Genomic DNA, 72,089 nt, shown 5'->3' with positions numbered 1-72,089 from the left:
CCCCTGGAATCCATTAGAACGGTGGAAATAGAACGATAACAGCCAACGTGAGTACATAGGCTATAGACCTTTCCTAAAACTGTCCAATTTATTATACCCATGTGCTACTGTTTGTCTGTGTACCACGTAGGAGCGTTGTCGCAACATGATGTAATTAATTATTTGGGAGCAGCCAGTGTGTACCAATAGTATACATATTTTAAATGGCTTTCATATACTATTCCGGATCTGACTAATATGACAAGCTTATTGTGAACACAATAGGCTACAAATTAATATAAAAATGTATTTGGATAAAAAAAAAAAAAAAGAAGGAAAACAAGCCCAATGTGGCTTATAATAATCAGACCAGGCAACAGTGCAGACAGGTAGATAGGCTAGAGCATATATTGGATCGGGATGACGGCTAGCGCAGTCTTCTCTTAAAGGCAATGGCTTCTGGCACGGTGATTGGTTTTATCATTGTAACGCCCAAACCACACCTATGCATAATGTAACGGGTAGCTCAGGTGTTTGGCGGGGTGAGGGGGGTGCCATAGAATACCGAATTTTGCGGGGAAACGCCTCTTGCCTAGTCCGAAATCCCTAATTAGTGGTTTGTTCAAATTCCCCCGTGAATAGGGCCCTATATGACTATGGCTGTATCCCATATAATACTGAAAGATGCAGAAGTCCACACATTTGTTACCACCTCCGCGATCCAGGCTGGATTATTGCAATTCCTTTTTAATCAGGTTTCTCCAACAAGTCCAGAACGCATGCTGCTTGTGTACTGACACGAATTAGGAACATACATCATACAGTGTTTCTCCCAAATTGGCCCGGAATACTGGCATAGCGGCCCAGGCACCTAGGCTACAAAGTAGCCTGACAGCGCATCGCGAGTTCGAGTCCTGTTCCCCGACTGCATGTCTTTGCTGCATGTCTCTCCCCATCTCTCTCTCCCCGTTTCCTGTCTGTCTCTACTGTAAAACTATAAATAAAAGGCCAAAAAGCCCCCAAAAATATCTTTAAAAAATTTGTATTTCTCCGGAATTATCAGTAAAAATCCAGAAAATTATTCAAAATCCTCCTCCTCACCTACAAAGCCTATATTGCTCATTGCAACCTTACACCCCCCCACTAGAACACTGCACTCCCAGAATGCAGACCTACTTGAGGTTCCTAGAATCTCCCAAAGTGAAAAAGGAGGCAGAGCCTTCAACTAACATGGGTCGTGACGACAGACCACTCTATTGGCATAATGCAGGCAGGGACCGAGGAAGCTGATTTTCTACGAGCATTTCTGTGAACTCTGTCACTCGGTTAACCACTTGAACCCTACCATCCCTTTTCTGAGGAGAACTTTAGCCCAAAATATCTGATCTACAAGCTCACAAACGCCTCGCAGCGCGAGGCGTTGTGAGCTTGTAGATCTGCTATTTTTGGCAAAGAGGTATAGGTGTAGACGGAAAAAAGAGCAGACCAAGTTTAAAAAAAAATGTGTTAATCTGAAACACAATTTTATACAATATAGATGGGGGTCCCTGCTTCATCTCTCTCTCAGCTAGGGGGTCCTTAGCCTGAAAACGTTGAAGACCCCTGCTGCAGATGGTTGTATATATCAACCAATTCTTATGAGTGACGTATCCGCATGACATATGGGGAAGGGTCCACCACCACTTCTTTTTCTCTCTCCAATGTTTATTTTACAGGGACAATACAAAAAAAACAATGTATCAAGTTCTAAAAACATACAAAATACATGTTTTATTGGATCCTAGCACTTGGTACATTGTTTTTTGTATTGTCCCTGTCAAATAAACATAAATAAACAATACATTTTAAAAATAAAGGGGAGAGAGAGAGAGAGAGAGAGAGAGAGAGAGAGAGAGAGAGAGAGAGAGAGAGAGAGAGAGAGAAGAGAGAGAGAGAGGAGAGAGAGAGATGAAGAGAGAGAGAGAGAGAGAGAGAGAGAGAGAGAGAGAGAGAGATATTATATATATATATATATATATATATGCTGGGTGGAGACCTGTAGCCATGGAGAGCATCCAAATTTAACTTATGCATTCTTTAGCTCTCCCATATCAGTAGGATGTGGAATTGAATAGGTTTGCAGATTTCAGTGTGCCAAGAGCTGACTAGATGACACTGTGGAGGCGGAGTGATTTTGATTAATATATTGATTGATATATTAAGGATAAAAATATATAACCAAGTGTGCCTTACATATAAAAATGTTTATTTAATCACGATTGGCTAAATATATAATCATATTTGTATTTATGAATATGTACTTCTCATCTAAGCATGTCATGTAACCAGTGTGGCTGTGAGGCCTTTATTTAGAATGTACTGGACCTTAAACCATGAGTCAGTTATTGATAGTGTATCCCTAGCATGGGTCTGGGAGTCTGCAGTTGCACGCCACTGCAGACTTTGAAATTGATCTATAATAAGGTAATAACCTTAGACCAGAGGGAAAACATTTGAGAGGTTTGACCCAGTCAAGTCTCTGTCACAATCAAAACATAAGATGAGACGATGTCAATAGAAGTAATGGTCAAGCAGTGAAACCCTGATGCATAGTGCCAGTTCTTTCTAAAAGTAGCCTATGGTTTTAAGTTGCTTCCTTGGCATTGATGTGTTATCTGCTGACTGGGGCATGACTGTTTTATTTAGACTTTGCAGAGCCACTGGTACACACGACATGTATCTAAGAGGCAGACAAATTAGTCTGTCTGACCTCTGCCCTTGCTACTATCAAGTGTATATAGTTGTATACTATCAGATAAATCATGCATATTATTCATAATTCATAACAAAGGTAACTTTAAAGTTAAAAGATAAAGTTCCACCTTTCTCAACACCTGTTGACATTTCTTGTGTTTCAGACTGCATGTGTTTAGGTTAGGAGGTTCAAAGGGAAGGGGGCTCTAACTGAAGGCCTATGGCGGCACAGTGGCTCAGGGGTAGAGTGGCCGGTAGAGCGGCCGGATGGGAAGTGCAAGGTTCCCAGTTCGATCCCGGGCTCCCCCAGAGTTAGTGTCGAAGTGTCCTTGAGCAAGACGCTGAACCCCTAAGCCCTAATTGAGCCCCTCCCGATGAGCAGGTTGTTGCCTTGCATGGTTTCCTCCACCATTGGTGTATGCATGTACAGTATATGTGTGTGAATGGGCGAATGTGATGCACAATCAATGTAAAGCGATTTGGATAAAAACGCTATGTATATGCACCATTTTGCCTATGTAAGCGTATACTCAACACTGTATCGAGTTGTGCGATCTGACTGTGTGTTTTAGTGTCCCAAACATAGCATTGTGTCTGTCGGTGGTCGCCTGTTAGTTATTTGGTGAGACAGCCAATTTTGGTTCCGTGAGGTGGGCCGTTGCCAACTAGTTTGATACGGCCGCTGAATTTATAATAAGGCTTGTGTCGGATCCCAAGGTCGAGCATAGCGAACATTTGTAACGGTTAATTTGAGTCGACTAGGTGGTGTTGATATTTATATTTATCTCCTTTTCCTTTCTCTCCCTTCCCTTCTCGTTTTGAATTTGTACACACACGCACACATTCCCACTCACACACACACACACACACACGCTTGCTCTCATACCGCACATACCAGACACACACACATACAGTATTAAAGATCTCTCTCTCACACACGTGGTCAAGGACTCCCCCCCCCCCCCCCCCCCTTCGCTTCCCTTCTCTTCTCCTATTTCTCTCCTCGCTCTGTCACTGTCATATGATACGCTGTGCTGAGTTGAGGACACATTAACGCTGTGCTCTTGTCTGTGTTGCTTTACTGCTACTGTGTTCTTTCTCATGCTGGATGTTTGCATGTTTGGAATTGTAACAGCCGAAATCAATAATATATCAGTATTCCGATATTAACCTGCGGGCCGCATTAAATGAAGGAGTGGGCCTCATGTGGCCCCCGGGCCGCCAGTTGCCCATGTATGTTCTAGCACCATGTCCCCTTTTGGCCAGTAGAGCTGATGCATGTGACCAGTTCATTTGGTTTTTCCTGGGGCCAGGATGAACCCTTTCTCAAAGTATTCTGTCCAGAAGTTCTGTGCATTTCGGTGACCGGCTATGCCCTCTGGTGACCGGCTATGCCCTCTGGTGACCGGCTATGCCCTCTGGCTTGGGGCTAATATTGGTAGTTTGAATCCAACTACCTTTTTTTTTGTTTGTAAATAAGTGAATGCAACTAGCAGATGGTGTAGGTCTGCACTTTCCCCCCTATAGAGTCTCTCATGGTGTACAATATATAATTTATGATAGAAGTAGAGTTGGTGTATTAGCTACTGTCTTACTCCATGAATTGAGTTGTTGACTATGTCTTAAATATAGACAATCCATGTCAAAACCTACCTAGGTCCGATAGATGGCGTTAAGCCAAATATTCCTGTGAAATTCAGGGGTGGGGCCTCGAGGGAGTTTGATGGAAGGTAACGGGAAGAGATGTACAATGTACAAAAGTAGTAAAGCAAGAGGCCCTGTTAGGAGGGCAATTTTTGCTGACCTCTGGGAAACTCTTCTAGAGGTTGGCTAGAAGGCCTCCGCACAAAACAAGTAACAAAAGAGATAAAATGCTAAAAATCGATAAAAGAAAAAATAGGAGAAAATCCTTAAAGCAAGCACCGACAATGTATTTGTCTGAGTTAAGTATACAGTTCGCGAGAAAAAGATTTAATCTTTTAATTTTAAGTGAATCATTGAAAAATCATGATTCAGGGGAATGCAGGAATAATGTCCCTGTTTAAGAGGTCCTTATAGCGCTCTTTCCACCTGTTTGCTATTATGCCAATGGTGTCCTTGCTGGTCTCAAGTAGTGTGGTCTTAAGAGACTTCCAGTGTTCTTCCACATCCTCAGGATATTCTTCCGGGAGGCTCACAAACAGGGCGTTTTGAAGAAGTTGCACCGTGTCTGTGTCTCCAAGGCTGTCGATGTTAAGTTTAGGGGGCCCTTGCTACTTATCCTTCAGTCAGATACCTGGGTTTATATATTTAAAGATGGTAAATCATCTAGCTTTAACAGATATCAAGAAAGGTTGGGTTTGAGCTGGTAGATCGGCTGTTTTTCGCCGAAATGAATCATTTGTGTTTTTAGGCTTGTAGATCGGCTGTTTTCGGCGATTGTGGGGGCTGTGGAGTTTAGGCTTGTGGATCTATTGTTTTCTACTGGGCTGAGTTCTATAGTCTTTATAATCGTAGAATTGTTACATTTAACCTTGTCGATCTGCAAAGTCTAGGTAAAATAAAAAATGGGTTGCTAGGTGTCTTAAAGGCCTAGGTTGCGTGGAACCGTTTGTGGTAATGCTTTGTGCTATTGTTCCATGAGGGGGTTGAAATATGTGACTTCTGCATGTTGGCAGATTTATACCATGTTTGCATGCAACCAAATGATATGCTTTTGCTGACTGTCTTCTTGTCTGTATGCACGAGCTGCCAACCACATGTAAGGTGATAGATGTACCGGAACATTTGTATGCGAGCCAAGAGGCCTCTATTTCCTGTCATGGCTGGAGTTAGCTCAGCTGTCTATGCACTGCATGGGGGTGATGTGCGTGCAATGCAACAATCTAAGGAGATGCGTTTGACCAGACATGACTGACTAAGAGACACGTGATGTATCGAGTGTTCGCATGGTCCTTAAGTCGGTCATGCCAAGTAATCGGTGAGTCTCCGAAGTAGGAAGAGGAAGTTGATTTATAATGACAATTTTTTGCTGTGTTCGCTAGAAAGCTTCACGCATGACCTTGTATGGGTAATAACAATTAGTTTAGGAACGATGAAGAGGAGGATCAAACGGGGCGCCTATGAGGTAGTGTCTGGCATATGTCTGGTTTTTAGGGTATAAAGGGACCAGCCCGAACAAGGGATCGGCCTCTTTGCTGGACCTTTGCGGGCTGGACGCATGCTGGACACACCAGGCTTGAATATTATTTTACGGATAAAAACTTAGAATCTGACCGATGAGGAGATGAAATACTACAGTGCTTAAAGGGGGGCAGCCTGCTGTTTAACATAGTCAGTCTTAGACTGTGCAGGTAGTATTAAATACTTGGGTTTTCCAAATTTAGTTGTAAGGGGGGATGAACAGAAAATTTAAAATTAATCTTTTTGTCAGAGATCCTCCGCTTTATCTTGTTTTAGAATAGCTTTGCATATTTCAAAATTTTTACAGGTTTTGAGTTTGTGTACTTCAATTTTGTGGAAATGATAGGAGGATAACAGATATTTTCTGATTATGTGCCTGCCTTAAATTTCTTTTGCTTTCTTTGATCAAACATGACATGAGGTAAATCTTGTTGTTAATTTTTGCAACTTTTAGTTAAACTTTTTGTTATTGGAATCTGATTAAGCCCTATATTGGTAAATAAATAAGAAGCGTGTAAAAGTCCATTCCAGTCCGCCTCTCCTTTCTTCTTAGTTAGTAGAACAAACGATCTCAGGTTAGGTTTTCTTCAAGAGAGGTCGTGAAGCCCCTGTTGGTAAGTTAACTTGAGCCTGCACCACGGCACACACACACACATTCAATACACACCCCATACAGGTAGAGATTTGTAACTGATGCAAAGTTTGATGCCAACGTTTTGATGCATAGCTTTTGGGAGTAATGTGTTAATGAATGTTTTTGGTAGTGCAATGTTTAGTATGCAATGAATTGTGAGAATTGAGGTGTTTTTGCAATAGTGGTGTGCTATGATGTTGTACTGAGGGTTGGCATGGTGGCGTAAAGAGTGATATGGTTTGCATGTGTCGGCTCATTAACCCTATGTGTGACTGGACTTAAGAGGGAGTGAAGTTCTGAGTGGCAGGCCATGGGGATGTAATGGGTTGGTATAACATATGAGCTTCAGTGCATTTCTCTAGTCAGAGGAGTAAGATAGGTTGTTTCAGTGGGGACGCTTGACTGAGTGAAGGTCAAGTTGATGTTTTCCATTGAAGCTGGCCAGTAAGTTTAGGAGGCCCCTCTGCCTTCTGCCTTTATTATAACCGTGTTATCCTCAGGTCCATAGTTTGTCCTAAGTCGGGGACTGGGTATTATGGTAGAGGATCGAGTTATTAAAGGACTTACAGATGGTGACCAGACTTAGACTAAAAATTAGCCGCTAATTCCCTGAAGGCCACGGGCCTGCTAACACAGTCGAATTTGCTCTGAAATCACCATGACGGAGAACACAGGGTTGTTCTTTCGTCGCCACAAGTAAATATACAGTTATACGCTTCTGTGTGTTGCTTGTTTAAAAGGTCCCCGCGTGGGGGATCTCCTGTCTGTATTTTGATGCTGCTCCAGTCGTGGTCTGGAACGGTTGATAGAGTACGTGAGGATCCCATTTGAAACAAGCCATTGAGGCTTTCCTGGGCAATCCATTTTAGTATTGTAAACTGTACTTCCATGTGCTTTTTCTCTGCAAACTTCTAAATAAAGTATTCAATCAATCAATCACTCATGTCTGTTCCAGCTGTCATCATCAAAAAGAAGATGGATGGTCAAGGACAGCTTATTCCTGTTTTACCAGTGGGAGAGAAATTGGGTAAGTCATGTTTTTGTACACAGGCACATGTGACTGTAAATCACTTCACTTCATTGTTATGTTATATTGGATCGGGGGGGGAGTCTGGTGCAACGCTCAGGTCCTGGACCTGGTGAGACGAAGGAGGAGCCCGGCCAGGAGGTCATCCACAGAGCCTAGCCCCTCCATGTGCCAGAACCTCCCCCGGTCCCGGCAGAGTAGTTCCGGAGAAGCGGACTGAGTGGGTAGCTACTGGGACGTAAGTCAGGGCTTGATCAACCCCGGCTGGGTCACCTGGACGAGGGTGTATGTTGTTGCGAGACCCGAAACACCCGTCGACCCCCAGGCTACAACACTGACGATACGTCCCAGGTGCATCCATGTGATGTTTTCTTTATATGTAGTACAACCAAATGTATAGGATGGGGATGCACAGAACACATTGAAGGAACCTCAGCTACAGTGAGATTAAAATAACCATTGTGTCAGAAATTACTTAATTTCTGAGTTCAACCGCTAAATAATGGCAAGATGTTTCATGGGTGAACATTACAAACCTACAGTCAAGTATTGAATAATATGAAGTTCTGTTGTGGGTCATGTATATATTATTCTATAAACTGGTCTATATCCACTTTAACATTGTCTGGCCTATTGGACCCCGACTGTAGATCACCTAGCCCGCGACAGAAGAGCATGTACAGTACCTATAAGTACAAAACTAAAATAAAGTTCAGTTGGCTTATGTAAACTAGTCAATAAAGTCATCTTTACACCAATTCGTTTTTGGAGTGCTTGGGTGGCGCTGGGGTAAAGTTCCTTCCCACCACCATGGAGACTGAGTCGTCTGCGGTCCCAACGAACACAACTGGTTGTGTTCAAGTGTGGGAAGCTGGGTGGGGAGATTTCCAGTGGTGTAAAGTAACTAAATACATTTACTCAAGTACTGTACTTAAGTAAAAATGTTCAGTCCCTACCAGTGTTGACAGATTTTGCTAGAGAAATAAGCAACCAGGTCTATGAAAACAAGCCAAAAATAAGCAACTATATGAGCACTTTAAACCCATATATACATCGGCTATTTTCAAACAAATATTTACCAATATTTACAAGCTACTTTACAGAAAAACAAGCCCAAAGTCGCTTATAATAAGCGGACATGGCAACACTGGTCCCTACTTCCTCTCTCTCTCTCTCTCTCTCTCTCTCTCTCTCTCTCTCTCTCTCTCTCTCTAAGGCCAGTGGGAACGAAGCGGCAAGTCTCCTCCGTGTGAGGGGAGGTTATGTCAACACTCAATGGCAAACACTAACAAATCACTATATAAACACCTGCTACAAATCACTTGCAGTTAACTGACACATAGCGTGAACAGGTCCTGGGGTGGGTGGGGGGGGGGGGCTGCTTGCATTCACACCTCGGCAGACAGCAGAGTGCACTGTGATGATATTGCATGTCTGCTGATCAAAGCTGAAGCGGAGAACAGGAAAGTGGAAACGTGCAGCTAAGGGTTTCTTCTTGGAGCCACTGAGACGCCTCTATATGTGATGAGTAGATTGACTAGAGATTGGGCCAGTGGTGTAAAGTAACTAAGTACATTTACTCAAGTACTGTACTTAAGTTCAATTTTGAGGTACTTTTGCTGGAGTATTTCCAATTTTCAGTACTTTTACTTCTACTCCACTACATCTCTGAGGCAAATATTGTACTTTAACTCTACTACAATTATTTGAAAACTTTTAACGTTACTAGTTACTTTGTAGATTTGGATTATTATTACAAAACATACATTACCCACTTCAGCCCTACATACATTTCGGCCATTTCAAAATTGTGAGCTTGTAGATCTGCTATTTTCAAAGATTTTCAGGGGGTCACACGAGACACACGCCAAGTTTGAAACCGTTTGGTTGGTTCCGAGTTACGTCCAGGACAGCATGACACAGAGATTTGATGATTTGATAGATTAATAATAGAAGGATAAGCACATACTCATAATGCTTCACACATATAAAGCAATTACTTATAAAATGTGTGGGTGTGGATAGTTTCAATCTCTTCCTCTATACCAGGTTGTGGTCCCTGTAGGCTTCAAAGTTCCCACCATTGCGCCTGTCCCCCAGGCACTCCAGGGTAACATGAACGACTGGAGTCCTGTCGCCCTCACCTCTAATGTCAGCAAATGCTTTGAGAGGCTGGTGGTGAGAAACTACATGTTCCATGCTACCTGCCTCACTGGATCCATGGCAATTTGTATATCATCAAAACACATCCACCGATGATTCAGTTGCCATGGCTTTTCACACTGCCCTCTGTGAGGGGAACAACATGTGTGTACGTATGCTGTTCATGCACTATACAGAGGAGGGGTAGTACCATAAAGTGTGTTTAGAAGAAAATTCGAAATGGTGGAATTGGGCAAGGCCTACTGTATATGGAGAGTTGCATCATGATCCAAGGAAATTCCGGGAAAGAGCTATAAGCCCCAAAAAAGTGGCCTGTTATAGTACCACCATGAGACCGATTTGAAATATGTGGGTTGGTCTGCAGAGAGTGTACATGCAAAGCTTGACAGCGATCGGTCCAGCGGTTTATGAAATCTGCTGCGCACAACCACACGCACGCACGCACACACGCGCACACACACACACACACAATCTCCGCCTGTCGGCCTGGTTGACATGATCATGAAAACAAGAAAAAGTAAGCTAGTAAACCAAGTACTGTCTGCCTCCAGCATTTGACCCCCATTCTGCTCAGATCAGATGACATCAGCCTCTTGATGCTGACTGTGGGACATGTCAGTGAGTGGTACCATCATAACGCTACATGGTGTTGAGTGAGGCTCCGCGTCAGATGAACGAACCGCCTCATCGCTGTTCGTCTCGTACCGAGATGCATTTCTGCCTTCGGCAGGTGAGACTGACGTGTGATGTGTCATGCATCTCGTCATGAATAATCAACGCTTATTTTCACACTGTGTGAAGCATGCCTAAGCCGGTTGAACGCCAACCCGCAGGGAGGGTTATGGATGGACGGCATGCTCTCTCCACTGCTCTCTTCTTCTCCTCTCCTCTCGAGTCCTACCTTTTGCTCAGCGCTGAGATACTTTGCCCAAGAGAAAATTGTGTCCTGCTGTCACACTTTGTCCCAGTGTGGGTAGGATATGGCACAATTAATGGAATCGAACACAGTCCGTAGGTGCAAAACAAGTGTTTTATTTGCCCTTTTTAGAAAGTTCCAGGGAAAAAAACAATACATCACAAACTCTATACAATACTGGCCAGATTGGCTCTAGGTCTGCTCCCTACGGCAGCCCTTCACTGACTACCTGGGCAGTGGTCGGCACCCTTCTTTAAAGGCTAAGCCCCTCCCACTGGACCATACCAATCTTAATTGACTCAATCAACTTACACAAAACCAGTTATTTCAACTATGTCCAAAGACATTATACTTCACATTTAACACATTAAAGTGTCCTCACATTACCACATTTCCCACAATAATAATAATCCATAATAACAATTAGCATAACCCATTTTACTCAAACCCACAGTTGGTATGGTGCAGCAGGTATGGACTGAGCATGCTCACTACAAACAGACAGGCACTATAAAAGGCTGCCTGCAGCTACACTCGGGTCCTTCGTCACTGCCCAGAACCAGGAAACACTGTGGTAAGAGAAAGAAAAAACAGTCAAACATTTGCCAAAAGAACATTCCCTGCAACTTAAAAATAAAGAACAATTTTACCCTTTAACCCTGTGTTGTGTGAAATCATTTAAGTCATAAGTGAAAAGAACAATAATACAGGAAACATACTAAAAGCTGTTAACTGGAGTTCAGTATGTGCACACACCAAACTATCCTAGCATGCTACCTGGCTATTGTGTGTATGGTGTATTGTGTGGTTATGATGTGGTGTCAGTGGCAGGGTGAACTGCCACACCTGCTTTCATTACACGTTCAATTAAAATGCAATGACTTACAATATATCAGTGTAATTCGTAACAGCATGCGCAGTACAACTCATTCTGACTTTTAATTAGATGGAAAGAACTGGCAAGAATTATAAATAGTTGGGAAGTGTATATATATAGGCCAGGCCCCCCGCTCGCTACCTCTATCGGGAACATGACCGAAACCACAGACCCCATAGCCTGTGGGGAAAATGTTAATAAACACCTTAAATTTGGGAAAAAGTGAAGAAGAAACGGCTTCCTCACTCCCTGAATGCATGTGTGATTTCAGATCGATTGGTCAACCCACTGAGGACAAAATAATTAGTTTGTGAGAATTTCTCCGCGCAGACAGACAGGTCAGACAGGTCAGACAGACAGACAGACCGAGGCAAAAAGTTTTTGCTTTTTTTGTCAGTTGTCTGTATTACCTCATGTTGTTTCTCAGTCCCTACAGAAACTCTGAAGGAGATTGATAATGTCTTTGGGAGGGACACGAGTCCCAAAATGACAAAGAAGTCTGAAGGAGATGCTGACAAAGAACGTCCAGACGTGAAGGATCGCACCCCACAGTGTCCAGGTGTGAAGGATTGCACCTCACAGTGTCCAGGTGTGAAGGATTGCACCCCACAGTGTCCACAGCCCATTCCAGGGGAAAGGGAGGCAGTGCCTGAGAAAGATTCCTGTGTCCATAAACCTGGTGAGAAGAAGAAGTGTCCCACTCAGAACACCTCTGTGGAACGTAGAGGAGACACAGAGACTCTGAAACAAAGCACAGAAGAACGAGGGAAAGGATTGAAAAAGTCAAAGAACCACGTCCAGAGTGGGTCAAGACTAGGCCAGGTACTGAAGGAAAATCAGGCAATTAGGGTGCCTGCCATGTCGACGGGGAGAAGACAGAGTTGTGAAAGTCGGGAGACGGCCCGGGAAAGAAAGAGTGATGCAGGAGAAGTGTCCGGAACAGAAAGGGGCGCGACTAGCGAGGACGCCACGCCAAGAGTCGGGAGAGACTTTGATGGCGAAATGGAGAGCAGGACTCCTGCAGAGAAAAGGCAGAGGAGCGGTGAACCTGCCAAGCCAGAGGCAGGGTGTAAAAGACGACGACTCGGCGATGCGGAGGAAGGATCAGCCTGTGAGAAGACCCAAAAGACCTCCGAAGAAGAAGAAGAAGGAGAAGAACAACTAGACGGAGCAGGAGACATAAGCAGTATGTATCGGGTGACACACAACATCAAAGTCAGCCCAACCCATCCCCAGGGCCGTCAAGCCCCTCCATCCACCTCTGACTGTCAGCCCCAGGCAAGTAACACTCGTCTCTGATGCCCAGGACAATGAAAATTCAATGTTAATTAATCACTAGCAGCTCAGTGTCGATTTCGTCGACTAAAACTGTGACGAAAAAATGTTCGTCCACTACCTTTTTTTCACTAAAATGTTAGTGAGGGAATGGGATCAGTGGAGAAGATCTCCAATAGAACTAAAAGACAAGTCATTTTATGTTTGGTTGCGCTCGGGTGTGGTGCTCTGAAAATGCAGCATGCATTCTCAGCATGCATTCTCAGCATTCTCAGCATGCATTCTCAGCATTCTCAGCATGCAACCAAGTGTTAAATCAGCCATTGCGACGCCATCAAGGCACCGCCAAAATACATTTTAGTCGACTAAATCAACTGTAGATTTAGTCGACTATAATCTTAGGATATTTAGTCGACAAAAACTAGACAAAAACTGAAACATTTCAGATGACTAAAATATGACTAAAACTAAACAGAATTTTATTCAAAAGACTATGACTAAAATTAAATAAAAATGTTGCTGTCACAATCAACACTGCAGCTAGAGGAGCATACCAGTGTTTACTAGCCTGGTTCCAGACGAATCTGCCTTTGCAAAATTGCATCGCACTTTAGCCCTCGGCAGATTAGGTCTGGCCCCCCTCCATAGAGATTCCATTTCTCTCCCTCCGCAGTTGTGCGGAACCAACCAGGGCCCAGTATCCAAATGTGGGCGGGCTTATCACCTTATTTGGAGCAATGACGTACAAGGAAGCACTGCTCTGATTGGTTCGTGAACAAGGAAGCACTGCTCTGATTGGTTTAGGTCTAACCAATAGAGTCCGTTTGGATCTTTTTGTAACCGCCCCTTGGAAAAAAATCTATCGTTGATAGGGACCAGACTAATATCCACGCAGTGTGTCGTGTGATATTGTCTGGCCACGCGAGGCTAAGTGTTTACTGTATGCAGTGGTGGAAAAAGTACTCAGATAGTTTACTTAAGTGAAAGTAGCAATACCACAATATAAAAATACTCTGTTACAAGTAAAAGGCCTGTGTTCAAAATGTTACTTGAGTAAAAGTACAAAAGTATTGATATCAAAATATACTTAAAGTACCAAAAGGAAAAGTACTAAAATGTTTGAAAATAGCAAGCTCACAGTGCGCTTGTAGATTGGCTATTTTCAAATAGCCTATGTGTAAAATAGGGCTACAGTGGTTAATGTATGTTTTACAATATAATCATTTATATCTGCAAAGTAACTAGTAACTAAAGGTTTCAAATCACTGTAGTGCAGTAAAAGTACACTATTTGTCTCTGAGATGTAGTGGAGTAGAAGTAAAAGTATTGAACATTGGAAATACCCCACTAAAATAAAAAACAAGCTCAAAATTGTACTCAAGTACAGTACTTGAGTAAATGTACTTAGTTACTTTACACCACTGACTGTATGTGTTCCAGGAATGGCAAATGGGCTCAAGATGCAGATAACGTTATCTGAGCATTATGCAAGGAATGCCAAAGGGACAAGCTTTCAGCTTTCAACAGAGCTCAAAGAATAAGGGGGGCGGAGCCGGGTTAGGGTGGAGGGTCATGCTTTTAAGAAACACAACCTATTTTGTTTTACCCCCAGAGAATGTCTAACTGTCTGATAAGTTAGACATTACACATAATGTTCTGAGAGATCAGGTCTGATCATTTTGCTTGAAAGTGCATGAGCAAGTCAGACAGTGGTTAACCCTTTAAGACCTGATCACATCTGTGTAACTTTTTGATTTGAGCTAAAAAGCATTATTTTAAACTTTGGCTATTCAAAAATAGCAGATCTACAAGCTCGTAGTGCGGCGAAAAATCGTGAAAATGTGTGCAAATCTTTGAATATATATTATTTTAAAGCGAACATTTTTAACTCAAATCTTTGCTTCTGGGGGGTCCCTGGAACAAAATATTTTGAGATGGGGGTCCGCGGCCAAATACATCATTTTGGGGGTCCTTGACATGAAAAAGTTTGAGCACCACTGATATAGAAACTTACGTTTTTTCATCAAACTGTTGGGATTTAGAAGACATTTGTAGAATGGGCCCCAGGTCTCAATGGGTTTAAAGAGGTAGAGCCTCCACACTGTCTTCAAGGTAAAGGATCACTTTATTGAGACAGGGTCTTCATCAGGTCAGCCTGAGGTCACTATCACCTGCAATTTCTCTCATAGCTGTGTCATATCATGTCACCATTCTAGATAATAGTCTGTCACTGTTGACAGGCACACGCACTCATGTTGTTCTTTTTACAGTGCAGTGGGACAGTTGCTATGTAGTGTTGATTTTGGACAGCACATTTTTATTCAGTTTTAGTCATAGTCTTTTGAATGCAATTCCATTTAGTTTCAGTCATATTTTAGTCATCTGAAATGTTTTACTGTTGGTCTAGTTTTAGTCGACTAAATATCATAAGATTAATAGTCGACTAAATCTACTGTTGATTTAGTCGACTAAATATCATAAGATTAATAGTCGACTAAATCTACAGTTGATTTAGTCGACTAAAATGTATTTTGGCGGTGCCTTGATGGCGTCGTAATGGCTGATTTTACACTTGGTTGCGCTCTGAGAATAGCAGATCTACAAGCTCACGACGCAACGCTTTGTGAGCTTGTAGATCTGCTATTTTCAAAGCGCAGCCAAGCATAAAATGACTTGTCTTTTAGGATCTCTCCTCCACTAGTCCCTCACTAACATTTTAGTCTAGTTTTTATTTGTTGACGAAATTGTCAATATATTTGGTCTTAGTTTTAGTCATCATAGCTTAGTTTTTATTTAGTTTTTGTTCAGTTTTCGTCAGTGAAAAAAGGTAGTCGACGAACATTTTTCGTCATAGTTTTAGTTGACAAAATCAACACTATTGCTCTGGTGTCTATGTTATTGTGAGTGGGGGGTTTGGCGGGGCTGTCAGTTTGCTGGCAGCACCCCTGGGTGTCTCGCTGTGCTCTGGTTCTGGAGGAACTGCTTTACCTCGGTGACACCTACAGTAGTGATGTTGTACTGTACTGTACTGTACTGGTGGATTTGGCAGAGTGGAAAGGGGAAGCAGAGTTCTTAGATTTCGTTTTCCAGAATACTGCCGTTGTCAGATAAAGGAGGATCATAACACAGATCATGTGTTACCAGAATGCCATTTACACATTAAAGCTGGCTCCAGACCAGACCGACTTTGGGCCGACTTGGCGTCGGGAAGCGTCGTATATAGTCAGGGCCGTGTTAATGTCAGAATGGGCCCTAGGCAAAGGCCAATTTTCGGACCCCCCCCACCCCCTGCATGTGCGCGCACATATTCGGTTTTATACCGGGTTTATTACTTCTTTGGGTGTTTTTGTTACATTAATTTGGTTAATTCGGTTAATTCTGTACTGTAGTTTGTCTTTCAGTATTGTCTTTAAAAAAAAAAAAAAATGTTTTTTTTTTTTTTTTTCATGGGTTCATTTTTGCCCCCCCCCCTCCGACAGGACATAGGCATTTGCCTACATTGCCTGTGGTTAAAAACGGCCCTGTATATAGTCGTCCAGTCGGTTAGGGGTCCGTCGGGTGGTCCGTCGGGACCTTTTCGGCCGACCCAGAGCCGACCGAACATGTTCAGTCCTTTGGCCGACCGGGGCCCGACTGGATGTAGCAGAGACGAAGTGACAACAAAAGGCTGTCGGTGTTGCCAGATTATGTGAGAGAAACAAGCGACCATGTCTATGAAAACCTACATTCACTGTTTCTCGTTGTCACTCCCAGAGAGAGAGATTGATTGATTTGACCTACTTTTGCGCTGTGGTGATGTCATTTATTGGGAGCAGGTGTGTAAGATTCCAATAGTATAAACATTTTAATTGGCTTTCATATACTCTTAATATATTTTTTTCAAATTAGATTTGGCCTTATAGATCGAAATGTGCTCAGTTTTGGCTATTTTCTGGGTGCTAATTTCAATAAATTAATTAATGTATTTAATTTTTATTATTCGAATAACCGTTTTCAAAAATGTTGTGTACACGTCAGCAGTGGTGGAAAAAGTACTCAAATGTTTTACTTGAGTAAAAGTATCAATGCAATCAGGGCAGGAATTTCACGGTGGCCACGATGGCCATGGCCGTCTTTGCCCCTCTCATTCGCCGTGTGCCCTTCACGGCCACAGTGGCCGTGGTGCCCCAGCTGCGCCCAGCAACTGATTTCACAGTTTTTCCTCTGGGCTTTGGTGCGCAACACAACCCTCGTTTAAGTGAGTTGCTTTCACCTGCTGCTGCTGTGCGGAGTGTGCGCAACAGGGCATATCTCCGCCAAGCCAGGGTGACTTACCCAGGCCCATGAAATTCATATGCAGGCATAGTAGCCAATTAGAATGAAATCTGCAAAAACGGACTCATATACTGATACAGAACCATATATTGGCTATATATTATGGCTGTCGGGTGGAAATCTTGTATGTTCCTTTTTTATTATTATTTAAAAACAATTTAAAATTGTGAAAATAGCCAATCTACAAGCTGTAATTATTAATAATTAAGAAATACTATATTTTAAAGAGTGAAAAATCAACTAAAGTCATTATTAGTGCAAGTTCAATCACATTTCATTTGAATGAAAATAACTTGTGGGTAAAATACATTCTGTGAATCTATTTACTTGAGTAAAATAATTCAACATTTACTTGAGTAAAAGTACTAAAGTATTGGTATAAAAATGTACTTAAAGTACCAAAAGTAAAAGTACTAAAATGTTTGAAAATAGCAGATCTACAAGCTCAGAACGCGTGCATCGCAACACGTTGTGAGCTTGTAGATCTGCTATTTTCAAATAGCTTATAGGTATAAAATAGGGCTAAAGTGGTTAATGTATGTTTCATAATGATTTATATCTCAAGTAACTAGTAACTAAACATTTCAAATAATTGTTGTGGAGTAAAAGTATAGACAATTGGAAATACTCCAGTAAAGTAAAAGTACCTCAAAATTGTACTTAAGTACAGTACTTGAGTAAATGTATTGTTACTTTACACCACTGCACGTCAGTGAAGAAAAAACGCTGGGAACATCCCTATATACAAGTGACTTTGCAGGAAAACAAGCCCAAAGTCGCTTATAATAAGCAGACCTGGCAATGCTGGCAAGCTAATAGTCAAATACAGCAGAGGGCGCTGTTTTTCCTTTTTATTTCCCAGATTGGTCTGAAAGTTATAAATGAACTAGAATTTTCGCAATTCAGGGCAATTGCAAAGTGTGGTTGCGCCGACGCGGGTCGCGGGTCGCTGCCGCCGGGTCTCTCTTGAGGAATACGCCGGGAGGAATACCTTCGGAGGCTGCACCAATTACATTGTCACGTCACTCCTGAGATCACTTGCGTTTCATTTTGAGAGGGTTGATCCCCCCAACATAAGGTTTTTGCATCAAACGGTTACATTTTGAGCATTTGTGGCGCCCCCTATGGATCAAAGTGGAAATGCTTTTGGGGATTTGTTGAGTAAACCACACTTGACATGTGATTCAAATTTGGGATTGACTGGACTTTTTGTTCGTGATTTGTGGGCTTTTTTGTAAAACGGGCCCCTCCCTCTAACTTTGGAAGCCATTTACGGACGAACGGTATGGCTCCAGATTATCGCATGGGTCCAGAGATCATGTGTACCGATTTTTGTGAAATTTGGAGAAAATATGTGGGAGGAGGAGCTAAAAGTGTGTTTTGAAGAAAATTCAAAATGGCGGAAAATCTATCCTGATGCAAATGGGCCTATATGGGGAGTTGCGTCATGACCCAAGGAATCTAGGAAAAAAATGATTTTTATTCTACGACCTACGGTTCAAGAGTTATAGGCCAAAACGTAAAGGGGGCTGTTATAGCGCCACCATGAGGCCGATTGGTTTAATTATTTTTATAATAATTTTGGACTAAATCATGAACCACCCCTCCAAGTCTTGAAACTCTAGCCCTTACGGTTTCTGAGAAATAAATACTTGAATGGGAGTTTTTTCATTTTCCCATTAATGTGGATGGGGAAATTTAATGCACTAATAAATCAATATCAATTAAACTATTTAACCAATCTCTTAGCAAAATACAAGCGCACGATTCCCGGTCAAGCCGGTCATTTTGTGGGAGGAGAGTTTGAAATAAAGCGTTTTTCAGTTTATCTATAACAATAGTCTGGTTGCCCTGTTAGGGCAACCACACTAATTAGCACATGAATGGCCAGTCGGCTGACAGACTTAAATGCCAACCGAATACCAGTCTGTTGCAGTCTGAAGTACTGTAGTCTTAAGTAGTCTGTTTGGTCTGGAGCCACCTTAATTAAGGCAACATTCGGAATAGACGCCTTTTCATTCCCTTGAAGACGATTTCCTCCCATATCTTTAACATCAAGGACAATGAGCAGAGGTACTGACTAAGAAGTAGAAAATACCAGACATTAAATAGTTTGTGGTTATCATCCTACTAATAATAATTCATTGTTTAACTGTTTATATTAAAGTTTAAATTACTGCAAAATTATGTGAAGGAAAAGTAGGCTTTTTGAAATCAACTCTATAACTGTATCAATTTAAATGATCCTAGATTAGGTTTAGACAGTGATGTAAAGTAACTAAGTACGTACTCAAGTACTGTACTTATTGTGGTACTTTTACTTTACTGGAGTATTTCCAATTGTCTATACTTTTACTTCTACTCCACTACATCTCGGAGGCAAATATTGTACTTTTACTTCTACTCCACTACATCTCAGAGCAGGGCCGGACTGGGACAAATTCAGCCCTGGCATTTTGGTCCGAACCGGCCCACCACCCCCCGGGCCGTTTTGTCAACGGGGGGAGGGGGAGGGGGGGGGGGGGGGGGCGTTTCACTTCTTCAGCCCAGCCCTGCGCATGAACTCTGCAGCCGCACTGAGGCCCCTGCTGGAAAGCATCCCAGCCCAAACATTAACGTAACTAATAATTGGGCCGCGCAACCCGGAAATGACCGTAATAATCCTAAAACGGAAGCGAAAATATATTTAAAAAAATAAAATAAAAAATTGGCCCAGCGGCCCACCGGGCATTTGCCCGGTACGCCAAATGGCCAGTCCGCCGCTGTCTCAGAGGCAAATATTGTACTTTTACTCCACTACAATTATTTGAAAACTTTAGCTACCAGTTACTTTGCAGGTATAAATTATTATACTATAACATTTTGATACCAATACTTGGATGATTTATCAGCTATGGAAGAACCAGCAACTCAACCACAGCTAACAAATTTCCCAGCTACTGAAATAAATGGGAAATTACGCGCATACAGCAGCAAATGGTATCAACAATACCCATGGCTTGAATATAGCAAGAAAGGATACTCTGTTTTTTGTAAACCATGTCGACATTTCCCGAAGGTGCATGTGGACTCTAAATTTACAAGAGATGGGTACAACAATTGGAAAATCTGGGAAATGCCTGCATAAAACATGATCGGAGCAACCCGCATGGCATTGCATTACAGAAGCTGGAGGCCTTTAAGGCCAGTCATGGGCCAAAGAGCCGTGGAACTGTACTGAACCAAATGCATGGAGATGACACATTTTTTGATCGACACAGGGAACAAGTTAAACTGAGTTTGGACGTAGTTATGGTTTGCGCAAAGATGGGAATTCCACTGAGAGGACACGACGAAACTGCGGAGTCGCTCAACCCGTGTTTCTTAACCATATTGAACCACACGATGCATTATGACCAACGATATGACCCAAAAATGCCAAGAAATGCTACGATGACAAGCCACCGCATTCAGGACGAGCTGCTTGAGGCTTCAGCATCAGTCCTGCTTGGTAAAATAAAGGCTTGAGAGCGTCTATGTTAACTGAACGTCTAAATAATTTGACACTTTTGACATTTGAAAGAGACCTAATAGGCAAATCAGATTATGATCACATTATCAGGCTCTTCAACTCAAAGCCCAGACGACTCCGCCTTGTATAGCCATTTTTTGTTGCCTATTGCCAGCTTTGTTTTTGAGTAGCTATCAAGTGTTTTTTTCCCAGATTTTATCTCATGTACATTATATCTGACCGCTTGTGGTATAAGAAAGTACGAAATAAAAGTCCATCTTTGAAAAAGTCGTTCATCTACCAACTGCTGTGTCTAAGCTAAACCATAAATATGTATGTTGCCTACAATTAATGTAATATAATATATTCATTTCTGGTTATTTGAAGAGGTTATTCAACTCTCTCCAGCTGTCTATCTGTGGCAACCCGCCCCGCCCCCCCCCCTCTCAGTGCGGGGGGGGGGGGGGGGGGGGGCTACCACGTACTTGCCAGGCCTTACTCATAAAGAGATCCTGCGTCCACCACTGGTCGCGACGCGTTGTGAGCGTGTAGATCGGCTATTTTCAAATATGTTAGTACTTATACTTTTGGTACTTTAAGTATATTTTGATGCCAATACTTTTGTACTTTTACTCGAGTACATTTTGAACACTAGGAAATAGCGCTACTGAACGAGAATGTGAACGAATCATTTGAACGAATCGTTCAAACCGTCAACGTGAACAAAATCGTTCGTTCACTGAAATTATTTTTTTTTCCCACCACAACTGAAAAGCTGTAGCAGTATTGGAAATGGAGAGAGAGCCAGGGAGGGGAATCGGATTCTAACTTGTGCCAATAGTGCGTGCCAGAAATCCTGAAGGGTTTGTCAACAAGTGTCATTTGGTAGTGGCGGACGTCTTTGTGGGGGATAAACAGGTTGACTTAACATTGACCCCCACCAGTATGTCTGCAGCTACTATGCCACGCCCCCCCGTGGTGATGACACGTTGGCAAGCACTATAGGCATTTGAAAGGTGTTAAATAAGCAATCACTTGTAACCTGTGGTGTAAAGTAACTAAGTACATTTACTCAAGTACTGCACTTAAATACAATTTTGAGGTATGTTTTACTTTACTGGAGTATTTCCCATTTTCAGTACTTTTACTTCTATTCCACTACATCTCAGAGGCAAATATTGTACTTTTACTCCACTACAATTATTTGAACATGTTAGTTACTAGTTACTTTTCAGATATAAATTAATATATTATAAAACATACATTAACCACTTCAGCCCTATTTTATACATAGGCTATTTGAAAATAGCCGATCTACAAGCTCACAATGCGTCGCATCGCGATGCGTTGTGAGCTTGTAGATATGCTATTTTCAAACATTTTATCACTTTAACTTTTGGTACTTTAAGTACATTTTGATACCAATACATTTGTACTTTTACTCGAGTAAATTTTGAATTCCGGACTTTTACCTGTAACTAGTATTTCTACAATGCATGTAGTGGAATGAAAACAGTGACACCTAGTGGTGGTTTGAAATGTTGTTCATAGGAACCTTTGTAGGTAGGAACCTTATTTTTGGGGAAACATAGTTGAAGGACTTTCAGACAAGCTACACAGGAAGTTGAGATTACTGTGTGATGTTTACATGTGTTTACAATCCAGCTCCATCCTTCATGTTTTGCCCTCAAAAAAGGCATCATCTGTAAGTAGTATATATGTTGTGATCAATGTTAACCTTGTAACATGATATTATTTCATATTTGTATATCTGCAATTTAAATGTGCATTGAGTGATTGTTTACTCTGTTCATACTCCTCTAGTTCTAATACATACCTACCTTGATATTTCCCCATTCTAGTAATGGTTTATTTTGCTATTCTTGTTTTGTGATGTATAAAATATATACTTACGAAGAGAACCCTGTTGGGGAAATTAGTGTTAAAATGCTTATGCATACTTACAGTACATTGTTGAATCCTGTGATCATAAAGGCTTTGTATTAGGTCATTCATTGTATTCTAATAAGAATGACTCTAGAATGACTATCAGAATTGGATTCAACTCGTCTCTGGCTGTTCTTATGTGGATGAGAGTTTATCTGGCTGTATAGCTGAGCTCAAGCATGCTTGGTGATGACAGTACAGTAAAAAGATGGCCATGTTTTGAGGAATGAAGACAGCTGGATTCTGATTGCCACGTCTCACAGTCAAGAAGTTTGCCAAATGACAGCAATCAGGTACACTGACAATCTACACACATAATAAAAGAGAATTAAAGGACGCCATGGAGGACAATAAGCAAGACGATATAGAAACTGGATCAGTCAAATCTGCCAGATCATCAGTAAAATCCTCACGATCATCGATTTCAAGTGCGAGCATTGCAGTGGCAAGAGCTCGAGCCAAAGCAAAAGCAGCCCAAACTAGAGTGGCTTATTCACAGAGAGAAATTGACATTAAAGTAGAAAGGGCCCGCCTTGATGCAACTCTACATGCGTTGGAACAAGAAAAGGAAGCTGAAGTTGCCTTAGCAGAGGCTCAAGTACTGGAGGAGGCAGTTCTGGAGCTACAAGGTGCAGAGGAATTCGAAGAGATAGAGTTTATGCCTCTTCAACAAACTTCAAGAGAAAGAACAAGTGAATATGTGCTACACAATTCTGATGTGAACAACAACATGCAGACAGAAAAGGAGAGGACAGTAAGACCGAAAGAACCTCGTCAGGAAAACTACAGTGCTCATCATAGTCACTCAGCAGCACAGCTTCGTCAGGAAGACTACAGTGCTCATCATAGTCACTCAGCAGCACAGCTTCGTCAGGAAGACTACAGTGCTCATCATAGTCACTCAGCAGCACAGCTTCATCAGGAAAACTACAGTGCTCATCATAGTCACTCAGCAGCACAGCCTCGTCAGGAAAACTACAGTGCTCATCATAGTCACTCAGCAGCAAAGCCTCGTCAAGATAACTCTGTTTCAAATTACAATCGCTCAGCAGCCCCTTTGGCCAACATCACCACGTCAGTGCAGCATGGCACCATGGAGTTGAATGCCCCTCTACCCACTGACAGCCGGTCACGATACAGTCGTACAAATGTTTCAAGTGACTTCAATGCCGCATCAGACCTTGCAAAATACCTTGCTAAAAGCCAGCTCGTGTCTTCAGGTCTCACCAAGTTTGATGACCTCCCGGAACACTACCTGGCCTGGAAATCGACATTCCTCAACACCATAGCTGGTCTTGATCTATCTGCAGCTGAAGAATTGGACTTGCTTATAAAATGGCTGGGAAAAGAGTCCAACAAGCATGCACAGCGAATTAAGTCTGTTAACGTCAGAAGTCCATCAGATGGTCTCAACATAGTCTGGGAGAGACTAGAAGAGATGTATGGATCTCCGGAGGCCATTGAAAGAGCACTTTTCTCCAAGATAGAAAGTTTCCCTATAATATCAAGCAAAGGCAGTCTAAAGCTCCGTGAACTAGGAGACCTGCTGCTGGAGTTGGAGCTGGCAAAGCAAAATGAAAGCTTTCCTGGCTTATCTTACCTTGACACAGCCAGAGGTGTAGGCCCAATCGTTGAGAAACTGCCATTTCATCTGCAAGAGAAGTGGAGGTCAATAGGCTCTAAATACAAACAAGAAAATTACGTCAGTTTCCCACCCTTCTCCTTCTTTTTGAATTTCATCGTGAAAGAAGCTAAAGCCAGAAATGACCCGAGCTTCAACTTGACTTTCAGCTCTGCCACACAAAAGAAAGACAGACCAGTAACTAACCCATTCATGCGGACATCAGTCTCAGTCCATGACACAAATGTGTCAGCCACACACTCACCTTCTTGGAAAGAGACAGAAGCAGAAGGCCCAGGGAGGCAGTGCCCCCTACATAATAAACCACATCCCCTTAAAAGGTGCCGAACATTCAGGAACATGGTCCTAGATGACCGTAAAAAAATCCTCAGAGATCATTCCATTTGTTTCCGCTGTATCTCTTCTACTAAACATCAAGCAAAGAACTGTAATGTTTCTATCCAATGCAATGAATGCAAGAGTGAGAGACATCTCACAGCACTCCATCCAGGTCCAGCCATTCAAACAGCAACACGTTCTTCTTCTCCCACTTCCTCATCCGTGTCAGAGCACGGCGGGGAGGAAGATCAAGCATCTGACTCAGAAGTTGCTACCAAGTGTACCCAGGTGTGTGGTGTCAAGTTTAGTGGAAAATCCTGTTCCAAGATATGTCTTGTAAACGTCTATCCAGCTGGACATCCCAAAGAGACCTGCAGGATGTATGCGATCTTGGATGACCAGAGCAACAAGTCTCTGGCCAAACCAGAGTTCTTCAACATTTTCAATATCAAGGGAGAATCGTCTCCATACACATTAAAGACATGTGCAGGGACATTGGAGACATATGGCCGGAGAGCTCATGGGTTTATTGCAGAGTCAGTAGATCACAAAATGTCCTTCTCACTACCTACTCTGATCGAATGTGATGAAATCCCAAACAATCGTGCAGAAATACCCACACCAGAAGCGGCTTACCATCACAGCCATTTAAAGGCCATAGCAGACAAGATACCGCCCCTGGACAAAAGGTCAGAAATCCTTTTACTACTTGGCAGAGATATACTGCGGGCTCATAAGGTCCGTGAACAGCTCAACGGCCCAGATGATGCACCGTATGCCCAGAAGCTTGACTTAGGATGGGTCATAGTAGGTGATGTCTGCCTAGGCAGTGCTCATGCCCCTTCCACCATCACCTCTATGAAAACATGCATCTTAGAGAGTGGACGCACCACTTTCTTAAAACCATGTGAGAGCCACATTAGAGTGAAAGACACCTTCGGCCTGAAAGATCCTTACCAATTGCCCTCAAGACAGAGCACCCCAGCAACAACTACTAGAGAGATCTTCGGTGAAACCATCTTCCAACGCACTGAAAACGACAACCAACTCGCCCCATCAATTGAGGACACCATCTTCCTGCATATGATGGAAAAGGAGTTTGTCAAAGACAATGACAACAGCTGGGTCGCTCCACTGCCATTCCGCCATCCACGGAGAAGACTTCCGAACAACAGGGAGTATGCCTACAAACGCCTGATGTCACTCCGTCGTAATCTGGAGAGGAAACCTGAGCTGAAGGCTCACTTCATTGAGTTCATGCAGAAAACCATTGACAACAACCATGCTGAACTGGCACCCCCACTAGAAGATGGCAAGGAATGCTGGTACCTCCCTTCCTTTGGCGTATACCACCCTCAGAAACCAGGCCAGGTTCGTGTGGTGTTTGATTCAAGCGCACAGTTTGATGGTGTATCTTTGAATGATGTGTTACTCTCTGGCCCAGACTTGAATAATAGCCTCCTGGGTGTACTCATCAGATTCAGAAAAGAGCCAGTTGCAGTGACCGCAGACATCCAGCAGATGTTTTACTGCTTTTGGTCGAAGAGAAAAGCAGAGATTATTTAAGGTTTTTGTGGTACCGTGACAATGATCTCAGCAAAGAAGTAACAGACTACCGAATGAGAGTCCATGTTTTCGGAAACAGTCCGTCCCCTGCAGTGGCCATTTTCGGCCTTAGAAGGGCTGCAAGAGAAGGAGAGAAACGGTATGGAAGTGACGTGCAAGGCTTCATAGAGCGAAAATTCTATGTGGATGATGCCCTTAAGTCATTTCCGACCGAGGAGGAGGCTGTAGATGTTCTGAAAAGAGCACAGGAAGTGCTGTCTCATTCCAACCTCAGACTTCACAAAATTGCCTCCAACAAAGCCAAAGTCACAGAGTCCTTTCCCGCAGAGGATAGGGCCAAAGACATCAAAGACCTGGATCTCGCCGTGGATGAGGTGCCAGTGCAGCGTAGCCTCGGTGTAAGTTGGGACATTGTGTCAGACACATTTACTTTCCACATACCAGAGGGCCAAAAGCCCTTCACACGCAGAGGCGTTCTTTCAACTGTGAACAGTCTGTTCCACCCTATAGGGTTCCTGGCTCCAGTAACCATCCAAGGAAGACTGTTGCTGAGAGAACTGTCCACCCAAGATTCAGAGTGGGACAGACCCCTACCAGACGACAAGTATGTCAACTGGAAACGGTGGCAGGATTCATTACATGAGCTAAAAAAAGTCCACGTTCGACGTAGCTACTCATCTTTTTCCATCTCAAACTCACAGAGAACAGAGCTCTGCGTCTTCTCGGATGCGTCCGTTAAAGCGATCGCAGCTGTGGCTTATCTGAAGGCTGTTGATGCAGACGGCCACAAAGAAGTGGGCTTCATTCTAGGAAAAGCCAAACTAGCTCCTCCTGAGTTGACTGTACCCCGTCTAGAGCTGTGTGCTGCTGTGTTGGCAGTGGAAATCGCAGAGTTCATTGTGCAAGAAATGGACATGAAATTTGACACAATCTCTTTCTACACAGACAGCAAAGTTGTTTTAGGTTACATACACAATGAGACCCGAAGATTTTATGTGTATGTTGGTAACCGGGTGCAGCGAATCAGACAATCAACCAAACCAGACCAATGGAGATACGTCCCGACAGAACACAACCCAGCTGACCATGGGTCAAGGTCAGTACCTGCAGCTCTTCTAGCTAGCACCACATGGCTCACTGGACCAGCCTTCCTTGGTGATAAGGAAGAATCAGTATTCCAAGACCAAGCCCTCTTCTATCTAGTCGAACCAGAATCTGACAAAGAGGTTCGCCCAAATGTAACCACCTTTGCTACCCAGATCCCAGACAGTCACCTGAGTTCTGAACGCTTCCAGCGTTTCTCAACCTGGAGATCCCTGACAAAGTCAATCTCTCGCCTTCTCCACATCTCCCAAGGCTTTGCCAGTAAGTCAGATAAAGGAAGTTGTGCCGGCTGGCACTTCTGCAAGAAAGGTATCTCTGAATCAGAACTAACAAAAGCAGAGCAGATCATAATCTCAAGTGCACAAAGGGATGTGTATTCAGAAGAGTTCAAGTGCATTGGGGCAGATCGTGACCTTCCCACAAGCAGCCCTCTTAGGAAGCTTCAGCCCATAATAGACAGTGATGGTCTGCTAAGAATAGGAGGCCGCATCATTCAGTCTCAGCTAGGAAGAAATGAGACTAATCCTCTGATCATCCCCAGCCGACACCACATCGCAACCTTGCCTTAAGCATCAGGGAAGACACCTCACTGAGGGAGCCATTCGAACAAATGGTTTGTGGATCGTGGGAGCAAAAAGAGCCATAAGCAGCGTTCTACACATATGTGTCATCTGCCGGAAGTTGCGAGGTAGGATAGAGCACCAACGCATGTCTGACCTACCTTCAGAACGCTTACAAATGGACCCACCATTCTCTTATGTGGGTCTCGATGTTTTTGGACCATGGGAGGTAACCAGTCGTCGCACCAGGGGTGGACAAGCAAACTGCAAGAGATGGGCGGTATTATTCACCTGCATGTGTACACGAGCCATCCACATTGAGTTAATTGAATCAATGAGCTCATCAAGTTTCATAAATGCTCTTAGGAGATTTTTTTCAATCAGAGGTCCAGCTAAGCAGTTGCGATCCGACTGTGGCACCAACTTTGTCGGTGCCAGTAAAGAGCTCGAGTTGCTTCCACCAGGACCTGCTGATTCAACCGTGGAGGACTACCTACTTGATCAAAAGTGCGCATGGGTCTTCAACCCCCCACACTCCTCGCACTTCGGTGGTGCTTGGGAGCGCATGATTGGTGTCACGCGGCGTATCTTGGATGGAATGTTCCTTGAACTTGGAAAATCACAACTTACCCACGAAGTGTTGTGTACATTCATGGCAGAAGTTGCTGCCATTGTGAATGCCAGGCCTTTAGTACCCGTTTCTTCTGACCCAGAGGCTCCACTCATCCTCACCCCTGCCATGCTCTTGACACAAAAGATTGGCGTGCCCCCCAATCCTCCTGTTGAATTTCCAAAGGGAGAAATACTCAAGCATCAGTGGAAGAGAGTACAGACACTGGCAGAGACATTCTGGTTGAGATGGAGGAGAGAGTATCTGAACAATCTTCAGAGTCGTCAGAAATGGCTTACAAAAAGAGCTAACCTTAAAGAAGCAGCAAGAAACGACTGGCCTATGGGCGTTATCGTCAAGACAATCCCCAGCAAAGATGGACTGGTCAGAAAGGTGGAGCTTAAGGTGATTCGGCAAGGCTCAGCAAAATTCTTCACGAGGCCTATTTCAGAGTTAGTCCTCCTCATGTCTCATGATGTTCAACATAAGTCATAAATTGTAGTAGCATCTCTATGGATGCCAGACGGGGAGTGTAGTGGAATGAAAACAGTGACACCTAGTGGTGGTTTGAAATGTTGTTCATAGGAACCTTTGTAGGTAGGAACCTTATTTTTGGGGAAACATAGTTGAAGGACTTTCAGACAAGCTACACAGGAAGTTGAGTTTACTGTGTGATGTTTACATGTGTTTACAATCCAGCTCCATCCTTCATGTTTTGCCCTCAAAAAAGGCATCATCTGTAAGTAATATATATGTTGTGATCAATGTTAACCTTGTAACATGATATTATTTCATATTTGTATATCTGCAATTTAATTGTGCATTGAGTGATTGTTTACTCTGTTCATACTCCTCTAGTTCTAATACATACCTACCTTGATATTTCCCCATTCTAGTAGGTTTATTTTGCTATGCTTGTTTTGTGATGTATAAAATATATACTTACCAAGAGAACCCTGTTGGGGAAATTAGTGTTAAAATGCTTATGCATACTTACAGTACATTGTTGTCTCCGCCAGGCCGAAAGGCATGGCGAGAGAGTATGTTTTGCACCCTGTCCGTCCGTCCGTCCATCTGTCCGCAGCTAATCTCTGGCACCGTTGGCTTGATCGCAGCAAAACTGTGCACACACACTCCCTGGATGCCAATTCAGAACCTCTGCCCCAAAATGTTCACATGGGCCTGTTATAGCGCAACCAGGAGGCTGCTTTTTGCTGAACACGTTTATTTACTATACTCCTACAGATTTGGTCCAAACGTCACGCGAATCGGTACACAGTATGTCTATAGTCATGTGATCAACCCGGATCTGTCCAATTTCTCAGATTCCATCCTCATTGGCTAAGGTTGGCCTCCAAAGTTTGCAGGATTGGTCTGTGTTGAACAAAATGCCTGAAATCATGAACGCAGCTTGCAATTTCCGTGAAATTTCACACACACATTCCCATTAGGCAGAGAAAGAAATGCCACTTAAATTTTTTCAAATTTGCCTCATGATGGCGCTATAACAGGCCGATTTGTGCTTTTACCAATAACTGCACCGATCTGTGTAAAACTTTGTTTGCACACTCTCTAGAGGCCAAGGAAAAACCTTTGCCCTACATTTTTCACATTTGCCTTTTATAGCGCCACCAGGAGGCCGTCTAAAGTAAAATACATTTTTTGATATTAAGCCTTCAGATTTTATCCACATTTCACACAAATCGGTACACATGATCTCTATAGTCATGTGATCAAGACGGATCTCTTTGATTTCTCATATTCCATCCTGATTGGCTAAGATTGACATCTAAACTTTGCAGGAGTGGCCCGTTTTGAACAAAATGCCGCAAATCATGAACCCAGCGTCCGATTGCGGTAAAACTTTGCACACACATTCGCACTTCATTGAGGAACAAATGTCACCCTTTTAACATTGCCCTATTATAGCGCCACCAGGAGGCAGATTTTTGCAACACTTCTCTTTTTTATATTACTCCAACACATTTTGTCCAAACATCATGCAAATTGGTACATATTATCTCTGTAGTCAAGTGATCAAGATGGTTCCGTCGGATTTTTCCTATTCCATCCTGATTGGCGAATTCCGAACATTGCTGGCCCACAACAACCTACCTGACCTGGCGGAGACCTGTGCTCCGAGGAGCACTTTCTAGTTGAATCCTGTGATCACAAAGGCTTTGTATTAGGTCATTCATTGTATTCTAGTAAGAATGACTATTGTTTTGTATCTCTGTTTTGCAGTTTTACACTTTTTCTACATAAAGAATTATCAGAATTGGATTCAACTCGTCTCTGGCTGTTCTTATGTGGATGAGAGTTTATCTGGCTGTATAGCTGAGCTCAAGCATGCTTGGCGATGACAGTACAATGCAGTATTGATACTTTTACCTAAGTAAGAAATGTGAGTACTTTTTCCACCACTGCTTGTAACGTTGTGTGCTCTTTTAAAGGAGACGGTGTTGAGGTCAACCACAAGCCAATCCCAGAACGCTACCGCCAAATCCCCTTTGAAAGCAGACGGCACAAGCAACACAACGGACGTTTCTCTTAACATCAACAAAGACCGTAAAATGAATGTCACATCCAGGTCTGTGGCAGAGTTAACTGAACTGTCCAACAGCTGCCTGACTGAAGATGCAGCCATCTCCGAATCTCAGTTAGAACTCTGGAAAGCTATGGACGATGCCTTCGAAACTGGAGCCGCTTCTGAAGATACAAGGGTTTCGGGTAAAGCTACCGCTACAAGCCGGTCATCCACAAGCCAGTCCCTGAAAGCTACCGCCAATTCCTCTTTGAAAGCAGATCAGACAAGCAACACAACAGATGTTTCTGTTGAAAAGAATAGAGACCTCAATATGATTGTCATGTGCGAGACTCATGCTGAATTAACTGAACTGTCCAAATCTACTGGAGCCAAGTCACACCTGACCCAGGCCACCGCCAGTGCAACTCCACCCATCTCATGTTCTATAGCCAACTCCGAACCCACTGCACACATCTCCAGTGCAACTCCAGCCACGTCTGAATCCACGGGAACCATCCCCAAATGTACTACATCTACGACCACCTCTAAACCAAGCACAACGGCCTGCCATTCCGCTACTTCCATGTCCAAGCCCACTGCAACCTCCTCAAATACAACTCCAGACATCTCCAAATCGTCAAAATCCATCGCAACCATCTCCGAACCCTCTTCATCCACAACCACCTCTAAACCAAGTACAAATCCAGCCACGAGCGCTTCGGGTAAAGGAGCCACCACCTCCCGTGCATCTCCAACCATCTCAAGAATTACAGCCACGTTCAAACCCGCTGCACGCGTCTCTACTGCAACTCCACCCGTGTCCAAATACGCCACAACCCTCTCCAAATGTAATACGTCTACAGGAGCTGCTTCTAAAGCTACCGGGGCCTCAGGTACAGGAGCCACCACCACCTCCAGTGCGACATCTGCCATCTCCAAATCCACCGCGACCATCTCCAAACCTACAGCTACGACCGCCTCCGAAGCAGATGCAATGTCCATGAGATCTCTCTGGGAAAGTCTGGACGCTGCCTTCGTAACTGGAGCCGCTTCTAAGCCTGTGAGCGCTTCAGATGCAGATGACACCACCTCCAGTCTGTGTGTCGCAGGGGCCTGTGATGCTGCAGCTACCCACAACACCTCCAAAACATGCCAAACCACTTGGAAAACTGCAACCAGTGGTGGAAAAGGTACACACTTTTTTTTGCTTAAGTAAAAGTATCAATACTGCAATGTAGAAATACTCCGTTACAAGTAAAAGTCCAGAATTAAAAATATACTTGTGTAAAAGTACAAAAGTATTGGCATCAAAATGTACTTAAAGTACCAAAAGTAAAAGTACTAAGATGTTTGAAAAAAAGCAGATCTACAAGCTCGCGATGCGACGCGTTGTGAGCTTGTAGATCGGCTATTTGTGGTTAATTTATGTTTTATAATACAATGATTCATATCTGCAATGTAACTAGTAACTAAAGTTTTTAAATAATTGTAGTTGAGTAAAAGTACATTATTTTCCTCTGAGATGTAGTGGAGTAGAAGTACAGTAAAAGTACCTCAAAATTGTACTTAGTACGGTAGTAACTTTACTGTTACTTTACACCACTGACTGCAACCAACCTCAATGTTACAGAGACATCTGTGACTGCCACCAAAACCCATACCGCCTCAACTACCTGTCAAACTACAAAAGATGCCTACAAGACGGGCCGTATGCAGACCTGTGTGAGGTCAAATGGTGACGATATGACCCAGATGCTGCTTCTCTTACTGGCCACAGCCGTGTCTCCTGCATCTACCAGCCGGAGCAGCCCTGTGGAAACATCACAATCCACCAGGAGATGCAAATCCAAAACAAATGGACCTGCAGTGGGTCAGTTTATTTCTTTCCTTCTTTCTTTCCATTTGTTTCAAACATCATAATTATAAGATGACAACGGCGTTGATTTTCACAGCAAATTTCGATTCAGTTTTAGTCGTGGTCTTTTGTATCAAAAGTTTTAGTCATATTTTAGTCATCTGAAATGTTTTACTGCTAGTCTAGTTTTAGTCAACTAAATATCATAAGAGTTTAGTCGACTAAAATGTATTTTGGCGGTGCCTTGATGGCGTCGTAATGGCGTAATTTTACACTTGGTTGCATGCTGAAAATAGCCGATCTACAAGCACAGAACGCGTCGCGCTTGTAGATCGGCTATTTTCAGAGCGCAACCAAACATAAAACGGGTTGTCTTTTAGTTCTACTGGATCTCTTCTCCACTATAGTCCCTCACTAACATTTTTGTCTAGTTTTTATTTGTTGACAAAGTTGTCAATATTATTTAGTCTTAGTTTTAGTCATCATAGCTTAGTTTTTATTTCGTTTTTGTTTAGTTTTCGTCAGTGAAAAAAGGTAGTCGACGAAAATGTTTCGTCATAGTTTTAGCCGACGAAATCAACACTGGATGACAATAAAACAGTAAAAGATCTAATTTAAAACAACTTGCCTTGGCGTGCCATTACACTGATCCGAACCCTGTGTGCTCGCTTGTGGACCTTTTCAGGTTTGAACTTCCTGGTTTGCGTCAGGTACAAGAAGAGGATCGCAATCTATTGTCAACTGTGCAAGATTAAGGCGGGAAGCAAGCACCACAGGTTCGGCACCCAACACCGATCAAACTACGTGGTAAGTGAATAAAACGTCTGTATGCTTTTTTTTTCTTAGGCACCCAGTGCCAATGCCTAAGCTTGTAATCCTGGGCGCTACTCTCCCTCTGCCAGCCTGGGGAGAGCCCCAAACTGAGCTCATGCTTCCTTCAACGCATGAGGAGTTAGCAGACCGCTTCTTAACGATATACTGTGTAGAGTTTTAGGAAACAGGTTGGTTTTCTACATGTTAACTCTATGTTCTGAATGATGCATTTAGATGTTCAAGTGCCCAGCGTTGACCACTCTTCCATCGGACACGGAGCTCCTTAAGATTGCCACTGAGTTGGCTCAGAAAGACACGGGCGACAGAACACAGGTAACTCACACCACTTTCTTTTTGTCCCCCAAATGTATTTTCATTAGGCCATGGACCCCCGTTTAGAAATAATTATGTCCCAGGTATACTGACATGAAAAGCTGTTACGTGAGGAATAGATTAATAGTGGTGATATAGTAGGGCTGGTAAATTAATATTCGATATCCGAATATTCCTCGAATATGGGAAAAATATGTATATTCGAATATGAAAATGAATATTTGATTAAAACAAATATTTATATACATATATATTTTATAATAATGATAATAATATTTGAATATCTACACATTTTTAAGACCAATATTCAAATATAATTTCTGAGGAATGTTACCAGCCCTATGATATAGAAACATCACAAATACATTTTGTATTGTGATCATTTCAAGTGAATTGAACTATGTTTAAATTAAACTACTCATCATTTGGCTGGGGACCCCCTGGAACAACCGTAAGGACCACAGGAGGTCCCTGGACTACACTTTGAAAATGACCTACTACACAGGCACACAACATCCCCCCCCCCCCAACACACACAGAGACAAAATGCATATAGTCTATGAGCTTGTCGATCTGCTATTTTTGAATAGCCAAAGTATAACATATGGATAAAGGAGTTAAAATGATTGTGACGCTCTATTAACTCATTTTGCTGGGGGACCCCCCCCCCCCCCTTTAAACCCCTGGGTTGAGAACCAATGGTTTAGTAGGCCTAATAGGCAGAAATAGAGATGCCCTGGGCAGGATTTGTCATAAAGGGTTCCAAGGTAGCTAAGGTTAAGGGAAACGGGGCTGAAAGGCTGTTCTGAAAGCCACATCTCACACACACACACACACACACACACACCCCCCACACACACACACACACACACACACACACACACACACACACACACACACACACACACACACACACACACACACACACACACACACACACACACACACACACAGTTTAACAATTTATTTATGTCCACACACAGGGAAAGCATAGCCTGGTAAACACCCCCTCCCTCCGGAAATCTCATGCATTGCATTGCATTTGGTTTCAGGAAGGAGGGTCTGGGATTGCTCACAGAGTAAAGCTGCCCGAACCGCTGCGCATACGAACCAATCAGCGGCTGCTAGGGGCGGGATCATCCAATCACCTGCCTAGTAGCTTGAAAAAATGAAACTCCGTCTGTCATCGATTCTGCGCCCGGAGTCTCAGATGCAAGTACGCTGTGAAACAAAATGTGTGTCGCAAGCTTCTTCCATTTGACGGAGTGAGGTTAGGGAAAGCATACAGGGACACAAATATTTGAGTTTCAGTAAAGGTTACATTCACAAACTCATGGATATATGTCCTCATGATACAACATGCCGTGTCACTCAGTACACCATAGGCACAAGTAGCGGCGGCTCCGTCCATATATGGCAGCAGAGACAGCACAATACTTTGCCAGCCTTTCTGCCTCGCCTTTGGCACAACCAGTCTGTGGGTAATCTATGTCCTAGGCTGGATCACCAGAGGAAACAAAGTTCTTAGTCTTGCCCTGCTGCTTGGTGTTAAAGCGTCCCTCTGTTGTTCTCATGGGCCTGGAAGTCCACCCGTTGCTATTCTGACAGCGGACGGACAAACCGCTGGAAGGCCAGCCGGGTCTATTGCCTCTCTTCCCGGTAGCTGTTCACGGGAAGGAGGGGCCGTCAGGTAGCGTCGGCTGTTGCTAGAGTACACCTGTGAGAAGTGCCTTCTTGTATGCAAGCTACATAATCCACATAAATTGCAAATGCATCCACTGCAACTACTACATTGACGATGGTAGTTACAACGGGGCAGTTTAACGTCATGCCCAGGACATTGTGTGTGTGTGTGTCAGTGGTGGAAAGTAAATAAGTACATTTACTTAAGTACTGTACTTAAGTACATTTTGTTGTTATTTGTACTTTACTAGAGCGCACGCACGCACGCACGCACGCACGCACGCACGCACGTACGCACTAACTATATGATTGTCCCTTTTCTCTTTGCATAGATGCTGACAATGAATAGTGAAAGAGAGTATGAAGAGCTGACTAAAGCAGAAGTACCAGAAGGTAAAACCCTGTTCATTTTGCATAGAAAGCATGTGAAAGAAACTAAAAATAAAAGGTTTTCTTTTTTTTTTTACATTTTACAACGTAGGCATTTAGCAGTGTGAGATGATCAGAATAAACAGAGTAAGCATGAACACTTGTCCGTAAACAAAAAGGTAAATAGTCACATACTGGAAGTATGCACACCACCGAAAGAAGTGTTCAAAATGTACTCGAGTAAGAGTACAAAAGTATTGGCATCAAAATATACTTAAAGTACCAAAAGTAAAAGTGCTAACATATTTGAAAATAGCCGATCGCAACGCGTCGTGATGCGACGCGTTCTGAGCTGCTTGTAGATCTGCTATTTTCAAATAGCCTAGGTATAAAATAGGAAATATTCATTCAATTCATTCGCAGTTTCAGGAATTGACTGCCGGTAGTTTTAGTTTTTCATGGGTTATGATTTTAAAACCTTGTTTATAGAAGCTGAAAAGATGGGATGAAAGAATGGGTGACATCAGATTTTTACTTGCGATTCTATTTTGGTTTAGTTAGTTCTGCTAGTTTTATTTAGCTTTAGGTTTTTGGAGAAAAAAACCCCCATAATAACCTGGGTCCACGACAGTGTTTAGTGCGGAGCTTTGGTTTTTGATTTGTACATTGTGGTCTTTCTCCTTTAGCCCTGACAAAAATAAAAGCCATCCTGAGACGGCATAGAGGGTCACTGGATTCACCATCTGCAACTAATCCTCAACCAGAGAGTCTGACACACCAGGACGCGTCAACAATCCTCACTGTTTCACCTTCACACCACCCTGATGGTAAAAATGCACCAACCCCACCCTATACAGTAGTTTAAAAAAAAAACATTGGCTGAATTCAGCCTTGCACAGACCTATAGACAACAACTTTATATGTCGGGCAAACAGCTAGCAGACCTCTCAGGGGGCCTGCAGGGCCTAACAGAGGTGTGAGCACATAGACATATAAAGGGAGACGCCTCCTCCTCCGACTCTGTGGCGCCTGAGAATTTCACGGAGCCGCGCCGCGCCCGCCTGCCTCACCGCACCTCAACTTCTCCGCGCGTCCCAAATAATTGCCCGCCTCTCATTGAGAATGAATTACATAGGCGTGTTGGCCGCTTGCCGTGTGAAAGGACCTTTAGGCCCAACATTTTTGGGCCAACTTTTTGCCAACAACTATACCAAGAATGGAAAAGGATCAATAAGGAACCCATATTTAATATTTAAATATGGGTACAAAATTGACCCTAAATCTGAGTTATTGGTGTCGTTGTTTGCTTTTGTTATTGATAAATTGGTCTTAAATCAAAACATCTGAGTGATATCAAAAAAGTCTTAAAATCTGAGTTTTAAATCTGACTTGCTTAAACCTGCAGATACCCTGTAACCACACAGTTCAATCCTGATTAGGAATGGAGTTGAATGGTGGTGGTTCATGCCATTTTCAAATTCAACAGGATCGTCATTCATGTATACATGTGCTTGCCATAATATTTGAGCATGATATTAATTGACGCATGGTGTCACTCGCCCGCTTATTGCTGAAGATTAAGACTTAGTAGCAGCTGACATAAGGTTCACCTGCCTCAGTCTTTCACCCGTGCCTGCAGACGACTCAAAACTGCATGTGGGAGCTCCTCAGACTGAACGGTCAATGCATTTAGTCAGGGAGCAGAGAGGGGACAGCGACGTTCTCCCTTGTCCTCTCACCTTTTAATCTCTTGTGTCAAATCATCCTGACGAGGCAGAGCTTACCAGAGCAGAGATGTCTTCGGCCTTTTTGTATGACTTTATACTCGTCCAAAGAAACAAGTATATGCAAACTAAGCAGTCTTACATGATGCATGACACATGTAGACTTGCTTCTTGTGTGACAAGTTGATGCCTTTATTTGAAAAACATCACAATTAATAAGAAGTTGGTTGTCACCACCAGTGCCTTTTTACACTCTCCCCTGGTTCAAAAGATACCATTTTATTTTTAGATTTTTTTATTTGTATCCCTCGATTTTGTAACCCTTTTTTTCACCGGGTGCCAATTTTCTAAGTGATCCTGGGACTAGGTCTGCTAGATACTGGGACTAGCAGACTAGGTCAGAACTATTGCCCGACCAATTTATATCGGTCTGGCAGCCTATATTGGTCATTATTTGACTTTTTCGAATTATGCAGACGATTTTTTACCACTTTCAACCTATTTTGGGCATGTCATTCTTGGTGAAAATGTTAAAAAGATTTTTTGTTTAGTTTTATTTTGACTTATGTATTTAAATCAAATAAATTCTAGTTAAATGTTATCAAATAGAAACTTAAATAAAATCTAAGTATTTCAAATTGATTAGAAAAAGTTGGGGATCAGCATTGGTCGGGCTCTAGTCAGAACATTGTGTTTACCCATTAACTCTTTCACTGCCACACTTATTTCAGACTGTGTCGTCCCAGTGCCAGGAAAAAGGTTCATTTTTCCTCAGTTTGTTTTTTAACATTGAAGTGAATGTAGCAGCAATTTTTTGGATAGCGTTATCTCCTAGTTCCTTTGAGATAACCCAAAAAAAATAAAGACCAAAAAACGTCTTTCCGTCATTGGCCATGATAGCCATAGAGCCATCGGACGGGAATTCCCGTTTTTGGCAGTTAAAGAGTTAAGACCTGGAACGCATCTGTGTCACACTTTGGCTATTCAAAAATAGCAGATCTACAAGCTCGTAGCGCGGCACTCGGTGCCGCGCTATGAGCTTGTATATCTGCTATTTTTGAATAGGATGTATTTATCTGCAAAAATCGGGAAAATGTGCAAATCTTTGAATATATATATTCTTTTAAAGCAAACATTGACTCAGATCTTTGCTTCTGGCGGTCCCTGGAACAAAACATTCTGAGATGGGGGTCCGCGGCCAAATTCATATCATTTTGGGGGTCCTTGACATGAAAAAGTTTGAAAACCACTGATATAGAAACATACGTTTTTTTTTCAGAAAACCGTTAGGATTTAGAAGACACTTTTGCAGAATCGGAAACCTCAGGCCTCAATGGGTTAATGTCTCACTCTTTGTCATCTCAGGGAAGCAAGTCCATATCCGAAAGCCGGCGCCGTCGGGCGATGTGTGCCCGGAACGCAAGCGCTCCACACCCGTCGATCCAGCCGACGCCATCCGCGAGTGCCTTTCCAACGACCCTGTGGCCCAGCGGCCGTACCGGGACCGCATTATCCACCTGCTGGCGCTGAGGTCCTACAAGAAACTGGAGGTGGTGGCCCGGCTGCAGCGGGACGGGGTCAGCCAGAAGGACCGCAGCTCTCTGATGAGCACCCTGCAACAGGTAGTTTGTTGTTGTATCTAGGCCTGTCACAATTATCCCATATTGAGACCTGAAGCCCATTCTACAAAATTTGTCACCATGCTAAACTAATGGCCTAAGTCATTTTTTGAGGAAAATGATATTTTTGCCTATAGCTCTTCATGACACTGGCCACCTCTGGTAAAATCGCCTATCTCCTAATTGAAAAGGATCATGCTGTTCCCTCCCCTTTTAGTATAATAACTCCCTAGTGTGACTTAGGCCAAAATAGGCCATTTTTTTGGCCTAAGTCACATGGTTTTGTGACTTAGGCCAACTTAAAAACGGTCTGGGGGGCTCACAAAAGCCTGAGTAGACGATAAAATGACCCAACGTTTTTTTTAAAGTGAAATATCCCTTTAATTCATATTTAGCAAACCCCTGTGGCAAGAACACGCTAAACTAATATAGGATATACTGTATGAATATATTTATACAGTATATACAGCAGTGATATTGTCACCAGTAGTTATGTGCTGAAGGTGCCATGTGTGCATAACCCCCGCCGCCTGGCCTTCTGCAGGCATTAGAGCATAGAATGCAAATCACTCTGAGTAAACCCAGTTCATGGCAATACGAAGGCTTCTATTGCAGTGGTTCTCAAACATTTTTGGCTCAGGTCACCCCATGTAAATAACTTTTTCATCCACGGCACCCCTGAATTACATTGATACCTCATATAGCACCTTATGTCATATTAACGATACGTAAATATGTCAGTATTTCCCCCTAAGATACAGTATGTCACAGGGAAAACTTTAGAGAATATCAGTTTCCATTAGGACAGATTGAAAATAATTGTTACACTTGGCATTTAACCACTTAAACCCCAGCATCCCTATTCTGGGGGGAACATTCACCAGAAAAATAGCCGATCTACAAGCTCACATGCTATTTTTGGTGAAGAGACTTGGTGTACTGTAGACTGAAAAAGAACGCACCAAGTACAGTGCAAGGGACATTGATACATTCCAAATATTACCTGCGGCACCCCTGGACTTGTGTCAAGGGCACCCTTGGGTGCCACGGCACCCACTTTGAGATACCCTGTTCTATTGAATGCGTGTGCACAGCAAGCCACTTAGCCTTAAAACATACATTTACGTACGCAGATGTATGCCGTGCACTGGTTTAGCAAGCACAAGAAATGGGAAGTTTCAGTACATTCTGTGAACACGTGATCCAGAGATTACAATATCTGGCAAGCTTTTCTCAGGTTGCGCGTCAGCACTGCAGGCCACAGTTCGGGATAGCTCTCCAACACGCCATTAAATGTACACATGGAATTGAGTGCCTTTAGCATTTTACGTCTACTGAAGTGTGTCTGTGTGTGCCCACTAAACAGATAGCGAGTATGAACAAAGACGACTCGTACACATTGAAGGATTTCGTCTACGGTGAGGTCCAGAGAGACTGGCCTGGGTACAATGAAGACGACAAGGTCCAAGTGGACAGGATCTTGGCTCGGTACAGAAACATCTGTCTTGATTTCAAGTCTATGATTGATTGAACTAGTTAGGCAAACATTTACTCCTTTTGGTGCTTCCTGTGAGTGATCAGACAACTTTGATGCTGTGCTTTCAGAGTCCCTTTTTCTAATTCGGTTAATGTATTATTGCAGGCAGGACCTAATATTAAAAAAAAGTGGTCCATACAGTAACTTGTCCCCTCTATACCTCCGACCCTCTTCCTGTATTGTAACAGCAAATTGGGTCTTCCTACTGAGCCGCTTTCGTCCAGCAGTTCTCCTAAAGACGGTGTCCCCGCTTCCCCACAGGTAAGAGCACGCACCTTCACGTGCATAGACACAAAACACAGTGAGTTGGACAACTGCACCGAATGGTAATGTTCAGGGGTGCACATAACGTTTTTGGTCTAGTTCTCAGGGGAGCACCTGGATATGTTACTTGGTGCGCACCAAATAAATAAATAAATACATTTTGCCGCGACACGTTTCGCAGCATGGATAAAAGAGGGATACAAGGTGATACATGGGATACTGTGTGTCAGGATTCAAGGCCACACTCGCACAATCACGTGCAGCATGTGTCCCCTCCCCCTCCGCCTAGTGGCTGTGTATGGGGCGCGTATGGGGCCGACGCGTGCTTTAGCGTGATGAGTGTGGCTTCAGGAAGTAAACTCCTGTCCCAGCGGTCCCAGCTGTTGGTACGCGAGAGCGCTTCCCTTCGTCTGATGTGCCGCGCAGCATGCATTTTGACGACGCATGCGCACCTGCGCACCAGTTATGTGCCCACCGGGGTAATGTTCTATGTTTTCACTCTTGCAGAAGTGCGAACCACCCGAGCACAACTTCACCGACCCTCTGGCACCAATGAAGCCCCGCCTGTCCCACATCAACTGTGACCCAGCCGCGCCGTCCTCCTCATCCGACCGCCGTGACGACGAGGGCAGTCCCGCCGCCGAGCGCCCATTCCTACCCTCCGGTGTCACCTCAGGCCCGCCGCCCCACCTCCCCGTGCCCTCCCACCACCCGGTAGGCCTGTCACAATTATTACATAATCGTCTAATCGCAATTATTTTATATAATTGCAATTATTTTAGCATAATCGTCATAATCGTCATAATCAATACCATGTTAAAAAAAAATCATATTTTAAAAAAACGTCAAAAATAGTGGAAATAGCAGATCTATACGTTCAAAACGCGCGCGTTTTGTATTAATGTTTATTTTTAAGTATAAAGTAATTAAATATGTGTTATTTGTCATATCTGCCCTGTGCAACCTTTGTTTACGAAAGCTAAAAGCCAAACAGGAATGTAATTTGTATTCATAATGTTCCATTAATTTTCAACGACAGAAACACAATTAAATCGTTAATCGCAATTATTTGAGTGATAATTAATCGTCAACTTAAATTTGTATTTGTGACAGCCCTACCACCCGGCCCCATCCTCCCACCACCACCACCACCACCACCACCACCACCAGCAGCAGCCCAGTCCCCGCTCCAACTCCAACTCCCCCAGCGCCCCGGAGGGCCGCGGCACCCAGGACCTGCCATTGGACCAGAGCTCCACCTGCAGGGACCCTTCCCCCACCCGGAGCCCGCTGCAGGAGCGCTACCGCCCCCCTGCCGCCGCCACCACCACCACCACCGCCGCCCCCCCAGCCCCCGGCACGCCCAGCTCCCTCAGCCCGGCCCCCCGCCGCACCTCTCCCACTGTCACCTCCACCGCCATCAGCAGCCCCCCCTTGTCCGCCGACACCAGCAAAAAGTCCAAGAAGAAACCCAAGAAGCACAAAGAGAAGGACAGGGAGAAGAGCAGGAAAGAGAAACACAAACACAAGGAGAAGAAGGGTGCAGCCTGCAGCCCTGCTCCCAGGGTGGCCGACCAGGAGAAGCCCTCTGAGGGCGGCCAAACGGGGAAGGCCGAGAGGCCCCGGAAGAAGCGCCGCGCTCAGCAAGGGGAGCGCCGGGAGCCCATCACCAAGAATCCCCACGGAGACCAAGGTGGGGTTTTGCATCATCTAAGTACATGTGCTCAAGTACTGTACTTAAAGTACAATTTTGAGGTATTTGTACTTTACTTGAGTATTTCCCTTAAGCCGATTTTAATACAGAATGTTCACTCTGTTCTTACATGTAATGAGAAGGATTTGAAACTGGACTAATATGTAACCAGGTTGTAGTTATTGTGAAAAGTGTCAACGTTTACAATACCCTGTTATACACTGCTGGGGGAGGAACGTAATAGTGCACATTTCTTGCACTTCAGTTGATCTCATTGCATTACTGTATAATCTCTAGATCAGGGATTCCCAGACTGTGGTGTGCGCACCCGCTGTGGTGCGTGAGCGCCCTCTAGGGGGCGCGTGACATGAAAAGACTAATTAATGGTGGTGCTATGGTACTATTTTTAATATATGAACATATATGGCAAGTATATGCAGAATATATGCTGCACATATGCCATATTCCATATTACATATATGTGGAATATATGTGGGCACATATAAGCTATATATGAGACATATATTTCCTATATATCCACATACAGTATATGGATATATACTGTATGTACATATATGTAGAGACATATATGCTGGCAGTTCATATATTTCCTTTCTGTGTGGGGGGGGGGGGTAACGGGGGGCACGGACAAAAAAGTTTGGGAACCGTTGCTCTAGATAATATAAGTAGAAAAAACACATAGATAGGTTTTTAGAATAGGCCAATGGATGCAAAGCTAATAAGGAAGATATGTCCGTTGTCAGCCTTTATCCTGTTCTGTTTCTCATCTCGTTTATTTGCACTCATCCACCAACTATCACTTCCATCCCTTCCCTCCATCCATCCATACTGTAGGTAATAATGGATCGAATCACATCGCAGACCCTTTGGCCACTGGCTCACAATCCTCACCGAAGCACACCTTACCCACTGACACCCAGCCAGAAGGTCCACGGAGCTGTGACATTCAGCTAGAGGGTTCTGAGGACTCCAGGACGCAGCTAGTGGCTCTTCAGGACTCTATCAAGCAGCAAGAAGGTCCACAGAGCTGTGACGTTCAGCTAGAGGGTTCTGAGGACTCCAGGACGCAGCTAGTGGCTCTTCAGGACTCTATCAAGCAACCAGAAGGTCCACAGAGCTGTGACGTTCAGCTAGAGGGTTCTGAGGACTCCAGGACGCAGCTAGTGGCTCTTCAGGACTCTATCAAGCAGCAAGAAGGTCCACAGAGCTGTGACGTTCAGCTAGAGGGTTCTGAGGACTCCAGGACGCAGCTAGTGGCTCTTCAGGACTCTATCAAGCAGCAAGAAGGTCCACAGAGCTGTGACGTTCAGCTAGAGGGTTCTGAGGACTCCAGGACGCAGCTAGTGGCTCCTCAGGACTCTATCAAGCAGCAAGAAGGTCTTCAGAGTTCCAGGGAAAGGCAGGAGGCTCCTCAGTCCTCTGGTGAAATCAGTCAGAAAGCACCTAAAGACCCCGCTGTACAACCACATGACCCGGACGAACCGAGGGAGAGAAGAAGCATCAAACTAGAGGAAACTCAGAATCCACTGGAGCGTCCAGATAGTCGGCCGTTCCTGGACCCAGACGGTGGACACCAGCAGCCTGTTGTTGTGCAACCGGTGCGTCAGTGCAGTTCAGCAGGTATGTGTGGATTGAGTCCAATGGTGGAAACAAGTACTCGCATGTTTTATTTAAGTAAAAGTATCAATCCTGCAATGTGGAAATACTCTTGTTACAAGTAAAAGGCCTGTGTTGAAAATGTTAATTGAGTAAAAGTACAAAAGTATTGGCATCAAAATATACTGTACCAAAAGTAAAAGTGCTAACATGTTTGAAAATAGCAGATCTACAAGCTCACAACGCGTCGCGACGCGTTGTGAGCTTGTAGATCTGCTATTTTCAAATAGCCTGTGTATAAAATAGGGCTAAAGTGGTTAATGTATGTTTCATAATATCATAATTTATATCTGAAAAGTAACTAGTAACTAAAAGTTGTCAAATAATTGTAGTGGAGTAAAAGTACTATATTTTCCTCTGAGATGTAGTGGAGAATTGGAAATACTCAAGTAAAGTAAAAATACGTCTAAATTGTACTTAAAGTACAGTACCTGAGTAAATGTACTTAGTTACTTTACACCACTGGGATTGAGTTACCTCATTTTATATTTAATTTCATGTTTCACTTTCTGCGTACGTTTGCATATCTATCGTCACTCACAGGGGCGTCGATCACCAGCCGTGTGTCCTGTTACCTCAAAGTGAAGCTGTCAGAAACCCAGAGAAATGGAGTCGTAGGTGAGTGTTTGTTTGTCCTTATATGCACAAATGAAAATCCTTTGTGGTGTTGAGAATGATTTACAAGGATAAAGTACTTTTTCTCCCCTCCTGTAAAATGTAAACTAAACCAGTTGTCAGTAACAGTGGTGGAAAAGGTACTCAAATGTTTTACTAAAAGTATCAATACTGCAATGTAGAAATAGTAATAGTGAATAGTAAATGTAAGTACAAGTCTGGTATTCAGAATGTACTTGAGTAAAAGTACAAAGGTATTGGCATCAAAATATACTTAAAGTACCAAAAGTAAAAGTACTCATCACGCAGAAGGTCCCATTTCACGTTTTCAAACTGTATAAAAGATCTACAAGCTCACAATGCGTCGCGATGAGCTTGTAGATCGGCTATTTTCAAATGGCCGAAAAGTATATAGGGCTGAAGTGGTTAATGTATGTTCTGTAATACTAATCAAAATCTACAAAGTGAAGTTATTCAAGGTAATGAAAGGTGGAGTTGATTAAGAAATTTTGAAACTTACTTACCTATGATCCTGATGATAACTGACTACACTGTCTCTATACATTTGATGTATTACCATGGTCCGTGTGTTTACCTGTAAATCGCTCTGGATTAAGTGTGTGTGTGTGTGTGTGTGCGTGTTTTCACCAGGACTCGACCGTTTGGTGGAGTGCAGAGGGGAGGAGACTTCCACATACACTCGCACTGAGAGACTCTTCCCATTCTACCTGTGTCGTAGCTGCCACCAGACTCTCCAATTGAAGCACGTGTGTCGACATATCATCAGCACCGATCACCAGCGCAAGTACATGGTCAGTGGCCTCTCCGGTACTTCTCACAATTACCTGTAGGACCATTTTTACTAAAGAATTCTTGTAATTGTAATATGTTCTAACATATGAGTGGATTTCTTCAACTTAAGGGATGTCACAAACGGATCATTTTGCAATATAAGGAACTAACATAAGGGCGGAAAGTTCTTCATAGGACAGAAAAACGTTCAGAGAATGTCAGACAGACTCATAGCACTTTCTAAAGGATTCCTAATCCTAACACAACAGCATAACATACTGTTAATAGTTACGGTACCTACACGAACATGTGCAGAATTAGAGTGAAAACACACTAAGCAGTGGTGGTAAATTGTTTTTTGTCATTAAAATGTGTTCACCATTGTGTTTGGCATAATCATACATCATATATTTGACATATAATCAAACAACACTCCAGTGTTATTTCACTCTCATTTCTCTCAAAGGTTTTTTTTTTGTTTTTCTTGAGCTACGGTTTGAAATGTCTTCTGTATGTTTGTGTTAGTGGGAGAAGTGCCACAGTTTAATGGCTAAAATCAGGAACCGGGAGGACTGGAGTGAGACACAGAAGACGGAAGGCTTTGAGGTCGCCATCAACCAAGTCGCCGAACGGGAACAGTTTTTCCAAATGGATGCTGAGGTATACCATGAAGTTGATGAAACAGTAGTGGAACTATTACAGGTTCAAAGGGCAAATATACTATGCATCACAAACTACAATGTTGTGTAGTTTGTGATGCACCTTAATTCTCTCATCTTGTAGTGGGAACATGTTTGAGATTGGAGAGAAGAAAATATGTGACATTTTCCTTGCAGACAGACTTTTATTGTATTTTACAACTCACAGTCGAGTCTGGCCTCAACTATAATGTTTGTATTTATGTTTTTATCTATTGTAATGTTTTCTCTTGTCAAGGTTATACTGCTTGACAAGGACTCATATCACCGTGTCCAAGCGGCTCCATTCAGTGAAGGTACAGTAGTTCTTCATCTTTTTTTTTTTTTTTTACTTCAGTTTGAATAACTTGTATAGCACTCATAGACTCCAGTATATACTTTATTGTAAATAGGTAAAATAGCTTATCTACAAGCTCACCACTTTTCTTTTCTTTCTTTCTGTCTTTCTTTCTTTTGTGTTTGAAACTGTGTCCAAAATAGGGATGCCAGGGTTAATGTGGTTAAAGGTCTAGATGGATGTCTCTACATATCATTGTCTATGTACCTGTATGGTCCTTTAACCACTGAAATCCTCTAGACTTAGTAAATTGCTCCTGAGTTGGCTCTGTACTTGGTCTGCTCTTGTTTCCTTCTACACCAAATCTTGAGTCTTCTCCAAAAATAGCCAAACTACAAGCTCAGAGCACGTCGTGTTGCAACACTTGAGCTTGTAGATCGCTATAAGGCTATATCTGTCAAATGTTCCCCCAAGAATAAATGTGCTGTTGTAACTGTAGTGGATTGATTGTTGTCTGCAGGCATCCACATACTGGAGGACATCTTGAGACGACAGAATCTGACCTCCTCCTGTCCACCTGCCGACCAACCACCACCAGGTGAGAACCTCTCCCATCTAACAGACAAGCTTTATGTTCCACTAAAACAATGTTAGAATGAGATGAACATGTCGTCGTTCTGCCTTCTGTTGAACAGACCAGCAGAGTTCACAAGATCCTCCTAAAAACTGTACTTGAGTAAAAGTATGGGCGTAACGCTGTCCATTTTCTTTTACAGTCTCTGCATCACACATAAAATACAGATTATGTCCCAGCAAGTGACCAATGTTGACGTTCATAATCTTATTATCGTTGTTTTCTATTCAGAAGCGACTGACATCAAAGATGAAAGAAGTTTGAAAAAGAGTCTGATTGAGACAACTCCGATCAATTTGGCCATAGTGAAGACCGAGCCGAACCCAGAGCCTCTCACAACTATGAACGCTCACGACTCAAACATAAAAGGTGTGTGAGGTCACCATTACTCCCACAACACATAGAATGTTGAATATAAAACCATGTCTAATTGGTCTAATTGTCTCTGTTGTTTCCAGTCACCATTAAACAAGAAGACTACACCCGTAGCTGTTTCTCTGGACATACTGGTAAATACTGACACTCACTGGAACACAACTTGTTTTGTTGTCCTGAAAACGCTGGTGTTTTGACCAAATGTACCGAACGGGTAAGGCACTGGCAAAGATGGGGTTCTCAGTCTATTTATACATCCTGCACTCTTTTTAAGGATATGCACAGTGTTAATTTAACTCCAAGATAATCAGAAATAACTCTGAAGAAACACAGTGAATAGATCCTCTCTCTCTCACTCACTCACTCATTCTCACACACACACACACACACACACACACACACACACACACACACACACACACACACACACACACACACACACACACACACACACACACACACACACGCACACAAGCACTTGGATGGATCCCACTGGTGGTGTAGTCAGTGAAAAGCCAACACTTGCATATCAAGTCATACACTGAGGCTGATGAGAACATAATTGAGAACTGATTTCTCCAGTTGTAGCTTTATGGAAGTCATGTTTGACAAGACGTGCTTGTGTATTGAATTTGTCTCCGGGTGCGTGCACACAGTCTGGTCCTAACGTACAGTATTTGTCTCTTTTTTTGCTCTCCAAGAAATGAGGAAAACTGTGAAACATGGTTTGGAATCGGATTCCGTGTCATTGAATGGAGATGGAGCGAGAGTGAAACGGAGAAGAATTTCAAAGTCTCCCGATGGCGGTGGCCATGACAGCCCTTCAGGTCCTTATTTGAACGTCTCATCACCTGCCATTCAGTGTCCCTCTCCCCAACACCAAGAGGCCAGAGTGAACGTAGAAACCAGCGAGTGTCCTTCTCCCCAAAACCAAATGGCCGGAGTGCTTGTAGAAACCACATCAATACCTACAACTCTGATTTCTCAACTGATTTCGCACTGTGAGCCTTCACAAATGCATCCTGAGCGCAAATTAGAGCTGCTCCTGAACTCACTTAAAACATTAGCTTCCTCTAACTTTAACATTGAATGCTCTCCAACAAAGCCAGCCTCAGCTGCATCTACTGAGCCGTCAACCACACCTTGGTGCATAGATTCTTCACTGGCTAAACGTGAGCCACAGCCCGTCCTTCAGTCCACCCCGTCCGGCGCTAAACGAGCCTCTCCACCGCTGATGTTGACCTCTGTGACCGGGGGACAGGGAAAGTCCGCCCAAATCTCTGTAGGTCGTGTAAAGCCCAGGATACAATTGGACTCAAGGTGTCGAATTCCGATCACCAAGCCTGCGGACGACGACACCATGAACTACGAGAACGAGAACCGCCAGTTCGTGCCAGAAAGCGTGGCCGCCAAAGTCGTCGGTGACGACCAGTCTCCAGAAAGCCACTACACCACAGTCATTCAAACGAGCACCGCTCAAGTGCTGCAGGCTAGTGACACCACAGTCTCTCCTCTTCAGCCAGCTGGCCAGCAATTTAACGATAGTGATTGCAGAATGAACCAGCCCACCATGGCAACGGTAAGCCCCTGTTACTCCCTGCCAGCTGCAGGCTATGGCACACCAGTTGATCCTTACGGTCAAGTCACCCAGAGCCCTTATTTCACACATGGATATCTACCCGGAATTGGGACCCAGAACAATTATTTCATGCATGGATATCCCTCTGGGACTTGGACCCAGAACAATTATATGACAACCGGATATCCGCCCTCAACTGGCACCCAGAACTCTAATGTCGCACATGGATATCCGTTTGGAACTGGGACCCAAAGCAATACTTTCACACATGGATACTGGACACATGGAACTGGGCCCGCTGGTTTTAACCAAGCTCCAGAGCAGCACCCTGTGTTCTCACAGTATGTAAAAAACCACAGCGTTCCCCCTCCCCCTCAGCAGGGGGCAGGGCAGGCTGTGATGTTTGGAGGCACCTGTACCACCAATCCACCTGCAGAAGCCTGGGCTGACGTGCAAAGACAACAGCAGCCGCAATAATGTTCCGGGAAACGGTGTCTCTTTTAAAGGGACAATTCACCCAAAATTTTACCTTTTTTCTATCGATTACACTTAATGTGTTTTAATTTGTGGTTATGGCCATATCACTGAAATGTTGCTCTGAAATTATTGTTTATGCCTGAGAGGATCATGTATTTATAAAGTGTACTAATGTTCCAATTTATACAAGAATTTAATTGTTTTATTGTGATTTAGTTTTGTTTTAAATAGGGAAATACTTTGCTACTGAGCCATAAAGTATTGTCACTTTTAACAAATTTGTAATCGAATGGATATTTGAGTTTAATGTGAATCGATATGTCATTATGTTGGTATTTGTTTTTATACCTTTTTTTCTAAATAAAATTGGACATATAGAGACCGCTCAGTGTCATTTTGAATACAAGAACGCTCGCTCGCCCCAAAACACGCTCGCCCCTGGGCCTCATCTGTTGTGAGACGTGTTGTGAGCTTGTAGATCTAGCTATTTATTTTGTTTTAATACTTTTTTTTAATCCCACGATTTTGCAACCCTTTTTCAAAAAGAAAACCCTGGCCATATGGCTGGATTTGGACGATAATGATTTTATACAAACTTCAGACATTGACAATTCAGAACAGAATTTGTTTTTACTGCAGACAATTACAGTATACGACTTAGGCACATAACAGATATTTAACCCATTAAGACCGGGAACGCATCTGTGTAATTTTAGATTTCTTTGGCTATTCAAAAAATAGCAGATATACAAGCTCATAGCGCGGCGCCGAGTGCTATGAGCTTGTAGATCTGCTATTTTTGAAAAAAACATGAAATTGTGTGTATATATTTATATATTTTTTGAGCGAACATTTGTAACTTAAATCTTTGCTTCTGGGGGGTCCCTGGAACAACATATTTTGAGATGGGGGGGATCCATGGCCAAATGCATATCATTTTGGGGGTCCTTGACATGAAAATATTTGAGAACCACTGATATAGCAACACAGGTCTTGGGAAAGGGACACCAGGTAAACATAACATCTACAGCGTCTGTCTGAACAATATGCTATCTAAACATATTCTTGAAGTCCCACTGGGTAACACCCATTTTAGTAGTCTTTATTGGAGATTCCTCGGGACTTTATCAAGTAGGCCCAAGCAGTGTTGACTTTGTCGACTACAACTATGACGAAAAATGTTCGGACCTTTTTTCACTGACGAAAACTAAATGAAAACTAAGCTATGATGACTAAAACTAAGACTAAATATATTGACAATTTCGTCAACAAATAAAAACTAGTAAAATGTTATTGAGGGACTAGTGGAGAAGAGATCCAGTAGAACTAAAAGACAAGCCAATTTATGTTTGGTTGCGCTCGGGTGTTGCGCTCTGAAAATAGCAGATCTACAAGCTCACAACGTGCCACGCTGCGATGTGTTGTGGGCTTGTAGATCGGCTATTTTCAGCATGCAACCAAGTGTAAAATCAGCCATTATGACGGCATCAAGGCACCACCAACATCCATTTTAGTCAACTAAATCAACTGTAGATTTAGTCGACTATAATCTTGTGATATTTAGTCGACTAAAACTAGACTAACAGTAAAACATTTCAGATGAATACAATATGTCTAAAACTAAATGGAATTTGATTCAAAATACTATGACTAAAACTGAATCTAAATTTGCTGTAAAAATCAACACTAGGCCCAAGTAATAATCGGTGATGTGTGCTCATGTTTGCACACTTTTAAATCTCACATCTCATTTCTATCCTCCTCTCTCAACTTACTGAGGTCACTGCACTTCGTGGGTAGCTTGCAGTGGTGGAAAAAGTACTCAAATGTTTTACTTAAGTAAAATTATCAATACTGCAATGTAGTACTCTGTTACAAGTAAAAATCCAAAATTCAAAATTTACTTGAGTAAAAGTACAAAAGTATTGGTATCAAAATGTACTTAAAGTATCAAAAGTAAAAGTACTAAATTGTTTGAAAATAGCAGATGTACAAGCTGGCATCACAACGCGCGTGGTTAATGTATGTTTTATAACGTAAATTATATCTGCAAAGTAACTAGTAACTAAAGTTTTCAAATAATTGTAGTGGATTAAAAGTAGGCTACAATATTTGCCTCTGAGATACGATAATATTTTATTTTCAGTTCACACTGAAATTTGTCTTGTGACCCAGCAGCCATGTATGAAACACATAAACAGTACACACATTTGACATGACACAAAAAACAAAAAACAAAATACATACATAAAGACATATAAAGACAAGAGCAATGTCCACCACTCAGCCTACCCCTGGCCTAAAACTCCTGATTAAGCCTCAATGTCGACTGATGGACAAAGGACCTCTTCAGTTTGACCTTATTAAATGTAGTGGAGTAAAAGTAAAAGTATATACAATTGGAAATACTCCAGTAAAGTAAAAGTACCTCAAAATTGTACTTAAGTACAGTACTTGAGTAAATGTACTTAGTTACTTTACACCACTGTTACTATGCATCCCATGTCAATTTTTAACGCATTATAATCGGCTTATAAGGCTGTATAATTATAGTTTTAATAACCTGTGAATACTCATATTGCTTATAACAACATTTAGCATTCTATAATGACTATAAGATCAAGTATTATAATATTTAATAATTGTTTGCTGAACACTCGCAGGCCTTTATCTGGTAAGGGTCATAGTTGTGTGATTATAATTAGGGCTATCATAGTTGTAATACATTAGCCTATAATAATCTTATAATGTATTATAATAACTGTTATAATGTATTATAGTGTGATTATTGATTGGCTTATAAGCTGTGATTATTTATTTTTTTACAAAGAATCGAAGAAAAAAATCGAATGTGTTTACATCTTCGTATTTATAATATTTGAGTAATAAATAGTATTTAGGGTGTTATGGGCCTAGGTCTCTTGTGGGACACAGAGGATGTGCGTTTGGGCTCATTTATGCTGGAGAGGGGGCCTAGTGTCCTCTGAAAGGACGACTTTGACCTGTTACAACCTTTTACAAAGAAAACAAGCATGAAGGACATTCCATGACATTTAGAATGGAACAGTGTCTGCTAGCTAGCAGAAATACAGCCAAGATCAGCTATAGCTTGTTAACTGCGGTCACGCTGGCCGCACTTCAGAGAGAGACAGTCGCACTAGCCGTGCTTCGTTAGGAGCAGGGGAAAAAATAACTTATACTGTCATCATGATGAGTGCACTGTAAAACACACACACACACACACACACACACACACACACACACACACACACACACACACACACACACACACACACACACAATGTCAATGTCTTTATTTGAGTCCACATTTATAAAATACATTACAAGGGCACAAATATTTTTCAGTTGCTTCTGATCTCCCACTCACTTGAAACAACATGTGACAGTGCTTGAGTCCAAACAAGTCCAGAATATAAACAACAAATGCGCATGAACTTATTCACAGTTAACATTGGTCATACACCAGAGAAAAGTTATGGGTACAGGAAGCACCTTCTCCTCCAAATAGATCGACTGCCTATAATGGAGGAGATTGAGCAATATTTTGCAAGCTGCTTAGAACTGCAAATTGTGGCTGTATCTTGCACCTGGCACATGCATTACCTTGTTGACTGGTTGATATGCTCTAATGAGTCCCCAATGTTTACAGTCTATGGTTTTATGCCATTTTTATACCGTTTTAGAATTATATTTAACCTGTTTACAGGTCGGGTGATATATAGTTTATTTATAGGTGGATGGTCTCCCTAGTGGTTGTTAGGGGTTATTACATTTTATCTTTATTATTTATCTATTTTATAAGTTTACAATTTATTCTTATGCCAAAAAAGTCCTTGCGGTCTTGTTTCAATTACGGTCCTTGGTATTCAATTCATAGACATATTTAGTAGCAACCAAACAGTTCAAATACACAAAAATATTTAATATTATATATAATATTAAATATTTGAGTAGAGCTGTGTTCCGTCATCAACTATAAGCATCAAATACAACTCCCGGTGGACGATCTCTTCAGAATAAGAGTATCTTCTAGAGTAAAAATAAAAGCTCCGTTCCGGTAGCAACGATAAGACATCCGGTTTTTGAGCTAGCAACAATAAGGTTTCCGGTTGCCTTCAAAATAAGATAACACATTCGTAATGTTTTTTAAAAGACACAAATGTATTTTTAAAAATATATTTATGATGTACGTCTTTTTGAATGGCTTATACTAGATCACTTCCAAGTGCTAGGTTGTTCCTGATTTAAATGCTTAATTTGTAGATTTAATGTGCAAATTAACCGTTTTTCGACTCTATTTTTATTTTTAGAGGATACTCTTATTCTGAAGAGATCGTCCACCGGAAGTCTTATTGTTGCTCCACTATCGTTGCTGACGGAACACAGATATTCTTTTGATCTGTGTTCCGTGAGCAGAAATAACGGAGCAGAAATAAGACTTCCGGTTGACGATCTCTTCAGAATAAGAGTACCCTCTAGAGTAAAAAGAAACCATTGAAAACCATTGAAAAACGGTTCATTTGCACATTAAAACTATAAATTAAGCATTTAAACGAAGCTATATAACACATATTATGTTACTGTGTAACAAAAACGGATTTAAAACATTAATAATTTATCTAAATGGATAATGTTCAAAGGAGTGCATAGCCTATACAAATTGGACACTGGACAGGAGATGGAGCTTGGTGCCGGAACTTGCAAGGTACGCACGCGTTCGGGGGAACCCCCTCTACACCGCCACACGCTCCGCTAAGCGGCACAGGTGCATTTTGAAAAGTGGCGGGCCGTCCAGTGAGGTCAGGGGTCAGAAAAGGGCCTTTTTCAGTGCATAGCCTATACAAATTGGACACTGGACAGGAGACGGAGCTTGGTGCCGGAACTTGCAAGGTACGCACGCGTTCGGGGAGACCCCCTCTACACCGCCACACGCTCCGCTAAGCGGCACAGGTGCATTTTGAAAAGTGGCGGGCCGTCCAGTGAGGTCAGGGGTCAGAAAAGGGCCTTTTTCAGTGCATAGCCTATACAAATTGGACACTGGACAGGAGACGGAGCTTGGTGCCGGAACTTGCAAGGTACGCACGCGTTCGGGGGGACCCCCTCTACACCGCCACATGCTCCGCTAAGCGGCACAGGTGCATTTTGAAAAGTGGCGGGCCGTCCAGTGAGGTCAGGGGTCAGAAAAGGGCCTTTTTCAGTGCATAGCCTATACAAATTGGACACTGGACAGGAGACGGAGCTTGGTGCCGGAACTTGCAAGGTACGCACGCGTTCGGGGGGACCCCCTCTACACCGCCACATGCTCCGCTAAGCGGCACAGGTGCATTTTGAAAAGTGGCGGGCCGTCCAGTGAGGTCAGGGGTCAGAAAAGGGCCTTTTTCAGTGCATAGCCTATACAAATTGGACACTGGACAGGAGACGGAGCTTGGTGCCGGAACTTGCAAGGTACGCACGCGTTCGGGGAGACCCCCTCTACACCGCCACACGCTCCGCTAAGCGGCACAGGTGCATTTTGAAAAGTGGCGGGCCGTCCAGTGAGGTCAGGGGTCAGAAAAGGGCCTTTTTCAGTGCATAGCCTATACAAATTGGACACTGGACAGGAGACGGAGCTTGGTGCCGGAACTTGCAAGGTACGCACGCGTTCGGGGGGACCCCCTCTACACCGCCACATGCTCCGCTAAGCGGCACAGGTGCATTTTGAAAAGTGGCGGGCCGTCCAGTGAGGTCAGGGGTCAGAAAAGGGCCTTTTTCAGTGCATAGCCTATACAAATTGGACACTGGACAGGAGACGGAGCTTGGTGCCGGAACTTGCAAGGTACGCACGTGTTCGGGGGGACCCCCTCTACACCGCCACATGCTCCGCTAAGCGGCACAGGTGCATTTTGAAAAGTGGCGGGCCGTCCAGTGAGGTCAGGGGTCAGAAAAGGGCCTTTTTCAGTGCATAGCCTATACAAATTGGACACTGGACAGGAGACGGAGCTTGGTGCCGGAACTTGCAAGGTATGCACGCGTTCGGGGGGACCCCCTCTACACCGCCACATGCTCCGCTAAGCGGCACAGGTGCATTTTGAAAAGTGGCGGGCCGTCCAGTGAGGTCAGGGGTCAGAAAAGGGCCTTTTTCAGTGCATAGCCTATACAAATTGGACACTGGACAGGAGACGGAGCTTGGTGCCGGAACTTGCAAGGTACGCACGCGTTCGGGGAGACCCCCTCTACACCGCCACACGCTCCGCTAAGCGGCACAGGTGCATTTTGAAAAGTGGCGGGCCGTCCAGTGAGGTCAGGGGTCAGAAAAGGGCCTTTTTCAGTGCATAGCCTATACAAATTGGACACTGGACAGGAGACGGAGCTTGGTGCCGGAACTTGCAAGGTACGCACGCGTTCGGGGGGACCCCCTCTACACCGCCACATGCTCCGCTAAGCGGCACAGGTGCATTTTGAAAAGTGGCGGGCCGTCCAGTGAGGTCAGGGGTCAGAAAAGGGCCTTTTTCAGTGCATAGCCTATACAAATTGGACACTGGACAGGAGACGGAGCTTGGTGCCGGAACTTGCAAGGTACGCACGCGTTCGGGGGGACCCCCTCTACACCGCCACATGCTCCGCTAAGCGGCACAGGTGCATTTTGAAAAGTGGCGGGCCGTCCAGTGAGGTCAGGGGTCAGAAAAGGGCCTTTTTCAGTGCATAGCCTATACAAATTGGACACTGGACAGGAGACGGAGCTTAGTGCCGGAACTTGCAAGGTACGCACGCGTTCGGGGAGACCCCCTCTACACCGCCACACTCTCCGCTAAGCGGCACTAAGGTGTAGAAAAAAGTGGCGGGCCGTCCAGTGAGGTCAGGGGTCAGAAACGCAAACGCGGTCATTGGACGCAACCCCACACAGAATCAGAATCAGAATCAGAATCAGTTTTATTGTCACATCACAGGTTTACAAGGTAAAAAAGTGGGTGAAATTCTTTTTTGTACATCGTTCCCATCGCAACGTTAGTTTCCATAGAAAGAAGAGGGGGGGAGAAGAAGAGGGTGGGCGGTAAGTGGGAAGGAGATCAAAACAAGAGAGCAACAGAAGGCCAGACGAGTTATCTACATATTTACAAATTACCTGAGATAATAAAAACTAAAAAAAACTAAACAAAAACTAAACTAAGGTGCCTGAGCATAGCAGCAATGTATTGTATACTGTGCATGTTATACTTATACTGTGCATGATAGACAGTGGACGTTAAGGTGCTTAGAGGAAAAGGAGCACAATAAAAAAGACCAAAAAAGTCAGTGCGTTATACAAGGGATTAAGGTGCAAAAGGTCAGTGCGTGTCCACCTAGAGTGGACTGACCCTAGTATAATCCGCAGGTAGCTCCATGAGGGAGTGCAACAAAAAGTCATTTGTACCTGGTGTAGTCCACAGGTGTGTCCGAGGGGGGGGCTAAAGTCCAAGTCATTGTCCCTGGTATAATCCACATGTGTGTTCAGGAAGAGCCAGAAAAAGTCTGCGCTGCCTGTTGTCAGGCTGCTGAACAAGGCCTATGCCTCATTCAGGCTTATGCCCCATTCAGCATTCTGACAGCAGCCGGATTGAAACTACACCAGTACCTGGTGGTGGAACTCTTGATACTGCGGTAGAGCCCCTTGCCCGGTCGCGGTCGTTGTAGGGGGTTGAACAGTCTGTGACTTGGGTGGTGCTTGTCCTTGATGATGCGCTTGGCTTTGACCACGCACCGCTTTTTGTACAGTTCCTGGAGCGCTGGGAGCTCGATTCCCATTATCCGCTCTGCCGATCGCACTACTCGTTGTAGGCTGATCTTTTCTCGGGCAGTGCAGTTCCCGTACCAGGCCGTGACACAGCCTGTTAGGATGCCTTCGACAGAACTGTTGTAGTACAGCCTGAGGATGCGACGTCCTACTCCGAGCTTCTTCAGGCGGCGGAGCCAGTACAGTCGCTGCTGAGCCTTTTTCCTCACGTGTGTGGAGTGCGTCTCCCATTTGAGGTCCTCCTCGATGTGTACTCCGAGGAACTTGAACTCGCTGACCCTTTCCACTGCAGCACCGTCGATGAGGATGGGCGCATGGTCTCTCCGCGGCCTCCTGAAGTCCACGATCAGTTCTTTGGTCTTGTTGACGTTAAGAGAGAGGTTGTTCTCCCGGCACCAGCGTGCTAGTGATTTGATCTCCTCTCTGTAGTCAGACTCGTCGTTGTTGACGATTCGGCCTATCACTGTCGTGTCGTCCGCGTACTTTATGATGGTGTTGGAGACATGTGTGGCTATGCAGTCATACGTGTACAGGGAGTAGAGGAGGGGGCTCAGCACGCATCCCTGGGGTGCTCCGGTGTTGAGGGTCAGGGGGTCGGATGTGATGCTGCCCATTCTCACCACCTGATGTCGGTTGGACAAGAAGTCCTGTATCCAGTCGCACATGCTTGGGTGTAGCCCTAGGTCTCTGAGCTTTTTGTCAAGTATTGCTGGGACAATGGTGTTGAATGCTGAGCTGTAGTCCACGAACAGCATACGTACATATTTGTCCTTCAGCAGCTTGTTGTCCATGTGCGAGAGGACGGTGTGGAGAGCCATGGCAATAGCGTCGTCGGTGGATCTGTTTTTGCGGTATGCATACTGCCACGGATCCAGCGAGGCAGGTAGCGTGGAGCTGATGTATTCCCTCACCAGTTTCTCGAAACACTTGCTGACGATCGGGGTGAGAGCAACAGGTCTCCAGTCGTTCAGGCATGTCACTTTGGCCTTTTTGGGAATGGGCACAATGGTTGACATTTTGAACCCTGCAGGGACCACAGCCAGGGAGAGGGAGAGGTTAAAGATGTCAGCGAAGACACCCGCCAGCTGGTCTGCACATGTCTTAAGGACCCGGCCTGGAATCCCATCAGGTCCGGCTGCCTTGTGGATGTTGACCCGTGTGAAGGCTGTACGCACTTCTCTCTCCGAGATGGTTAGAGGGTTGTCCTCTGCTGGTGCTGCTGATGGCCCCGCTTGGCTGCCGCGGTTGGAGCTGATCTCAAACCGGCCACACACAACCACACACAATAAAAGAATACAGACAAGGCTTTGAAAGTTAAAAAAAAAGACCTTTTAATTACTCTTTACTAATAAAACAGTGTACAAATTATCAAAAAAATAAATAAAGTTTCCAATATTTGTTTTTAAACATTGCCAATTGTCTTAAGGTGGACTGAGAGGCTACTTTAGTAGTTTAGTAGTCACAGATTTGATCAATTTACTTTATGTGTGTGTGTGTGTGTGTTAATAACAGCACTCATTATTCAAACACAAATCATGCAAAACTGTAAAAATGTGGAAGTTCTAGGAAGTGCAAACCACACTCAAAAGTATAAAATGGTACTGCGTGCAACGTACCTAAATGCAAACATCACTCAAATGTATAATAAACGGGTACAACATGCAATGTACCACGGTGCAAAGATCACTCAAATGTATTATAAACGGGTACAACGTGCAATGTACTCAAAAGTGCAACACAGCAAACATAAAGTGCAAACATTTTACACACACACACACACACACACACACACCACAAATTGATCAAAAGATAGATGTACGTATATAAAGCAAAACCAGCTCAGTCCAAACATTGCATAGTCTTGTGCTCTAACGTTTGTTTTTAGATGATCACAGTAAGCACAAAGACTAAAAAATAAAATAAAATAAAATTAGATTAAATCAAAACCTAAAGGAAAAAAAAGCAAGACCAAAATGAAATTCCCTCCTGGTGTCTTGGGAAGATGTCAGTTCGGGACTTTGCATTCCTCCATTGGCAATGTTCTCCTGCAACATAGACACAACAGAACCTTTTAGGTAGTTTGTCCAAGGTAAGGTAAATCATCACAGTACATGCTTAAACTTTGTACTCAGAGAATTAACTTTCCGCCTGACAACTCATACATAACACAATCTCGCTTTTCATGCTGGCTTTTGAAAGTGTTGAGGCTCACATCAAACAGAATAGCTTTGGAAAACAAACAAGTGAAAATACCACAGCTGCTGCCGTCTTCTTGTGCTATGAAATTGGGACAACTGTGATAACACTCATATCTAAATGTGATACTCATACCTCTGCCATACAATGCAAAGTACTGTAAGGCTAAGTACTTTTGCAGTGGAAAAAATACCTTAACCAGGTCTTGCTCATACACACGTAGTGAATCCATTATCACAACATCTAATGCTATAACATCACCCTTCACTGTCTTTTTTGAGAAATCTACCGCGATGGCTCCCCAATGGGACTTATTTGCGTTGACAGGCAATATCACCAACTCATAATTCCACCAATTGCCTGATGCTCGTGGTACATCTGGCAGGACACTGATGTCATCACACCAAGTACTCTGTAACTGTTGGCTGACAAAAGTGCTGGGACAAATATACGCTTTTTTTTCAACACCAGAAAGCAAGAGCTGATGGTACTCATCGATCGTCTTATCACTCAGCCACCCGTTATTCTTCACAGTTGGCTTTGAAATGGGTCTCACTTTTCTATCCCTTGTCTGCTTGGGTTGTTTGCATCTGGCTGTGCATTTATGTTTTCGTTTGACCTGCGGAAAGTTGATTAGTTTCACACTATTCGTTTTCTCGTATGACACGACAAAGAAACTAGCTGTGGTCAGTATTTTTTGCATCAGCTCAAAGGTATAGCCTGCTGTGTCATTGGATGCATTTGTCATGATATGCCATTGCTGGTCTTTACAGGTGTATAATGACACATATGGTGACTTATCAAAAAATGCACAAATACTGGACACAGCATAATCATTTTGGTGGTACAGACAGGAGAGAGTGAACGTTTTTGGAATTTCTGCACCAGATCTTAGCAGGAGAAGTAAAGACTGTGGGCTGTGAATTACTTTATAGGTTGATAAGCTTAAGTCCTGCTTACATGTTTTACATTGGTCAAGTTGAGCAGGAAATGTTTTTGCAACTGCGTCCAAGATGCCTTTTTGTGACACTTCAAGTGGCTGCACTATGAGTTGTGACTTGTTCTTTCTAGATGGTACGGCCTGGTCACCACATTGAGTACAAATATAGCGACCAAGACTTTTAAGGCAAAGCAGGTCATTTCCAAGGAAAGGAGCCCCAAGTGTGTCATCCACAAAGCTGTCTAATATGTGGCACACGTCTGTCATAGAAAATTGCAGAGACACTAATGACACCACCTGAGTGTTGGCAACATTGAGTTTCTCAAGCGCTTTGTTAAACAATGCTGGGGACTGCGCTGCTGCTGCTGCTGCTGCTGCTGCTGCTGCAAGCCGTGTGTGACATTTTTGGAAAGTAGATGTCTGTTTTAGAAATGTTAGTATTGGTAATGGTATGGCTTCACACATATTGTGATTTGGTCTTTCATTGCAAAAAAACACATCCACACCATGGCCAATATCTTCCAAATTGTCCTCTATTGTGATGCCAGCATTAAGTGATGCATCATTACATTTCACATAGAAATAAATGTACCCATGTGGTTTTGCCAATTGCAATGCATTTGCTGGTTGAAGGATGTTTATATTTGTATCATCTGCTCTAATTACAACATTGTCATAAAGCAAATGTGCCCAGAAGTGTCCGGCTTTGGCCACTGAGCCTACATGACAAATGATTGAGCCCAACTTATACTTAATTTTACTGCTGTCACGAATGGGAATTTCGATTATATCAGATGGGACTACAGGCGTGTGGAGCACCGTCCCACCATTATCAACACGGGACACAGAAAGAGTAATGACATCAGGAGCATCAATCCAACATATTTGTCTCTTCATTGCTGAACCACATGCTGTACATCTCTGTTGACCTTCACCTTCCATGATTGTGTGTTCGAAAAGAGAATTGAGGGACTCACATTTCTGTGTCAGCGGTAATGCAAAAACAGTAGGCGCGCATGAAATGCTTTCAACTTTCGATGCACATTTTTTACAGATGTCTGTATGTTTTGCCATAGCAGTTGTTTGGACACTACAATCATGCAACCAGATTAATAATTTGTGTATCAAATCTAGTGGGTCATTGTGCATTGACAAGGACAACGCTGGGATGCTCTTGACTAATTCTTGAGTGACACCATGGATTGTTTTAGCATCAAATGTGTTTGCGTTTCTGACCCCTGACCTCACTGGACGGCACTTTTGTCTACACCTTAGTGCCGCTTAGCGGAGAGTGTGGCGGTGTAGAGGGGGTCTCCCCGAACGCGTGCGTACCTCGGAAGTTCCGGCACTAAGCACCGTCTCCTGTCCAGTGTGCAATTTGTATAGGCTATGCACTGAAAAAGGCCCTTTTCTGACCCCTGACCTCACTGGACGGCCCGCCACTTTTGTCTCCACCTTAGTGCCGCTTAGCGGAGAGTGTGGCGGTGTAGAGGGGGTCTCCCCGAACGCGTGCGTACCTCAGAAGTTCCGGCACTAAGCTCCGTCTCCTGTCCAGTGTCCAATTTGTATAGGCTATGCACTGAAAACGGCCCTTTTCTGACCCCTGACCTCACTGGACGGCCCGCCACTTTTGTCTACACCTTAGTGCCGCTTAGCGGAGAGTGTGGCGGTGTAGAGAGGGTCTCCCCGAACGCGTGCGTACCTCAGAAGTTCCGGCACTAAGCACCGTCTTGTAATTATGTAATTCTAGGCGTCTGCTTTAAAATCAGGGTTGGACTGATAACATAATTATTACCTAACTACAGCAGAATGAAAGGAGAGACATTTAGCAGGGAAAAACGAAAGCAATAATATAAGGTTTTCAGGTTACACTTTACACTTGCAGGACAAACATTAATTAGAGAATGCATGCTTAAAGGTAGGGTAAGTGATATTTTTTGGTTAAAACAAAAAGTATTTTGTTAAAAGGTTAAAATACTATATTCTGATAGTAATCATTGCTATATAGTGTTTTTTCAGTAACAGATGTCTCCCTGTCTCTCCAGCTCTTTAATAAACAGAAAATACATTTTTCGGTAGGTGTCAAAGTCTCAGCCAATCAGGAGAAAGTACCAATTTTTAAGCTTAATTTGTATAGTGTTCCAGTTAAATTTGTATCTGCTCATTTCTTAGTGTCATCACTTCCAATTTCACTTGTTTAATCTGTATCCTGATTGAGTTCTCTGTCCTGGTTGGATAAAATTGGAAATGAAACTGAAACTGAAACGAAAATGCATTTCCTGTTTAATAAAGAGGTGGAGAGACAAGGAGACTCCTAATACTGAACAAACACTCTATATCAATGAGTACTATCAGAATATAGAGCTATTTAACACTAATTTTAACCAAAGCAAATCACTTACCCTACCTTTAACCATTCAAAGTGTTTCTAGCCTAAATGCAGTGGTTTTCAAACCTTTGAATAAATTCCTGTTACAAATGGCCCATATTTAGGTGTGAAGTGCACATTTGATGGGGGTCAATAGCCTCAATCTGGAACAACCTGGCACTTAGAAGTGATCTAAGCCATTTAAAAAGACATACTGTACATCATAAATGTATTTTTTATATACGATTGTGTCCTTTTTTTAAACTTGCCACTTGGAAGTGTTTTAGTATGATTCTTTTAAAAGGCATACATCATAAATGTATTTTTAAAATAGATTTGTGTCTTTTAAAAAATATAAAAAAATGTAGATCTTATTTTGAAGGCAACCGGAAACCTTATTTCTGCTAGCTCGAAAACCGGAAGTCCAATTTCTGCTCACGGAACGGAGCTATAATTCTTTCCCTTTCATTTTAATCTCAGAACTATTTTTACCAGCAAGCCTTTTAAACCTTTCTAGTTGCCCTCTGATTTCTCACCCCTGTTATTATTATTATTTAAAAAAATGTCTTTCTTTACATGTTTATTTAATATAGTCTCTTATCGTGAAGAACTTCAATATTTGTCTCAACAGCTGAACGCTTTATAAACTCAAATAATTAATTAAATAATATGTTGTTATTATTTTTATTGTTGTTGTTGTTAATATTATTATTGATAATATTATTATTATTATTATTATTATTATTATTAATAATTATAATATTATTATTAATATAATAAAGAAAATTGATAATTCAGAACTGTGTTCATGATTTTATTATTATTATCATTATTATTATTATTATTTCACATAGGTTAGTGTAGAGAGACAGTAAACACACAGAGAGAGGGGTGTGACATGCAGCAAATGGTCCTGCTGGCTGGGAATTGAACCAGGGACTGGATGCCAGGCATTAGAGCCCATGTGGTGCATGCTCTAACCACTGTGCTCTAAGCACACAGCAAAGCCATTACATTGCCGTTGAGGAGAAACCTTATCTCTATATTTAATATTTTCTTTTTTCTTTCTTTCTTTTTTGTCAATTAATGTCCAAATTTGTTGTTCAATAATAGCCTATAAAAGTAGCAGATCTACAAGCTCCCAATGTACTGTGATGTGATGCGTTGTGAGCATAGGCTGTAAAAAAGAATGGACAAAGTGACGCCATTGGTTTCTACAGACCCGTTTTGAAGCCTGTTTTACATCTTTCTATATCCGGTCTGAAATGCTAACAGAAATTAATGCTATTGGCTGAAACCGCAGCAAGGGCGGGTCTTCACTCTGTAGAACTAGTAAAAACCCTGGAAACATACCCTACTTTATCATTAATTTTAAAATTAATGGGACCATAATTTACTAAACGCATATCATGATGATTTAAACGATACTTTAAACTAGCGATTGAAAACATAAAGCGTTTATCAAAAAGGTTTACTGAGGTAATAAAATCAGGTATGAAGTCCGCCCAAAACATCATTCAGTTGTATTGAGATTACTAGAAGTTGGGGTGGCTTCGTCTTGGTTCTCATATCCCCATATGAATATATGTTCAAGGGGACCAGACCCAGGTGTCACTACCAGTTCTGTGGCTTTAACGCATTCTGGGGGTGAGTTATACAAAGCAGAAATCCCCATAATAGTCTATTTATGGAATGTCACTCATTGATATTTTTGATCATCAGGGACCAAATGTATACTTTTCCCAGGATTTTTACATGGAATCATCTAAATCTGTATTTTACACGTCCTAAGGATGCCAAAAATACATTTAAGTAGAAAATAAAATAAAATAAGGGGGATTCGTATGGACCCGTATGAGTACTAAACCGTTTTCTGTAACGGTGGCCTCTAATTTGCATATTTAGGAGTAAGCTTACCACTAATTACATAAAATAAATACCTTACACACATTGTCTGACCCTCAGAACATAGATATACACTTTATTTGTCAGTATTGTTTGCTTTGTTATAGAGTTATTGAAGAAAAAGTTCAAAAGCAGCCATTTTGTTATGCAAATTGGAAGGTTAAAAACTAAAAATGAGGGGGCACGGTGGCGCAGTCGGTAGCGCTGTCGCCTCACAGCTAGAAGGTGCTGGGTTCAATTCCCGCCGGGGACGCTGTGGGCACTGGGGGCGCGTCTTCTCCTCTGCGTCATCAGCACCCATACCCTATATGGGGTTGGCGAAAGGGCCTACTCTGTGTTGAGTTTGCATGTTCTCCCCGTGTCTCCTAGGGTAGTTAATACCCCCACAAAAACATGCAGTAATCCTGGTCTCTATACCGCCTCCCCCATGACAGCGGGGGCGCCTGATGGAGGGGAAAGGAACTGGTTGGAATAACGTGTTCCTTCCACACGCTACGTCCAACCGGGGAAACTCCCCCCTGTCAGGTGACAAGAAGCTCAGTCGACTCTCATGCATAGAAGGAGCCATGAGCTCGGCTTTGGGCTCCCTAGGCTGTCGGGGGGAGTGTAGCGCCCAGGATCACTTAGATAATTGGCACCGGGTGAAAAAGGGTTACAAAAAATAAATACAAATTAAAATGTTGCTTGGGTACCATGTTTTTCAGATTTAGCACCCTTGAATTATGTAAATTGGCCTGGTACCCCACTTTTGCCCCAAAATGCCTCTTACAATTACATTTTTAAGATATCCCACCAGTCTAAAAGCCAGCAATAGGGTGGCTGTTAGGGCTGAGTGATGGGGTGGGTTCTCAGCTTCTGTCAGGTGTCAGAATGACCAAGATAAAATGTTGGCAATTACTGTACTAGAATACCTAGTATAGAACCCTGCAGGACCCCAGTCAACTATGTATATAGGTTTTAGGTGTCTAAAGTGTTTCTATAATTTCTACCTCAGCTTTGATGATCATGACCCTGCAATGAACCGTGAGAATCCCTCCCGAACAGAAGTGCTGGAGATAGATGAACAGAAAGTTCCAGATGCCTTCACATGGAAGATGAACGGTATAAACACTCAATATCACTCTACTTTTTATAAACATCACTCCAAAGCCTGGACACACCAAACTGGCTTGTCCTGACTACTACAGATTGTATCACATTTTAGATGGCGATTAATTGTTATCATCCTTTAATTGCTATCATCCTATAATTATTATCATCCTATAATTCTACAAAGCTCTGTGCGTGCTGCGTCCCCAAAATCTCTTCTCTCCTCCATGGCTGGAGCAATTGATCCGAATTTGCACACAGCCATTGACCATTACCTTGTGCACGGAACAGCGAAGCTTGTTTTTTGCTTTCCCCCAAATGTCAGCTGTCTGTGAAACAAGCGGACCATCCGTGAAACAAGCGGACGTGACGCACTTTGGGTGCTCATATCCCCCGACGGGTATGGTCTAGTTCAATTAATTGTGATTAATGGCATGAACTGTGATTATCCCACTTTTGAGGGGACATACATCTTTGAAGATATGGGGGTGCCATACTTTTGGTTGCTTTGTAGGCCAACATCAGTGTCTTTGTACTCTATGTGGGGGGGGGGGGGGCAGTAACTGGGAGCCAATGGAGGAAGTGGAGAAGGAGGAGGCATATGAACATTTTGTCTGGTTGAAGACCAAGAGTGCTGCTGCATTCTGGATCATTTGGAGAGGCTTAAAGACGGGGTGCCGTGATTTTCAGTGATCCCCCCCCCCCCCCAAACACAATCATCAGGTATTATGGGTATACTAGGAGGAAGATTTCAAAAAAGTGTACAGAAATTGTTAAAATTATGTTTTTATGTGGACACGCCTCCAGTTCATTAAGCATACCTGGTTCTCACCTTAGCACCTTCTCCACCACCTTAGCACCACCCACCTGTCCTAGTCCCTCCTCCTCATGCCCACACCTGTTGTGTTATGATAATGAGGGGGAGGGTATATTTTTACTATGACACTAAAGCGCTGTTTCTCTATTGGCACTTTTGACCCTCAAGGTTTCAGCCTCCAGGTAGAAACTCAAAATAGTCAGAGAAGACATAAAACACCATAAAAACACCACCAGCGGGCTTAATGAAGTTCTATCAACCTCATAGACACATGAAAAACAGAAAAAGTGCAAAACCATGGCACCACCTCTTTAAGTGCACGAGCCGGGAGGCCAGTAAGGAGAGAGTTACAGTAGTCAAGTTTTTATATGACTGAGGTCTGGATAAGGAGCTTGGCTGACTCCTGGGTGAGGAAGGGTCTGATCCTTTGAATGTTTTTTTAGTGTATACCTACAGGATCAACTGCCCACATGCACACATTTTCATTTGTTTTAAAAAATAGCAGATCTACAAGCTCATAGCGTGACACAAGCTTGTATATCAGAGAGAGAGAGAGAGAGAGAGAGAGAGAGAGAGAGAGAGAGAGAGAGAGAGAGAGAGAGAGAGAGAGAGAGAGAGAGAGAGAGAATTAAAATTAATCGTTATCTAAAAACTCATGATCATGACGGTTCTACAAACGTGATCTGAGGCAGTTTGTACTGGTCAGGAAAAGACAGTTTGATATGTCACAGCCTTGGAGGGCTGTTTTCGGGGCACGGAACTGACGAGCATCTAAGTATGAATTAGGCTTTAGAAACTGCCAATATTTGATATGGCACAATTATTCATATTTTGGGTAAAGTAACAAAATAAATGAATTCAAATTCCTTTTCTAAATATGCTTTGGAGCTGAGAATGTTTCTTGCTAAAACGTTGAAGCCTGATTTCCCAGAATTTCAGTTTTCAGAAACGCCTCAATAATTCCTAGTTAGTAACTGTTTGGTCAATGTAAGAGATGATAACCTCATTTTGTACATGGAACATGGAAGACAGAAATAAGGATTAACATTTAAGTTACATGTTATTTTTCTGGTCCTAGACACCCTGCACAACATGGTTGTGTGTAAAGCGGAGGTTTCCCCTGAACAGGAGAGCGGCCCCAGTCTGGTCAAGGAGCAACCAGAGCCTCCACACATTAAAGAGGAACAGGAGGAGAGGAGCCCCAGTCTGTTCAAGGAGGAACCAGAGCTTCCACACATGAAAGAAGAACAGGAAGAGAGGAGCCCCAGTCTGATCAAGGAGGAACCAGAGAGCCTCCACACATTAAAGAGGAACAGGAGGAGAGGAGCCCCAGTCTGGTTAAGGATGAACCAGAACCTCCACATATCAAAGAGGAACAGGAGGAGTTACTTCAAAGACCAGAGGCACCTGATGGATCAATGATGACATTACTAGCAGTGAAACGTGAAGATGATGAAGAAGACGTCTCTTCACACTGTTCTGCAGTGAGAGTTGAAGTTGAATCTGACTCTGAAGTCACTGAAGACAGTGATGAGTGGGAGGAGACCAGTGGAGGTCAGTCAGCTTTAAACACTGAAATCAACACAAGACACTAAAAGCCCTATTTTTGCCGGTGCCTTACCCATTATCCCTAAACTTCTTCTATTTGTTAATATTAAAAAATAAAATAAAAATAAAAGTTCAAATAGCCAATCTACAAGCTCACAACGTGTCGATGTAGATCGGCTAGTAGAACTACTTGAAAATGTTTTTAAAAATTGTCAAAAATGGCAAAGAAGTTTAGGGATAATGAGTAAGGCACCGGCGAAAATAGGGCCCTATATGTGGAAGGACAAATATTATCATTGAGCAACAAGCTGTCCCTTGACATGAAACCATCAAAACAAACGAAATGTAATTGTACAGAGTGTGGCTAAACTAAACCTTAAATAGTGAATGTTATGTTAATACATACAGAGGACAAATATTTTAGTTGTAAAGTTTGCATCAAAAGCTCTAATGAAAACGACTTGAAAATCCAGCCTAAATCAGATCTATGTCATATCCAGATTGGAATCCGATCAGTTTTATGACATCTGAACAGAGACAGGTCACATGGAATCAGATTTTTACTAAACTTGAGAGCCACATTCAGAGGTGGTTTCAAATCTGATTTCTAAAGATGCGTCTCAGTCTGAACGCAGTAACCTGCTCTAAACACCCAAGTCACATATCAAACTGTCCAAAATGTCACTCTGAGCGCCACTGACGTCATTAAAGAGCACGAGAATTGATTTTGATTTACGAGAGCGCAAGGGGTAATCGTAATGAAAACAACAGTAGAGCAGCATAAGTTTCTGTTGTTTTTGTCGCTTGTCTTTTATGTCACATTTCCTGAATGTAATCAACTAGCGCCTACGTCAGGACACCTACGTCGTTACCACGGTAACTAAAGAACACATGTCGACACAGGGCGGCTTTGGGTTGACATTGTTTAAATCAGTCTGAACACACAGATCTGTCACAGATCCGATCTGGTCACTTGCAAATGCAGTGTGAACAGTCGAGCCAAAAGATTGGATTTGACTGGATTTGACTGCAGTCTAAATGGGGCCTTAGTTCAAGAAGTGAGGTGATCGATCTTGTTTTTTGGGGATTTTTTTCCAATAGCTGCATTAGAATGAATCAGAAGCTAAGCTACAAAACAATGACAGAATGTGGGTTTTACAAAAACTTGTTAATAAAAGAAGTAATTAATAAACCTATTATCACCCTTTTCTATTCTTAGGTGATATATCTTCATCTCTTGTGGCATCTAACAAGGCACAACAACACCCACAGACCAGAAGGGCTCAGGATTCACACAAACACCCAGATGAACCTTCTTCCACATCTCTTCTGGCTCATATGAATCCAGCGGTGGTGGTCCTTCACAGACTCCCTTTGAACACGGTTCACCAGGCTCTCCATCCACCAGCAGCCCTGCAGCAATGCAGCAATGATGAGGAAGACAATGTTAGTCATTCTGACACGCCGTGGGAACCAAAAGACCACAGTGGCAACGACTCCGATTGGTCGTACTCCCGCTCAAAGTCCTGCTCAAAAAAGAAGAGAAAGGAGCCGAAGAAAGGCAGAAAACTCAACAAAGATGTCACTTCAAAGACACAGACGTCACAAGCCAACAGCAATGGTAATTAACCCTTTCAATCCGGGAGGCCATCTGTGTCATTTTAGATTTATTTAGCTATTCTTTTAAAAACGATCGTGAAAATGTGTGCAAATCTTTGAATACATTTATATCTGCTGTCGGGCAGAAACCAACTCCAAAATGTTAATTTTTTAGGAAATGAAAAAAAAAAAAAAAAAAAGTGGAGTTAGGAGGTTTTGTTCATCATTGATAAGAACAGCTGAATGGACCTCCAAGCTCACAATGAGGTTGGAGGTCAAAAGGGGGTGGAGCCTGGAGTCAGCAAAACCTGCTAACTCCACCCCCCTTTGGTGGAGTTAGCTGGTTTAGCAGAAAGTTTGAGGATCTAATGGAGTTAGCTGCTTTTGTCAGAACCGCTTTTTAATATTTTTCATTGATTCAATGTTTTTTTAATCAACACAGACGTAAAGGGTGTTTAATAGCACTGATTTATGGAAAAAAATGCAAAAGCGGAAAATGGAGTTAGCTGGTTTCTGCCCGACAGCAATGGGGGGTCCGCGGCCAAATACATATACTTTTGGGTGGTCCTTGACATGGAAAAAGTTTGAGAACCACTGATAATAGCAACATATTTTTTTCTATTTATTTTTTAAACTGTAGAAGACATTTGTAGAATCCCCAGAAGAAATTATTTGAGTTACAATATTTTGTTTAAAATAATAATAATAATATATATTCAAAGATTTTCACACATATTCACAATGTAAAAAAAAAAGGCATCCTATTATTGAGGTTTGTGTGGTTAAACAACTTTTGTCAGCTTTGACCAGCTCGGACTCTGACCAACAGGTTATTTCCTTGAATTTCATTACCTGGCTATTGAATGAAAGAACCAATTAAAAAAATATAAATTATTATCCCACAGTGACAACTATACAGCCTACAGAAAACAAATAAAGTTATCATATGTAATTATGCATGGCCTGAGGATTCTGGTTTACACGTATTTAGCATTACATATTATCTGACGCTTTTTTGTCCAAAAATCATATTTAACACAGACTTCCTCGTGTTTCACACTGAAGTCTGCACACTTAAGTCGTCTGGTCATGCAGTGGAGGCTGTGTACATTCAAGCTGTTTGGAAATTACTATTCATGAATGACATTGAGACATGCTGAATTGGGTTGGTACTCAACAGTACAGTACCAGTTCTGCTGTATTTCTCCCACCTAAGCACCCACATAATTGCTTACCATTGCACGTACCGTTGGCAATTGTTGTGCTTTGGCTGCCCAGCGCCCACAGTTACCTTGACTGAAAATAAACCCTGCACAGTTGTGGACTTTAGGACTAAACTGTCACCCGAGTTTCAAAGTGAGAGACTGTTATTAACTGTTACATACTGTATAGGGACAAAACCAGAATAAGTGGGATTTGTTAATTAATGGACCAGCAAATTGCACACGTTCAAACTCATTCATGAAATGTAGGTGAGTAGCTATTATGAGATGATCTTATTACGAGCTTTGACTCAAAGCCTGACTGGACTCAAATATAAAGATCGTTGGCCCTCCCTCAGACTAAAATGTAAAAATGCTTGACACTGCCCTGACTCAAAATCACCCTGATTATCCTGCAGTGTGATCCAAGCTTTAGCGTGTAGACTATAGAGAAACCAGGGTTAAATGCTTCCCTCCAAATGGCCTACTCTGCTCTGATTTTGATGTTGAACAGATCATTATCTGATTATAAATGTTTGCTCCATCGTTTTCATGTCATTATACTTAATCTGTTGCATAGATGGAGTGTTTACAAGTACTCACCATTTTGAATCTCTCTCTCTCTCTCTCTCTCTCTCTCTCTCTCTCTCTCAGACATGAGTTCCCAGAGTCAGGTCCTCTCTTGTTCTGAGTGTCCATACACCTTCACATCTCGGGACGCCCTCCATAAACACATCGAACAAAGCCACAACGACCTCTACTGCCAAATGTGGAGGAATGGACCGGTCACCTCAGC

General features: G+C 42.9%; 1 protein-coding gene across 1 annotated transcript; it reads left to right on the top strand.

Annotated features, from left to right (window-relative positions):
* Positions 1–27,929: 27,929 nt before the first annotated feature.
* Positions 27,930–49,858, top strand: LOC308076978 (uncharacterized protein; the record flags this gene model as incomplete). The annotated part of the gene is made up of 22 exons (XM_080417502.1): positions 27,930–28,006; positions 28,092–28,722; positions 30,771–32,034; positions 32,475–32,714; positions 33,385–33,506; positions 33,747–33,845; positions 35,861–35,921; positions 36,584–36,724; positions 38,987–39,243; positions 40,607–40,728; positions 40,966–41,038; positions 41,549–41,755; positions 42,155–42,734; positions 43,590–44,375; positions 44,955–45,029; positions 45,678–45,838; positions 46,344–46,478; positions 46,755–46,812; positions 47,314–47,391; positions 47,659–47,796; positions 47,886–47,936; positions 48,504–49,858. 22 exons carry the CDS (start codon positions 27,930–27,932, stop codon positions 49,856–49,858), a joined length of 6,711 nt encoding a protein of 2,236 aa, XP_080273628.1.
* Positions 49,859–72,089: the final 22,231 nt, after the last annotated feature.

Source organism: Gymnoscopelus braueri (genome assembly GCF_963280865.1).
Source record: "Gymnoscopelus braueri genome assembly, chromosome: 21".
NCBI classification, from domain to species: Eukaryota; Metazoa; Chordata; class Actinopteri; order Myctophiformes; family Myctophidae; genus Gymnoscopelus; species Gymnoscopelus braueri.
This window is presented reverse-complemented; position numbering and strand designations above follow the sequence as displayed.